General features: G+C 37.9%; 11 protein-coding genes across 17 annotated transcripts; 6 read left to right on the top strand and 5 right to left on the bottom strand.

Annotated features, from left to right (window-relative positions):
* Nucleotides 9821–12483, top strand: LOC109722467 (protein FLOWERING LOCUS T-like). Its single transcript, XM_020250535.1, has 4 exons — nucleotides 9821–10080; nucleotides 10220–10281; nucleotides 10952–10992; nucleotides 12096–12483. The coding sequence occupies exons 1-4, from the start codon at nucleotides 9889–9891 to the stop codon at nucleotides 12335–12337; spliced, it is 537 nt and encodes a 178-aa protein (XP_020106124.1). The 5' UTR covers nucleotides 9821–9888; the 3' UTR covers nucleotides 12338–12483.
* LOC109721952 (cyclic phosphodiesterase-like) lies at nucleotides 15219–16227 on the bottom strand. The gene is made up of 3 exons (XM_020249782.1): nucleotides 15835–16227; nucleotides 15694–15748; nucleotides 15219–15606 (listed from the first exon to the last, which is right to left on the bottom strand). Exons 1-3 carry the CDS (start codon nucleotides 16210–16212, stop codon nucleotides 15401–15403), a joined length of 639 nt encoding a protein of 212 aa, XP_020105371.1. The 5' UTR covers nucleotides 16213–16227; the 3' UTR covers nucleotides 15219–15400.
* On the bottom strand, nucleotides 17195–18810 carry LOC109722488 (oil body-associated protein 2B-like). Its single transcript, XM_020250569.1, has 2 exons — nucleotides 18510–18810; nucleotides 17195–17838 (listed from the first exon to the last, which is right to left on the bottom strand). Exons 1-2 carry the CDS (start codon nucleotides 18808–18810, stop codon nucleotides 17384–17386), a joined length of 756 nt encoding a protein of 251 aa, XP_020106158.1. The 3' UTR covers nucleotides 17195–17383.
* Nucleotides 20102–24820, top strand: LOC109722352. Its single transcript, XM_020250386.1, has 7 exons — nucleotides 20102–20806; nucleotides 21815–22054; nucleotides 22297–22386; nucleotides 22921–23070; nucleotides 23267–23391; nucleotides 23923–24052; nucleotides 24136–24820. The coding sequence occupies exons 1-7, from the start codon at nucleotides 20243–20245 to the stop codon at nucleotides 24259–24261; spliced, it is 1425 nt and encodes a 474-aa protein (XP_020105975.1). The 5' UTR covers nucleotides 20102–20242; the 3' UTR covers nucleotides 24262–24820.
* Nucleotides 25237–29047, bottom strand: LOC109722639 (WD repeat-containing protein 55). The gene is made up of 15 exons (XM_020250743.1): nucleotides 28876–29047; nucleotides 28767–28799; nucleotides 28583–28647; nucleotides 28409–28496; nucleotides 28247–28319; nucleotides 27991–28097; nucleotides 27516–27558; nucleotides 27334–27390; nucleotides 26757–26833; nucleotides 26484–26529; nucleotides 26355–26401; nucleotides 26184–26257; nucleotides 26028–26083; nucleotides 25796–25916; nucleotides 25237–25592 (listed from the first exon to the last, which is right to left on the bottom strand). Exons 1-15 carry the CDS (start codon nucleotides 28968–28970, stop codon nucleotides 25522–25524), a joined length of 1053 nt encoding a protein of 350 aa, XP_020106332.1. The 5' UTR covers nucleotides 28971–29047; the 3' UTR covers nucleotides 25237–25521.
* LOC109722378 (50S ribosomal protein L13, chloroplastic) lies at nucleotides 30478–33944 on the bottom strand. Of its 2 annotated transcripts, none has more exons than XM_020250427.1 (4): nucleotides 33620–33944; nucleotides 32819–33004; nucleotides 31345–31515; nucleotides 30478–30875 (listed from the first exon to the last, which is right to left on the bottom strand). In XM_020250427.1, the coding sequence occupies exons 1-4, from the start codon at nucleotides 33893–33895 to the stop codon at nucleotides 30759–30761; spliced, it is 750 nt and encodes a 249-aa protein (XP_020106016.1). In that variant the 5' UTR covers nucleotides 33896–33944; the 3' UTR covers nucleotides 30478–30758. The 2 variants fall into 2 exon arrangements, with proteins under 2 accessions (XP_020106016.1, XP_020106017.1); XM_020250428.1 differs by having other exon boundaries at nucleotides 33659–33943.
* LOC109722283 (MACPF domain-containing protein CAD1-like) lies at nucleotides 38767–44062 on the top strand. Its single transcript, XM_020250269.1, is given in 7 exon segments — nucleotides 38767–39145; nucleotides 39147–39329; nucleotides 40255–40493; nucleotides 40635–40830; nucleotides 41428–41611; nucleotides 42406–42569; nucleotides 43250–44062. Coding segments are annotated over 7 exon segments (1782 nt in total). The 5' UTR covers nucleotides 38767–38935; the 3' UTR covers nucleotides 43856–44062.
* On the top strand, nucleotides 44203–48902 carry LOC109722281 (protein NRT1/ PTR FAMILY 4.5-like). 2 transcript variants are annotated; one of them, XM_020250267.1, is made up of 9 exons: nucleotides 44203–45260; nucleotides 45405–45432; nucleotides 45526–45576; nucleotides 45836–45935; nucleotides 46053–46270; nucleotides 46943–47386; nucleotides 47471–47598; nucleotides 47748–48195; nucleotides 48389–48902. In XM_020250267.1, the coding sequence occupies exons 2-9, from the start codon at nucleotides 45430–45432 to the stop codon at nucleotides 48824–48826; spliced, it is 1830 nt and encodes a 609-aa protein (XP_020105856.1). In that variant the 5' UTR covers nucleotides 44203–45260; nucleotides 45405–45429; the 3' UTR covers nucleotides 48827–48902. The 2 variants fall into 2 exon arrangements, with proteins under 2 accessions (XP_020105856.1, XP_020105857.1); XM_020250268.1 differs by lacking the exon at nucleotides 44203–45260 and having other exon boundaries at nucleotides 45270–45432.
* On the top strand, nucleotides 49283–50212 carry LOC109722546 (pathogenesis-related protein PRB1-2-like). The gene has a single exon (XM_020250638.1). The coding sequence runs from the start codon at nucleotides 49509–49511 to the stop codon at nucleotides 50007–50009; it is 501 nt and encodes a 166-aa protein (XP_020106227.1). The 5' UTR covers nucleotides 49283–49508; the 3' UTR covers nucleotides 50010–50212.
* On the top strand, nucleotides 51060–55831 carry LOC109722334 (gamma-glutamyl hydrolase 2-like). Of its 3 annotated transcripts, XR_002219452.1 has the most exons (11): nucleotides 51063–51498; nucleotides 52534–52620; nucleotides 52811–52900; nucleotides 53303–53397; nucleotides 53685–53745; nucleotides 53958–54047; nucleotides 54154–54216; nucleotides 54451–54539; nucleotides 54744–54836; nucleotides 54919–55180; nucleotides 55514–55831. XR_002219452.1 is itself a non-coding variant. In XM_020250357.1 (10 exons), the coding sequence occupies exons 1-10, from the start codon at nucleotides 51127–51129 to the stop codon at nucleotides 54977–54979; spliced, it is 1101 nt and encodes a 366-aa protein (XP_020105946.1). In that variant the 5' UTR covers nucleotides 51063–51126; the 3' UTR covers nucleotides 54980–55309. The 3 variants fall into 3 exon arrangements, 1 of the variants encoding a protein (XP_020105946.1); XR_002219453.1 differs by lacking the exon at nucleotides 55514–55831 and having other exon boundaries at nucleotides 51060–51498; nucleotides 54451–54519; nucleotides 54919–55309; XM_020250357.1 differs by lacking the exon at nucleotides 55514–55831 and having other exon boundaries at nucleotides 54919–55309.
* Nucleotides 56425–61774, bottom strand: LOC109722024 (probable alpha,alpha-trehalose-phosphate synthase [UDP-forming] 7). 3 transcript variants are annotated; one of them, XM_020249870.1, is made up of 4 exons: nucleotides 61520–61774; nucleotides 59347–61402; nucleotides 58244–58517; nucleotides 56425–57238 (listed from the first exon to the last, which is right to left on the bottom strand). In XM_020249870.1, the coding sequence occupies exons 2-4, from the start codon at nucleotides 61368–61370 to the stop codon at nucleotides 56891–56893; spliced, it is 2646 nt and encodes an 881-aa protein (XP_020105459.1). In that variant the 5' UTR covers nucleotides 61371–61402; nucleotides 61520–61774; the 3' UTR covers nucleotides 56425–56890. The 3 variants fall into 3 exon arrangements, with proteins under 3 accessions (XP_020105459.1, XP_020105461.1, XP_020105460.1); XM_020249872.1 differs by having other exon boundaries at nucleotides 61555–61774; XM_020249871.1 differs by having other exon boundaries at nucleotides 61578–61774.

The raw sequence follows: 62282 nt of genomic DNA, 5'->3' as shown, positions 1-62282 counted from the left end.
TGTTCCACACCATTCAACAAGTAAATGACTCATATAGACCGTCAAAACTATCGATTTTATGATCCTTTGATCACTACGTAAATAATTTTTAAAATTCATGAAATTTAGTTTATAAACACTTTAAATACTTTAGATCAACTTTAACAGTTCCGATCATTGATTCGAAATCTCTATCATCTAAAACGACTTCGAAGAACGAAGTCATCCGTCCTTTTAAAAGAATAATAGTTGGATTTTATATATATATATATATATATATATATATAATATATATATATATATATAGTCCCACTGCTATGCTATAATAGCACCAAACACTTGGTGCTATCAAGTTTTCTACGTTAGATTAACCTTTTTGATTATTTTTATCCGTTAAATTATACTATTCAACCAACTACCCCCTCAACTCTAGAGGCCCACATCATCCTAACCGCACATTTTTAATCTAAGGGCTAAAAACTAATAGTACAATAACTTGGTGCTATAAATATAGTATTCAGCACAAGTTCTATATATATATATATATATTATAATATAATTGAGCTAGAATACTTTAAAAAGTATCACTCCATTAATGCTTTTAGGTTTCTAGCCTTGGATCTATTCCTTCATACTAATAGCCTTGAGCAAATACTATTCCACCTACCACCACCTACCCACCATCATCAACACCTTACATTCCTCTATCTATGTTTAAAAACTCAAAAGCACCACCTCATTGGTGCTTTTGAATGTATTCTAGTCTATATATATATTTATATATTAGTATATCTATTATTATAAGTCCGCATATGGTGTCTTGTAAGAAAGCACCAAGCACTTGGTGCTTGATGAATTTTTTTACCCGTTTAATATTACGACTTATGATCATTTTCTCCGTTAGGTTATACTATTCAACCACACCCACTTAACCACAAGGGGGCCACTTATCTAACCGTATATCCTTTAATCCAAGAGATCGAACTTACAACATCCAATGATTTGTACTTTTAAAGCATAGCGACTCATTCATATTAGTATCACTATAATATATACTATAAGTATATAATATTATATGAGGTCCCGAGCTAACTATGCTATTAATCACATGAAACCTTGTGCCTAACCAGTTTTCCAGCGTTAGATCTAGCCATTTTGATAATTTCACTCCGTATAGATCATATTATTCACCACAGAACGCACCACGAAACCCTAGAGGGCCCAATATCTTAACCATACAATCTCTGTATATCAATGTCAAAACTTGATACACCAATGACTTGTTATTATTAATAGCTAAGTAGCCCTAGTTCATATATATATATATAGTATATATAGATATATAATATATATAGTTAGCTAGAGATACGTATCGATAGGCCAACGGACGCCCGTAGCCACCTATTTGTTTCGATGATAGAGGCTCCAATTCGACGATGAGACCACCTGTTGGACATGTATCCTAACCACTTAAAGTGTTAGAATAAAATTTCAAATCTTTACGACATATTTGGCCTATATTCAAAGGGTTCAAAATTTATAATTTACAATGGTCGATATGCGTTTTCTCGTTTAACGACGTAAAGATATCCAAATCAATTGAATTTTCGTTAGAAAATTTTTTAAACTATTTAAAAGAAGCTCTATACTCTTAATCTTGATTACAAGACTCCTATCATCATTTTTTAAAGAATATTCATTTTCAGTCGTTCATTTTTGTGTCCACTCGATGGATAGGAGAACAATATCGAAAATATATGAAATTTGATTTTTAAACACTTCAAGTAGTATAGATCATGTTCAACGGTGCTGATCATCGATTTGGAGGCTCCATCATCGAAAACAAATGGGTGGCAACGGAGCCGGTTTGTTATCGATAGTATTCTAGCTCAACTATATATATATATATATATATATAGAGTGAAACTACTATGCTATCGGAAGCACGGAGCCTTCCGTGTTTCCAGCTCGTTTTCGATGTTGCGACTTTCGAATCGTCGATCGGCTCCGTTAAACTTGATCTAGAGTATTTGGAGTACCTAGAAAATAAATTTTATGATTTTACGATATTATTTGCCTAGTAAATGAAGGGGCTCAAAATCGACAGCTGAAAATAAAAATCTTACAAAATGTAATAATATGACATTAAAATTTTAAATCAAAGATATTGATCTTGTTTTATATAATATAAAAAATTTTCTATCAAAATTTCACGTGATTTGGATATTTCTACACCGTTAAACTTGCAAACGGCTCACTACGGTCATTAAAATTTGTTAATTTTGAGCCCATTTGATCACTAGGCAAATGATATCGAAAAATAATAAAATTTATTTTCTAGGTACTCCAAATACTCTAGATCAAGTTTAACGGAGCCGATCGACGATTCGAAAATCGCAACATCGAAAACGAGCTGGAAGCACGGAAGACTCCATACTTCCGATAGCATAATAGCCTCACTCATATATATATATATATATATATATTGGCCCTTAGATCAGTCCCTTTAATCATTTCTAAACTTTGGATTAATACTATTATCCTATGGGAACTACTCAACTCTAGAGAAGACCATAATCATCCCAATCGTACAATTCTTGATTCAAGAGTCAAAAAATCAAAAGCATCAAATTTTTTATACTTCTGATAGCACAGTAGCTCAACACTATATATATATGAGTTAGGCTAGTATACTATCGGTAGCACGGAGACCTCCGTGCTACCAAGTTGTTTTCAATGATGCGGCTTCTAAATCGACGATCGGTTCTGTTAGACTTGATCTATATTATTGAAAGTATTTGGAAACTAAATTTCATAATTTTTCAGCATCATTTACCTATCAAACGAGTAGTCTAAAAATAAATGGCTGAAAATAAAAATCTCATAAAAAATGATGATAAAAGACTTGAATTTCAGATCAGAGATACTGATCTTACTCTAAATAATGAAAAAAAAATTCTATAAAAATTTCATTAAATTTGGATTGTTTTACACCGTTAAATCACAAACGCATCAAATCTACTATTAAAATTGTCAATTTTGAGACTTTTTAATCAATAGCCAAATGATGTTAAAAAATTATAAATTTAGTTTTCAAAAACTTTCAATAGTATAGATCACGTCTAACGGAGCCAATCGTCGATTTGGACGCTGTATCATTGAAAACAACTTGATAGCACGGAGGCCTCCGTGCTACTGATAGTATACCAGCCGGATTCTATATGTATATATTATTTATGGTGTACCTGCATGGTTGTTTCTCCTTTACATTATTACATGTGACTGTTTATGTACGAGCGCAAGAGGGAAAGAGCACACACCTAAGCCATGCGTACCAAGGAATGAACAAACTAAAGGAAAGAGAATATGACGGAAAGCAACCAAGGCATCTTGTAGTTTTTGATCTCGAGGTCATGTTCTTTGAATCTGCAGCAACGCGGGTACATGAATAGGAGTTTCACACGTAGCATGGTTCGTATCAAATTAATCTTTTAAATAATATGTTATTAGAGCCGGATCTTGAGTTTCACCGTCTTCGTTATTTAACAGGGAGATTTCATATTTTTCTACTAATAGATTAAAATCTCATCTCTCATCGCATTCGATAGTCACGCGTCTCTTGTATTTCACAGGAGACAAAGTTTTCGTTAAATGAAGAGCACTAATCAATTCCTTATCGTAAAAATTTGCCTAAGTTCCTTATAGAATTTGGAAAGCGGCATTAACTGAGAAATATGTACTATAGCCAGAATATAATAGTTTGAAGCATGGTTAGATGTCGTGTATCGAACCTTCTAATCTAATATGCATTTAAGTCCTTTTCGGACTTTCTAGAAATTTGGAGGATCCTAGAGTTTCTCTATCACAAAGGAGAAGAATCATTTAGGAAACATGCATCCTATGTGAGAGATGGAGAATCTGTACTCTCACACATGGAGTACAAAACATAATAATTACCCGAATCAAAAGTTATTCTCAAGGAAAATAATGATGATACAGAGAGAGAGAAAAGTTCGGCTACTATACTTTTATGAGTATAGATCCCATTGTAATCATAAGTTTTCGATCGTTAAATCTATTCTTTGCTCACTTTCATCCGTTAAATCATGTTATTCAATCAACCACCTAGTCAACCCTGGGACTACCCTATAAAGCAAATAATTAAGCGGTCTCCTCTTTTTCTTTGAGTTTGATAAGTATATGAGCAGTACACCAGCGCTAAGCGGCAAAAAATCAAATGACTCTTTACATTCACAGTTTTTTTTTTTTTTTTTAAAGTAAGAAATATCTATACCTTTATACATATACATGATTTCTCACGATCAAATCCAACGTGAATGACCCATCTTTATTTGAGGGTGGCGGGACTCACTATTTGTTTTAAATTTTTTGTTATTCTCGTTTATCTTGGTAAAATTTTTCCTCTCCCTCACAACTATCATACCTCTACAATATAACTAAAAACTGTAAATCAAGTATCTCATGTATCAATAGATACTAAATAAAATAATACGATAATACTCAATCAAAGTAACCGGCTCGACAGTCAAGTATAATCTGTGCCATCTCGTATATATATATCTAGCAAGCACAGCACTTATAGTGATCCGCTATCATGCAAACTACCGTCTGACCCATGCCACAATAATACCTTATAACCTAATCTCTGGAATGTCACTCGTGGGGCGCTACCCGAGTCCAATATGGTATCACTGTCAAGCTCAAAATAGTATGCAAACTGTAGTTAAATACAATGATCAAACAGGGCATGATAATACTGTCATAGTGTCCCAAATACAGTTATAATTTTACACTATCTACCACTATTTATTGGCCTCCAAGATAATATCACATAATATTAATACTAAAAATATGTACATCTCAATATACTTTACAGGTAGGTGCCAAAATACCAGAATTATCCAACTATGGCAACAGTGTATCTCATAGGCTAAATAATATAATATAGACATAAGAATTCGTATGCCAATTTTGACGACACGGAATTCACCTATATCACAAATCTAAGAAACATAATGATAGTTGGGACAACGAGATGATCAACTACTACTCTCCTAGTCTGAATGGCAGCTACAACACCCTAAAGTGGCTCAAAAAAATTCTCGTCAAAATCACGTGAAATCAACTCCAAATTAAAGTGTATAAAATTAGTTTCTAACTCTCAATTTCTAAAAAATCCATCAAAAAAATTTAAATAAATAATAATAATAATAATAATATTATTATTATTATTATTATTATTATACCAACTCCAACGTCAAAACACCAACAAAAAAAAAAAGGGAAAACTTCAAAAAACCCCCTCGTGGTTTCACACTTTTTCACTTTAGTACCCTGTGGTTTAAAATGTATCAAGATAGTACCCCGTGGTTTCTCACTTTATCACTTAAGTACCCTGTGGTTTAAAGTGTATCAAGTTAGTACCATGTGGTTTTGCACTTTATCACTTTAGTACTCTGTGGTTTTAATTTTGTATCAAGTTAGTACCCTATAGTTTTTTAAATCACAAGGTACTAAAGTGATAAAGTGTGAAACCACAGGGTACTAAAGTGATAAAGTGCAAAACCACAGGGTACTAGCTTGATACATTTTAAACCACAGGGTACTAAAGTGATAAAGTGAGAAACCACAGGGTACTAACTTGATACACTTCAAACCACAGGGTACTAAAATGAAAAAGTGTGAAACCACAGGAAGAGTTTTTGAAGTTTTCCCAAAAAAAAAGCGCACCTCGTAATTTCCTTCTCAACCAAACTCTCTCTCTCTCTCTCTCTCTCTCTCTCTCTCTGGAAAGTCAACAAAAAAAAAACTCCAAAGTTAACAAAAAAAGAAGAAAGATGCAGATGCCAACCTGAACACCACTACATAGAATAGCAAAAAAGCCATGAGGTCCCTTAAAAATCAAGTATTTTAACCTTAGTCTCCCACAAGTTAAAATTTGAATTTTTTGAGTTCGTTTTTGGGTCTATTTTGTGCCGAAACATCTCCAACCCAGTCAAGTTTTGCCTATTTACTAACTTTCAGTATACCACATCTCTCACCCCCTCTCTTGTCTTTTACAAATTCAGAAAACTACTCATTCATGCACCCGTGCACAAGGTGCATGCACTCGAGCAACAAGTCGTACTCTCCCACCTCAAACATCGTACTGGCTTGTACTCTCCCACCTTAGCATTGTATCATCCTAGGATTCAACTCCAACTATTTATAAAGCTCAATCAAAAATGTACCCAAATCTAGTACAACTAGAAACCATACTCTAATTAACTATTCTAATTCAACTAAGAATCAACTGCGAGTTTAATCGACATCCTAATGACTGGCTATTTAAATAATACATATAATAATACATATAAAATTATATTTTAATTTAAAGGTACAAATCATCTCTATTTAGTGCAGTGTACACGACCTATATATATTTGTGTAGGCAATAGTTTCTCCTTTATTTTGGCCTTTGCTTCATTGAATGAGCCAACAGGAGCTNTTTAACATTTGTCCTGGTTGACATTTTATCTTTATAGAAAGGGGCACTATATATTAACAGTACTGTCGTACTCACTTTCGTGTATAGTTACAGAGGAAAGCTAGAATATTTAGAACCCATTTTGTTTACAATTTATAATATTTCAATAACACTTCATTTTTTTTCTTAAAAATATTTAAATTATTATTATTCAATTTAAATTGAATAGTTATAAAAAATGTTAGCCGAGTAGTGAAATTAATGTAAATTTTTAGATGATACGGATACTAGATTATCATGAATTATAAGATATTCTTATTTTCATACTTAATCGGAATTATTAGTAGTCCACAAATAAAATTATATATGCTAGTTTTTAACAATATCCTAATCTAAGCAAGTAGCAAGATAAGTTGGTAAAAAATGTGTCATCTCAAATATAAAATATATAATATTTCTAAAATATTACAAAACTTGAACCATACGATTCCTTGCGAAGCTGTTTACTTTCACTTTATTTCTGACGATAGAATATATAAATCAACAACCGGTTTCGTTAGATATAATATAGGCTATTAAAACATCCTGCAAACTAAATTTTGCGATTTTAAAATATCATTTATCTAATGATTAAGTAGGATCAAATTTATTTTATACTAGTAAGTCTAGGCAAATGATAGAAAAAATATATATAAAATTAGAAAACTAAAAAGTTTAAATACCTTCGATTATATCTAACAGTGTCAATCCTCAATTTAGATGCCCGATTAATTAATAGCGCCGGTCCTCAATTTAGATGTCCGATTGGCAATAACACTGCAGAAATAAACTACCTCGTCTACTTCTGAAAATATTCTAGTCGCACTCTCAATACACTACAAGAAAATTTCATTACAAGGATCCTTGAGGAAAACATCCTAAAATGTGACAAATATCGATGTTTCAAAAAACATCGCCATATGAAGAGTCTATTACATCAAATCAACTTATTGAAGAATAAAATAATTTTTAATTTTTCAACACTTTAAAGCATTAGGATTTTAAAAAACTCTGACGTTTTAAATCATCAGAATATATTTACCGATACTTGGTATAAGCGTCGGTATATACATGGTGACTCCTTATGTGCACACTTCTCTGTCGACGCTTTTAAATATGATAATAGACTATTTTGATATGCTTTTAAGTTCCGTTAAATATAGAAAAAAATCGTCCTTAAATATTAATTTTTTTTGTATTGTTATATTTTACAAACATAATTATAGAAGAATGAGCAGCAAGAAATGCTTCTCACTACATTTTTTTTTGTATCCTTTCTGTTAAAAAAAATAATTACTTAATTACGGGCCGGTTATAAGGAGATATGCTTGATGCATTATAATAACATTGGATAATTAACAAATAGAATATGCATATATGCAGAATAATATAATTTTAGGTGCATGATTGTTTATTTTTATCAGAAAAGATTATATAAACTGAGAAATGATTAATGATCTCAAAAAAATAATGAGAGAAATTAATTGGTGAAATTCATAAGGAAAATGTTAATAAAAACTTACCAAACTGGATGTAGTAATTAATTGGAATCACAAGTATATATCTTGGACAAAAGATTAAACTATAACGGGTATTATTAATATATAAGAATTTAATATTATCATCTAAAAATTAAAAACTGGATAGTATTTATAGTCGGATATATACTAGTAAAAATATTCCAATCCAACCGTATATATTTATATATATATGAAGCATTGAAATTCCGCATATGTATGAAGGTTCTTTTGTGAATACAACGCACATAACAAAATGTTAATTGAGATGCAATCCTGTCGTTTGCAATGTCGTTGTTTTGGTACAACCGTGCTATTTTTTTTGAGAATAGCGCCCGATCACATTCATTGTATTTGATTAGCAAGTATCTTATAGTGATCGTTAAAAATTATCAAATTTAAAATTTTTTGATCATAAGATAAATGGCGTCAAAAAATTATAAAAAAAATTATAAAATTTTGATTTCTATGAGTTTTAAATATTTTAAATCATGTTTAACAGGTTCCTTCCAAAGGTTTTCAGCCATTAGATTTATCCATTCGACTATTTCTACCTGTTAGATCATACTATTCAATCAACCACCGACTCAATTCTAAAAGACTACTGTCATCTTAACCATGGACCACTATCATTCTAACCGCACATCATTTTATTCAACGGCCAAAAATTTATAAGTATAAAAAGATCTATACTCATAAGAATATAGCAACCTTAGCATATATATATATATATATATATAGAATTAGCTATTAAAATACTATCGATTGTACGGATGCCTCTGTACTACAAATTAGTTGTGTGCTAAGTTGGAGCTTGAACTTGTTTGTGTTTGCGTTGAGTTGCGCCTCAATAAGCCCCTTTCAATCCCAGCAAAAGGTAGTTTTTTATTAAAACTAAGGTAGTGTTTGATTCAAGAACAAAATGGAAAATTATAAGCTCTTGTTCCCTCTTTGTTCCCAAACAAATTTTCGTACTTGAAAACACTAGTTCTCGGATCTCTAAAATAAGTTGGTATAATCCTGTATAAGACTGAAACTGTTATTCCACCCATTTTTTTGAAACAAGCTTTTTTTTTCTAAGTGGAAACAACGTTAATTAAAGTCGAAATTTAATTTTAATTATGGCATTAAATTAATCATTATCCATTGCTTAAATAATAAAATAATTTATTTATTTATTACTTATAATTAATTAATTAATTAATATATTTTTATCATCTTATACAATATTCATAGCTAATAAATTTATTAAATTATTTTTAATTAATATTTTGATATTAATTAATTAGATAAAATATTTTTAATTTAAAATTATAATTATTATTCTTTTTGTTCAAATCTAATCATACAAACACTATTTACCTTATTTTCAGAAATAACTCAATTTTCTTCTAAACACAAAATTGGTCTAGTTACTATTTATATCTGAACTTATACTATTCCTGATTCAAACATGTCTTGCTCATAACCGGCCGTCCCTAGAGCAAGTGGCAAAGGCCGGGCTTGGTGGTTGGTATCCGAGACTCAGGTTCGAATTCTAGTTGATTCACATTTCCAGCTAAGTTTATTTTCTAAATAAATGAAATAAACGAAGCGAGTAGCGTGCTACCATATTCGAACCTTAATTAGTTATATCTGAACCAAATGCAGGCTGCTAGAGGGTATGAATGGGAGGCAGGATCTCAACTTTGCAAGAAAAGGGGATTCCGACCTTTTGCGGCCAGAGCCCGCGCCCCTTCCGCATTTATAAATAGCTCGCATCCTCACAACATAGTTTCTCAAAGCAATACCCCGGTGCAGTAGAACTATATAACTTAACTAGCTAGGTAGGTAGATAGATAGTTTTCCAAAGGCTACAGGAGCAAAATGTCCTCAGACTCGTTGGCTCTGGCTCGCGTGATACCGGACGTACTCGACCAGTTCAGGCCATCCGTATCCCTGAGGATTATGAACAGCAGCAGGCTAATGGTGAATGGGACCGAGTTGCGACCGTCTGCGGCCGTAAACAGGCCTAGGGTTGAGATCGGCGGAGACGATCTCCGCAATTTCTTCACGCTCGTAAGCTAATTAATAATAATTAACTAACAAAATATATAATGCCCAATAGCTAGCAAGCTAGCAAATATGAATTTAAACAAAAGAGTAGAATCTAAGTTGGTCTAATTACTGCTTGTTTTTGGTGCTCAATTAATGGAAGGTGCTGGTGGACCCAGATGCTCCTAATCCAAGTAATCCAACTCTCAGAGAGTACTTGCACTGGTGAGCATGCATAATTAGTGTTCTGTGCGGTTTTTTTTTTTTTTTTTTTTTGCATGTCCCCTAAAATTTTTTTTTCATAAATAATTCTATCAAATTTATAATTGTAATTTTGACCATATCCCTACCACGCAGGGGTCACATTAGTGCCACGCGGGCAGGATAGGACGTTAAATTGAACACGGTGAATCATTTATCATGTTTGAACACGGTAAATAATTCACCGTGTTCCATACTTACATTTTTATTTATATTTTCTCGCAATACATATATTTTTCTTTCCCCTCTCCTTTTTTTAGACACAAAAAATCATTCACCGTATTTAAACACGGTGAATGAATTACTATATTCAACTTATTCTTCTGCTCATATGGCGCTCACGTGGTGCCTACGTGTAAGGAATAGAATCAAAATTGTAATTATAAATTTGATATATTTATTTATAAGAATAATTTTTTTGAGCGGGCAAATGCAAAAAAAAAAACAAAAGCTCTGTTCTGTGTGATATTTCAAACTTATTTTGGTTTGGGATGGTGTGTTGTGTGTTGTGAGTCATGTGACTTGCGTGTGTGTTTGAGAGAGAGAGAGAGAGAGAGAGAGAGAGAGAAAGAGAGACCTGCTTTTTTTTGCTTTCGTTTCAGAGCAGTTCTGATGTTTGGATGGATTCTTGTAGGATGGTGACAGACATACCTGCAACAACAGCAGCAAGCTTTGGTGAGTTAGTTTCCACCACTCAAAATTCATTGACTAATTTTGATTTTTTTTTCAGGAACAGATAATAATGAGATGAAATAAATCTCATGCATGCAGTTTCTCAGATAAATTCGAACAAGATTTTAAAACCAAACCTTTTCAAGCTACTAATTAACAGGATACAATGATCCAATCCTACGTGGGCTTGCAATTATGTTAGGGATGTAATATGGATGTAAAGATCCCATTCATCCACAATGCGTATTGTTTTGCCTATGTACGAACGCATGTTGCTTTTTCATTCAATCTTTTCTATAATTTTTTCTTATTTTGCTCGAAATAAACGGTTTAGAAGAAAAAGAGTGAGAGAAGATGTTGTTTTTTTTTTAGAGAGAAAGAGTGAGAGAAGATGCTGTAATAATAATGGATTGGATTGGATTTTAAAGAGGAAGAAGATGACCATTAAAAAAAAATTTTGGAAAATATTTCTGCACGATTATATATATAAATTGAAATTTTTAAAGAAACATATTTGTGATGGCAAAATTGACATTTCAATTATTTATTATTAAAAAATAAATAATTTTTTAATAGTTACAAACTAAAGGGACGAATGAAAATATCATGAATTTTTATAGAAATAATATAAGAAAGTTAAAACTTTATAAAAATATATTTATAAATCGCTATGTTTGTAGGGAGTCAGCATGCAATTTATCCAAAAAACGAATTATGACCGAGTACTGGGTATTTATGCATGCATGTGCTCGTGAATGTATATGGACGGAGTGGGTATCCGACGCACTTCATTTTGTATTGAAGCCAATCCATTATCGCTATATTAAACCAAAAGATAGAGCTTTTTTTTACTATATGTAATGTTTTTTCTCTGGAATCCAAATTAAAACTGTAAATAATTATCGCCTAATTTCAGTGGAAAAACTCCTCAACGTAGCCTCTTTGAGAAAGTCCCGATTCATTGTCGTATATATATTACTGATGCCTCTATTCAAAATTATTTTCTCTTCTCTAAGATTTAAATTTTTTTTAAAAAAAAATAAAATTTAGTGTTAAAAAGCGGCCGATGAACTATTAGATGAAAGCAAAACTGATACGTGTCGCAGGTCAAGAGTTGGTATTCTACGAGGGGCCGGAGCCTCGATCTGGCATTCACCGGATGGTGTTCGTGCTGTTCCACCAGCTCGGCCGAGGCACGGTGTACGCCCCGGAGATGCGCCACAACTTCAGCTGCCGGACATTCGCGGGCCAATACCACCTCAACGTCGTCGCTGCCGCCTACTTTAACTGCCAGCGCGAGTCCGGCTCCGGCGGGAGAAGGTTCAGGTTCAGTCACGGAGATAACTGAAGAGAAGGAGAGGGAGACCTGAGAAGAGCAAGAACTAGAAATAAGAGCAACTAATACGCAGTTCTAGTACTAGTTTTCTAGTAGAAAATAGTTTCTATAATAATAATAAAGCGTATCACATTCCCATGCAATATATGTACGTAGTCGATCGACTAAATAAAGGCATATCAGCTGAGTATTGTTAAGCAAATTAATATTTATTTTTATACCTTTTTCTTCGCGGGAGCATGGAACCTGTCGATCCCACCCATTATTGTGAGAAAACGATAGCAACATCAATAACTAATTAGGTCTCCTCTGTGGTGCTTATCTGAATGTCCAAAATTTAGCCCATAGAAATGAGCTTTTTCATCACGTACATTATATTATACGAAATATAATTTTGGTCGGGGAATCCAATGCATCTTTTGAAAGAGCTGTTGGCAATTTATTAACAGGCTAAAATAAGTCCAACTTTCTGCCCCGTGGGAATAGGTCCAGAAGACTAATAAATTAAAATGGACGAGCTTAATAAGTTGAGTGAAGGTGTGGTCCATAAGAGACCCAATGGCAAGAGACCGAATAATAAACCCAACGTTCATGTGGATTGAGTCATGTCGAAATCTGCCAATACTATGGTTGAGCCCTTAAGTGCGATGGGTGCGTCCTTTCTATCAGTAGGTACTTTGGGAAGAGTTGGTTAGCGTTTACGATCGACAAGTTGTATCAGAGCCAAAGATCACGGATCTCATTCCCATACGCTGCGAATGTGTGTAGATGCTGGAGGAAGGATTATTGGCTTAAATAGGTAACATCCTACTCTGTGGCGAGAGGCTAAGTGGGCCGAGTTACGTTCGAAATGGCGTGAGACCGAGTTAGATCAAGTTATATTCGAAGTAGCACAAGACTGGATGGACCAAGTCATGATCGAAACCCGTGGGTCTATATCTGTACGTTTTAAATGAATTAGTTACGTATTTCTAACCGTTTAAACTTTTGAGATTAATGATTAGCGCCAACGATCCGACATAAAGCAACTGTGGAAGCAAATTGCTATATATATATATATATATATATGCAATACATAGCAACTTTCTGGGACGGAATGTGTATGTGGGAAGTTTAGAATAAAGAAACGAGTGGAGCATATACAGGATCTATTAATATATTTTACACTTTTTTTAGTTAATTGAAAATTATATGATAGTCGGTGAGTTTGTTCTCCAATAATCGTGTATTATGTATCATTTTTAGATACAAACCTTGATATCGAACTCGAAAATGTTAATCTGCAGACTCTAACGATCAACTGTAATAATACCTTCCCGCCGCATCGGGCGGGTATTTGAACTAGTAGACATGATGTCAGGTGAAGTATCTCAAGCAAACATAACAAAAGACCAGCAAGAGTTGTTCAATGGAAACAATTTCAAGATCTAAACCATGGTATCTTCAGTTACATGTTAGAAAGTGAAAGATAGGCTAAAGAGGTTACACTCTTTGGTTGTATTCATGCAAATATATAATACAAGAGATATGTCTACTATAATAAAAATACTATAGTAGATAGTAATATACAGTTTTCTCATATAGAGTATTAATACTAAATATATCGTAACATCCCCACAGAAACATAAAGCGCAACCACCAAGCACCTAGGTAAACTACATAGAAATTTCAGTCAAAAGCAGGTATAAGATGAGCAAAGTTTTTAGGGGGGGGGGCAAAAGAATCTTATCAAGAGAGATCTCAACTGTGAAAAGCACTTTCCAGAAATGTTTGTTCCCCCTTGGTCACATCAGGATTAACAGGGAAAAAGAGATTCGTGCTGTCTGAAGAGTTTACCCAAGCATATATGCGAACATGAAATGAAAGCCGAGAGCCAGAGACACATGATCCACATTCCGAACCGGTAGCTAATATGACATTGATCAGACATAATGGTTGATACCAATACCAATTGCAGATGTTGGTATCGATTCAACTTTTAGGGTTTCCATACAGTGCATTACTCTTAGAACCATGATATCTCAAACTAGAGGAGAAGCTGCAGAATTAAACTACAAGTTTCATTTGCTACCTGCAACCGGAAAGAAACAGAGGAACAGAGAACCGATAGATGAACCTAGATATCTAACCATGAACCAAGATATATACCCATGCACTGTGGCCTAACTACAAAAGAAGGGACTGAACAGTTAAAATGAAAAAGAGAATTTATTTTCTTCCTTTAGTAGCAGGGATCTCTCTGTACTACACTTCAAATTGGTGACATAAAACACCTTCCATGATTCTCTTCACGATCAAAACCTACTCAATATCACCACCATTATTGTACTTGTCGAAGTAAATCTAGTACACAAAGTATGTTCCAGGGAGGTCACCTTGCTAAGGGGATGATTCATCCAACTATCCTTCATTGCATGCTTTTACATAAGATATCATCTTATTCACATTCTATTGCTCTAGTTTCTCCTAGCTTCTACAGTCTTATTCATGAACCTTTATGGAGACGGTCATTTTGAATGCCATATTGATCCAATCGAGCTTTGAGGTTTCAGCGCACCGCCAAGAACCACTTACCCAAGATGTTGATTTACGACAACTACAAGTCAAATATTACATTTATTGATGTTAAATGCTATCTAAATCTACAAACTTAAGTTCTTCACTAAATAGATTCTCTTCTTCTTTCAGTACAAAGAATATCGAGATTAACATAGTTCTTCCCAATATCGAGTTACAAGCAAAATAAAGAATTAATCCTACGAGGTCCTAGTACAATAGCACCTCAAAAACTAAATTTTGACCTAGCCTTCCTCTAGTGTAATGTAACTACAGATATAGAACTTCCAATAGGATAGTGTTCAGAATGAAAACTAAGATTCTAATCTGCTTCACATCCAGCGCAAGATAATAGTTTCAGGTAATTTCTTATTGCCAAGTCTACTGAGAGATACATTGCAAAGCTCAAAACAAGTAACGCCACAAAGATCAATTCCACATTGAACAACAGAAAAGAAATTCCACATTGAACAACAGAAAAGAACTATAAAAGCTTTAAGGGAGATAGAATCAAAGTGCTTATTTATTCTCAAGGTGGCAAACCTCCACTTTCTCCCATGACTCCAAGCTCTTATCTTCGGTATCCGTCTTATACAGTGCAAGCTCAGAGATTTGAAAGCTGAGCCCACGAATCTCCTTGTCCAACTCCTCGACCCTCCGCCGCGCCCTCTCCTTCTCCTCATCTGTTAGATCTCCATATAAAAGGCTCAGATGAGGCATATACGCTGCAATTCCCACCCAAATCACTCCCCAGTTAGCGTAAATCCGAACAAAATCTCACCAAATTAGATCTGGAATAGGGCTATACTCACGAGTCGAGCTCTGGTATCCGAAGTGGCGACAGCAGTGCGCGCTCGCTTCCACCACCTGCAAAAGAGAATCGAAGTGGATAAATAGGGATCGATCGATGCCGCAGATCGAAAGAGGGGGAAATAAGGTTAGGGTTTGGAGACCTCGGGGGAGGGATCGGGGGAGAGCGCGGCGGCGGCGGAGCGGAGCATCTCGACGGCCGCGGCGGGGTGGAGGCGGGTGGCGCCGACGACGGTGATGTGCGGGTCGAAGGCGGGGCCCCCGAACTCGGAGCGGAGCGTGGCCATGAGGCGCTTGAGGCGCCCGCGCACGTCCTCGGGGGGGAGCGCCCACACGGAGTACACCTCCCCCGCCGCCGCCGTGGGCTGCGTCGCCATTAATGGAGAGGGAGAGGAGCGAGGTGGAGGGAGATGGAGAGATGAGGAGGGGAGACGGGGTTGGCGGGGACGAAGAAGAAGAGGGAGATGGGAAGAGGAGGAGAAGCTGCGATAGTGAGTGGGAATAAGCTCGCGTACAAACATTTCTGTTTTTTTTTTTTTTTTTTTTTTTCCCCTTTTTTTGTAGTTTATAATTTTCTTATCAAAAAGGGCATATTAAACTTTAAACTTTAAACTTTAAATTATAACTTAACATTTTAACTTTAAACTTTAAATTATAACTTAACATTAACTTTTATTTGGAAATGCAAATTTTGCTGCAATATGCCAACATTAATCTACCGCAAAATCTTCTATCATAATATTAAATTTAAAAATATTTTAAAAAATATAATACAATCATTAATTTTTAATTTGTATAATACATAAGATGATATTTAAAACATTTATATTCAGAAAAGAGTAGGCGGTTTATGTAACTTTATATCATAAAGCCTATTTACAAACATTAACCAAAAATGTATAAGATAACTATTTGTCTTTACAATTAAATAACTAAATATCAATATTTTTCTAGCCTCCAATATACTTGAGCTTTCTCCACAAAGAACAAAAAAAGATGAGTCAGTACAGTCTTTTTTCTAGCCAGAGCAAGTGGTAAAGAGTTCGATGGTTGGTACCCAAAATTCTAAGTTCGAATGCTAGTTGATTCACATTTCCGGCTAAATTTATTTCTAAATAAAATAAATAAAGCGTAGAACAAGTGACAAAAAATTTAGTAGTTGATATCCGAGGTTCCAAATTCGAATCTTAGTTGATTCACATTTTCGGCTAAGTTTATTTCTAAATAAAATAAACGAAGCATAGAACAAGTAGCAAAATACTCGGTAGTTAATACCCGAGATTCCAAATTTGAATAATAATTGGTTCACATAAATAGCGTACTACCAATCTCTTAAAAAAAAAAAAAAAAAAAAATCTAGCCTCTAATGTACTTTGAGCTCTCTCCACAGAGAACAAAGAAAGATGAGCGGGTACAGCCACTCTATTTTAAATTTATGATGGAATAGCTGCAGAAATATCGCAATCATGCATCAACTAGCAAATTAGCAAAAGATCACTAAATTGTACCAATTATTACTACTAAAATTAGTGTAACTAACTGATAATTACAAGTACAGAGCATACATAAGCCCACTCTTATTTCCAAGTCGAAAATCCTGAGTCCACAATCCTAAACATGCAACATCTTTAAACATCTCACAAAACCACCAGCATTCTCTACCTCTGCAACAATTAACCCCCCCTAAAACCATCACGGAAACGGCGCCGTGCGCTTCATCTCCGTCGGCACGGCGTCGACGGCGAACCCCTTGCCGTGCTGCTTCCAGTAGTCCGCATTCGGATTGATCCACTCCGGCTCCTCCATCTCCACCCGCGACTCCCGCAGATCCTCTGTTGAGATCCCAAGCTTCTCGTCGCGGCGCCGCACCAGCTCGGGCCGCACCTTGCCCAGATCCACCGCCTGCGGCGACATCATCAGCGCGGGGGCGCCGAGCGGGAGCCGGTCCCCGCGGTCGACCTGCCACGTGCACCAGAATTTGCCGTAGGTCTTCGCCAGGTTCGCGAGCTCCGGCCTCTGCAGCATCTCCGGCACCCCCGGGTTCGTCCACAGACCGGATTTGATCTCGTATGCGTGAGAGTGCCACAGCTTCTGCTCCTCCGGCGGCAACGTCTCGAAGATGCGATCCGATACGATGTACTCCACTCCTGCTCATGCAAACACACAAGATCATAAAATTCTCATGAACTCCCTTTTCTTTTCTTTTTTCCTTTAATTGAAAATCACTACTGGATGCCTCTTTCGAACCTGTTTTATAATAGTGTATAAAAGTATAAAGAAAAATATGAAAGCATATGAAAGTGCCGTCCGAATAGTATTAATATCATAACAAAAAAATATATATAAAACAGTATCAAAATATATCGTATTTTGTCATGTTTTTTTCTCGTAGAAAAATTCTAACTCTACAACCTAATAACCAACCACACACTGAATTTTTTTTTTATAGAGAAAAAAGCATTAGAATTAAACTAAAGTACTTTCAATAGCACAAAGCCAACGATGCTATTAACTTTTTAGCACTTGGATGTAGCACTTGGATGAAAAAGTATACGTTTAGAATAATAATAATAATTTTCTACAGTTAAGTAAATAGCTAATTAAACAGTATGATTAAAATTTAAAATCAGAAAACTTGGCAGCTACCGATAGCATTGTAGCCTAATTCAAAGCGGTATGCTGTATGCTTTGTTCAGTACTAATTTTAAAAAATAAAGCAATTAACTGAAAATACGAAGCAACTAAACTTCGAACTTAGCACCGAGCAAGAGTACACCGACTTTATTTTTTCTCTTTTGTTGTTTGAACTTTTTCGTACCGACGAGGCGGGCGGCGGAGTCGGGGGAGTCGTAGACGGCGCACTGGAGGAAGTCCTGGTTGAGGCGGGCGGCGTAGTGGTGGGCCTCGACCTGCCGGGCGAGGTCGTGGGCGTAGAGGGCGAAGCTGCAGGCGTGCTGCTTCATCTGCCGCACCGGCCGCAGCGCCTGCAGCGCCGCCGCCCCCTTGTCCAGCACGTGCGACCCCACCGTCGTCCCCCTCCCCGGCGGTAAGCTCCCCCCGCCGCCCTCTCCCCCCTCCACCGCCGTCCTCGGCCCCGCTTTCTCGCCGCTCGACGCCATTCCCTTTCGTTTCCGCTCCTTCAGTCGCAGGGAGGGAGCGGGCGGGGGGGAATTTGTAATTGTAGCGAGGAGAAGAGAGGGGGTTTGGGCGGGACACGTGCCCACTTTGGTACACACGTGGCGGATCGCATGCGCGAGAGGTGGCGTCTTTTTTTTAAATATATATATATATATATATATATATTTTTTGTTAACAGAGAAGCTCTATATTCATTCGAGAAGCCGCTAGAATTGTTACACATCTGTATTTTTTGAAAAAATAAAAAATCTGCAGTTGTAGATTAAATAGAAAATGCACTTTACAAGGGAGTATTAGATTCGGCGTAAAAAAATATAAAAAAAATAATTTTTTTTCTTATTTAGTTCGACGTAAAATATTTTTTTATAAGTATTTTTATAAATTAAAAAAAAATAAATTTTTTATTATTTTTTTTCCATCCAATCAAAATATAAAAATAGTACTTATTATGAAACTGATAATGGTGGTGTGGAAGAATTTGACGAACTGTGCTTGTGAATTACACTGTGCGTGAATGGTGGTTCGCCATATTTAATTAAAGAACGTCCGATAATTTAGTCTCAATCTGAAAGATAATAACAATAACGGATTAGTAGGGGCTAAATTTTAAGACGATTTAAAGACCACAACATGAACCAATTATTAGTGGAAAATTCATCCTGTTTTGTTTCGAATGGTTCGAATTGGGGAGTTTGGATTTAAGATCCCTTCTCCTGCAAATTCAAACACATTATTAGTTGCTCCAGACTTGTCTATTTTTAACTATTGCTGTTAGATCAAATAATAGTTATGATTATATTAAGAGTTTTAAAGAAATTAACACCAAGTGTAGAAAGCTGGCCGGAGCACTAGGGATGTCAACGGCCGGATTTAGAGTAAATTTTTAAAAATTCGAATTCGAATTCACCTACCAATAATATGCTACCTTTCTTTCAAAAAAAAAATTTTGAATTTAAATCCGACGAATTTTAAAAATTTATATCCCAAATTCGAATTCGACTAAAAATATAAAATCTAAACTTAAAAATTCGAATCTGAAATAATTATTTTTTTTACAATATTTTAAAATTCACTTCAATTTCAACAAAATTTCGAATATGCAATACCCATCGACATTTATGGCGGTACGGGCTTAATGTCCTGCAGGAGATGCGGATGAGAGCCAATCCTATCCGTCCAACGCATGGTTTACGCTCTGATATCGGGTCGGATCTTTTCCATGTATAAATCCACATCCGATAATCGCCCCTTTTGCGAACCCTCTCCGACCAATCGCTCCCCACCCCCCCCTTTTCCTTCGTCCGGAGACCTCGTTATCGCTCTTATTATCCGCTTCTTCTTCGTCTTCTTCTTCGTCTTCTTCCTCCTCCTATTCTTCGGCTCCAAACCCTAGACCTCTTCCCCTCGACGCCCATGTCCGCGGAGAGATCCCTCTCCTTCGAGCCATGGGAGGAGATGCAGCGCCATGGGCAGGATCTGGCGGATCGCCTCGCCCAGGGCTTCACCGGCCTCATCCAATCCCACATCGCCCCTCCCCACTTCGCGTGGCCCCCCTCGCCCCCGAAGAACCCCTTCGATCTCGACCTCCACCATGCCGCCGCCGATCACAAGGAGCTCTTCCCCTCCGCCACTACCATCTTCGACCTCGGCGGCCGGATCGGCCAGGCCGGGGCAGAGTTTGGCGCATACATCGACGGCGTCGTCCAGCAGTTCTTCCGGCGACTCCCAGCGCCGTTCCGGCCGGAGGAGGGCGGCGCCCCGGCGGTGGCGGCGGCCGCGGCGGAGAAGAGGAGGTGGGACGAGGCCGCGGAGAGGCGCGGCGGAGGCGAGGCGAAGGGGATCGGGTTGGCGGCGGAGCGGCTCGGGGATCGAGGGTTTGTGGGGGCCGCGACTGCGGCCGCGGGGAGCAGCTTGGATGAGGATGAGGACGAGTTCGGATTCGATCTCGGGGCCCTCGGGCGTTTCAAGAGGCCACGAGTAAGATTTATGCTTAATTACTTCCATAATTTCTTTTCATGATAACTGTATTAGTTTACTTGATGGACTCCTGGATCTGAACTTCGAACGCGACTTGATGTTATCTCTACTACTGTTCAGGATCGCGATTTGAAAATCTCTTCGATGAGCTTTCCCAAAAATACTACATGAGGAGGATGAGGATGGACTCCTGGATCTGAACTTCGAACGCGACTTGATGTTATCTCTACTACTGTTCAGGATCGCGATTTGAAAATCTCTTCGATGAGCTTTCCCAAAAATACTACATTACATTGAAGCACGATGATGGAGTAGTGTTGCATTTAGTTTTCACGCATGTAATCAGTAGCATAAGGACACTTGCTTTCTAAACTGATATATTTAAGGAATTATCTAGTGCAGCAAATTTGATTCTAATGTTCTTTTTTTTATAGTGAAAAAATGTTTGGCCAAAAGAGTAGCTTGGAAATGCTTAGAATTACTTACTAGGGTTGTATTTAATAAAACGTGATGTCTTATTTCCACCAAAATTGGCTTAGAAAAATGCCTTTTTTGCAGTCCTTTCTCGCAGATGCTTAGCATTATCATCTTCGGGATCAATTGATGCATCCTACTTAAACTTGTCGTATTTGGTACGTGTGAGATGAACTTGACTCGGTTGAGTCCATGCAGAAGTTCATCTTGTCGTTTAACGGTAGCTTTAAACTTCTCCACGACTTGAAACTATATTTTCTGCATTTGGTTGATTTTAATTTGTTTACTCCTTTTGGAGTAGATCATTCACCAATTTGATTTATTATGTCTTGAACTGCTTAGAGGCAGCTTGAATATGTAGCCAATTATGACTGACATATTGGAAAAGAATTACTGCAATTTGTAGCTTGTCTATGTGGTGAATAGTATTTTGCCTAAATGCTCAATCTTTATGTGATACCTGCTGATATGTTCAACACTTCGAATATAAAATCTATATCTACGGTGAATGCTGACATTCAGTATGAAACACAGGGCACAATAAATGTCACTTCATCATATAATAGTAGAAACCAGGAGATCGAGAGTTCTTTAGTTGCAAGAGGAGACTTATGGAGGGTGGAGGCATCACGTGGGGGTTCGACTGCCGGAAATGAGAATTCACCTCTTTTCCTTATTCAGCTAGGACCTGTGCTATTTGTTCGAGATTCAACGCTTCTATTACCTGTTCATCTATCAAAGCAACACTTGCTGTGGTATGGTTATGATAGGAAGGTAAACACTTCTTCTTTTCTGTCGTAAACGTGCTTGATTTTGCTTACCAACGACAAATTGTTGGTTTTAGGTTCTTTGCTTGTATAATGAACTTGTTGAATTTTATAGGCAACTTTTTCGTAACTCATGTTGTTAATTTTTCTATTCTTGCACTTGTCAGCTACTCTTTTGTTGATCGAGTTAGATATTTGTCTGCATATGCAGTCTGCATATACTGACAGAATGGATTTTTCGCGTTATAGAATGGAATGCATTCGCTATGTCCAGCGTTATGGTCGAAACATAGACGGTGGTTGTTGATGTCAATGATCTGTCTCAACCCCCTTGCTTGTGTAAGAATCTCAATTACCCTCCATTAATTACTTTATTTATGTTCCTTGTAATTATGTTACTCCTTCCAGTTTTTTGTAAAACATTTATACAATTGATTATTTATTGGCGACTCCCGACAAAATTAATGCATCTTTGTCTTCTATTTGGGCGTTTATGTCTTATAGGCTTTTTGTTATGATTTTATTTTTGCCAAGTTAGTCTTCTCAGTACCCAAGCTAAAGAGTTGGTTTTATCTTCTAGGGATACAATTACCAGGGCATCTAATAAAATAAACAGGAAAATGAAACTAAACTGTCTTGGTATCATTGTATTTTTAAAGCAGTACAATTATTAGCTGAATCTTCTAATTTCTCTTCTTATTGTTAGATCATGACCTATACTAAAAGGATTATCTACTCTGAAATCCTGTTAGTTTCTATTTCAGCCAAAATGTCTAACGCTTTATCTTCAAAACATGTGAAAGGATGTCTTCTTTACAAATAAAAATCGGTTGTATTTGACACCAAAGTTGCTGATTTGGTGCTTTGTTCCAGTCATTTCTGGATCTGCAGTTTCCAAATGGGCAGCTCACATATGTGGCTGGTGAGGGGTTGGCAAGTAGTGCATTTCTTCCTCTCTTTGGTGGGTTGCTTCAAGCTCAAGGCCGATATCCAGGAGAAACAAGAATTAGCTTTTCTTGCAAGGTTAGCATCAATTCAGACTAATGTCTTCCAACTGAATGTAGAAATATCATATGTGGTTATGTGTATCTCTCTCATTTTTTTATATTACTTCATATGACGTTTCATTTATTTCTTTTAAGTTTTATTTTCCTCTATATTATCTTAATAATGCTTATTAGACTAATGGCTCTAAAAGTTTGTTATTCTTTTTACGTAGAATAAGCGAGGTACTCGAATAACCCCAATGCTGCAGTTGCCCGACAAATCTTTTTCCCTTGGGATTACACGGGCCATAGCTTGGAAGAGATCTGGTGTTATGGTTCGACCTAGTGTCCAACTCAGGTCAATTATTTGCCTCTTCCAAAAAATTTCGGGTTTCTTCTTTAAGATTGTTCCATGCTATTCATTCACGGTCTAAATATAATGAACTATATTGCATTCTGAAATGTTTATCTGAACTTAAAAAGGTTTGATTTCAGTTCCTGACCTTTCATTATTTTTTATTTTAGTACCTATAAATCAGTTTTTATTAAAACTCGTACTTCTGTCAAAATTTTCAGAATATTCCATCAAGTAACAAAATATTTTGTTATGTTACAGAATATTCTGTAATAAGTTCAAAAGCGCAGTTTTTTCTGATGGGAAAGGAATGGAATAAAAACAATGAAAGGCTAGGTACTGAATAAAGACTTTTAAAGACCAGATCAATTTCAAAATGCCCTGCATGTTTCACCTTAAAAGTTTGATACATATTTTACTCCTGCATTGTTGAAGTCGGTGCTTCTTGTGCTACTGTTGTTATTTGTACACTTGCACTCTTTCTCCTGAAGTTGAACCTAAACTACTTTTCCATTTACTTTTAAACTTGTTCAGTGTATGCCCTACGTTTGGAGGAAGTGATCCTGGGCTTCGTGCAGAGCTCATCCATTCCGTGAAGGATGAAGTGAATATAATCTGCGGCTGCTCTTGCTCGACCCATCCTTCTGCTTTTGTCTCACTTTCTGTAAGTTGTTCTTTCTCGGACTGGCATTGCTGCATTATACAAATTGATGTGAATAAATTAATCAATCTCATTTCAATTGACAGCTGGGGAGGTCTAAGTGGAATGGCCATGTAGGGAGCTCGGGAATTGTTATCAGCGCGGAAACGCCTTTAAGCAACATTGGCCGACCATCACTCTCGGTTCAACTAAACAGTGGTTTTGAAATTTAGCCGTGCCATCTCCCAACTGTACAGATCACTGTATATATGACTAATGTCACTGTCGATAGGCCTGCAGAAACAGATCTATGCATGATGAAATGCCTGTTTCATTTTCTTTTTTAATACATAGATAGGATTAGAACCTATTGTGGGTATTTTCTCCATACAGGAAATTTTGATTGGAAGAACTCTCAGCTGCATCGTCGAGATTATGGTTGGAGGCAAATCGGAAAGGGACACAATTGATGGCTGGAAAGTAAAAGTTTGGAGAAGAAATATATGAAGTTGGTCAAACTGATCAGAAATATTTATGTAAATCCAATTGTTTCGTAAGTCCCTGTTTTAAAAATTTTTATGAGTTTTGCCTGGATTAGGGACGATCTTCAGCAACAGCTGTTGAAAAGTTGTATGAATGCAAGATTTCTCTATGCTTTTCTTTGTTGTAACTCACTAGCTGCAAGGAGACGGTCATGTAAATTGGTGTCAGATGTCTGTGTTAAGTTTACCTGTTGTGCATAGTTAAGTTTGTGATACTTCAGTGGATTTTCTGCTGTGCATATTTTTGTTCTGCTTGGTTTCTGAGTATGGTGGATGGACTTTTAATCTGTTTCAGACTAGAGTTTCTGCAAATCAGTTGAATTCTCTTCTACAACTTTCATTATAAATGAGCTTTGATTAGGACGAGTACTAACCACTTTATGTGCTTTAACTGAAGTTTTTCACCTGATTAATTACCAAGTATCCTCAGGAACAAGGTGAAAAAGGTGTAAACAAAAGATGAACCCCAAATATGTGGGGTAAAATGCAGGCCTATGCACAACCAAATCCCAAGTTTCCTGAAGAGTGATACTTGAAATGGTTCATGACTAAAATCCAAGCAAAACTTCCTTGTGCGCAGGTCCACGTGCGCTCACCCACACATCCATACACCCACACAGTGACACAGGTCGAACCATGATTGGAAGCACATGCAGGAGAGAGAGAGAGAGAGGAGCAACGGATTGCAACAAGACTATTTATGGTGCACTTTTACAGTATGTTCTCAAAGCAGAACAAAAAAGAAAAAAACAGAAGGTAGGTAAAATTTTAGCCCCATATGGATATGAAAATCTATTTTTTGAAAACTTCTCTAACAAATTTTGCTTCAATCACAATGAATACGACACAAAAAACAGGCGCTCTTGATTTCAAGTGGATATTTCTTTTTAATGAGCATCTCATGCATAGTTTGAAGACGACGTTAACGCACCCTTGTGGATTCGCATTCTGCTACAAGTCTGCAAAGAAGTCGGATACTGAAGTACTTGATCGACTCTTGCCTTGCCTCTTTCTCTTTGACTCTGTAAATTAAATTTCACAGAACAACTTAAATTAAAGCAACTCAACATAGTATCAAACAAAGTTCAGCATTATCAACATGGTTCTAATAGAGCAGTGAGTGCGCAAAGTAGTTTTAACATCAAACAAGCAAAAAAACTGCTGATCCTCGTGTACTTTTATTTAGCTTAAAGCAGGTTTGAGAACAGATGGAAGACAAACTCACTTTTTGATGACTCGGCGGGTTTAAAGTCTACATCCATCTCATCATCATCACTATCGGCTTCATCCGGAAGACCATCTTGGGTCATTTGATTGCCATCCAAGAGCTCTTGCAAATCCCAAAGCTATGCGAAGCAAACAGGTAGTTTCATTGTTAAAAATACGAAAAAAAAATAAAATCTTTAAACAAGTATGCAATAATAAGTGTGACAATTAAAGATTAAGCTCGATGCTACCTTCATCATTTGGTCATGTGAAATGCTAGCAAGAAATTTTCTATCATGTGAGAAATCTGCAAGAGAAATAACTAGAATTAGCTCATAAATATCTGAAGTTGGCTTTCAAGAAACCGAGCCACCTCAATCAAGGAGAAAAGGAACTATAGATTTTACCAAGCCGTTCTATTGGGTATTCTGAGTGCTCGGCGAGAGGTTGGATAATTCTATTTGGCAAAATACCAACCAACCTGTGGAATGGCGGGAAAATGATAGTTTACAACAGTGAAATTTCTTAACGTTCACACTGAAGAAAATTTGAAGTTACAAGAAAAAATTAATTCATACCGGATGACTCCATCCTCTGATCCAGATATTATAGTATCTTCATCAAGCTAGAAAAGAAGTAGATTTTAGAAAGCATTAATTGGAAAGTTACAACAAGAACAGAACAAGAAAATGAAACTGTCCCCTCACCTTCAATAAAGTATCAACTGACATCGGGTGCCCAAGGAAACGGTCACTGCTCACAAACTCAGAATGTTTAGTTGGTTCAGATAACAAGACTGCATCTTGTACAAAGAGAAAAATGGCTGCATCTTGTGAAGTGCTAGACTAGTACTCAAACATACAACTGATGAGAGGATAAAAAGAAGGCAAACTAATCTATTGTTAATATAGAATATCTAGAAACAAGAGATCATGCTCCGTGACGGAACACCTACACATGATCCAATACCAAGTAATTACCTGCAATCCTTAAAGTGGCCCCAGGAATATAGCAACAAAGCACCAGTCTGAGTTCCACATATAACTTTTCGACCATTCTGTGAAGAATAACAAGGCCATCAGAAGAACATCAATCAGATCTTATAAACTCGCTTACAGCAATTCAAGCAATAAGAAAAAAAATTAATCTTATTTTCTGTGCTGCATAGCATACTGAAAAGAACTCACCAAGCAGAATATATATGTTGTATTGATTTCTAAGCAAAACCTTTTAGAAGGAGAAGAGAATGAAAGATTAAAGGTTAAGGTTAACACTAATAGAACCTTGCCAACTATAGGTCCTTTTGAAATATGCCCCTTCATTGAAATTACTCAGAAATTATAGGGAAACAAAAAGCTTCTATCAAGCACAAAGATGATGAAACTCTAATAAAAACAATCAAGAAGTTCCCAATCACTTCTCACCAGTTTCTGGCTAAAACAAAAAAAAATTATTAATGCAGAGAACATAGCTAGTTAGCTACATTTAATGCAGTTCTTCCCGGTAAAAGTAGTTAAAGAAAAAGAAATAGCTAAGATATTGAAAGGAAAAAGTTACCTTCACTATAACCAGTGATAATAACTCATCTTCAGAAAATTCAGACCGGCTTTGTACCTGTTGGCAACAAATAGACTAAAGATTAACAATACAACCTACCGTACATAATCAAATAAGAAGATCCTCAATATAAGACTCAGTAATTTTCTATAAGAAGAAGGAAAGGAAGATAAGCTGCTCACTTTGCTTTTACGAAGATTGCAAACTGATAGAGACCCATCCCCACTGCAAACAACAACAGTTACAAGACAGTTTAAACTCTCCATGAGAAACAAAAGGACAAACAATACAGCATATAACTGCTCCTAAGTGAAGTTAAAACTATGATGACGGTAATTCATAGTTCCTCACAACTAAACCATTCTGCTACAATGACGCAAGAAAGTCAAATTGTGCTGTATGAGATTCTCTTTTTATCAACTTAAACTATAGGAAATCATATAGTTGTTATATAAACACGATAAGAAGTGGAAAACAAATTGCGCCTCATCCTAACCATGCTTTCAATAATTAAACTAAAAATTCCTGTAAAAGTACTAGAAGAAGCTAGTTATTAATAACAGTACGGTAGAGAAAGATATAAGAGCATAGTTATCAAATATCAAGTATAGAAAAGTTGAATTGAAACAATACACAAGATAAAAATGCAAAACATGCCTTGTCGCCAGAAGTTGTGTGGTATCAGCAGCAAATGTCATGTCGGAAATATAATCTTCATTAGCCTGAAAGGAATTACAGCAGACACGTTGTCGTGTGTCCCAAACCTGCAAAACCGGACAGCATCTATCTATATCAACATAACTTTGCAATCCCATTGCAGAAACATTGCCAAACATTTGCAGCCATAAACCAAACAGCAGGGCAATTATAGCCAGATTTTGAACTCAATGAGAACAGGTACTACACGATGCACCTTTATACACCCTTCATCATCACCGGATGCTACCATCGTCTCCGTCAAATTAACTAGGCGATTTATCGCATCCCTTAAAACCAGGAAAAGAGATGAAAAATGAAGAAGTGCATCTTAGAAAAACAAACTAAAACAGTTATTCGCAGCATCATTTAAGCAAACCCGTGAGCATCCTCCAAGCGGGCAATGGTAGTCCCCGTCTCGACGTCCGTCGCGAGAATTGAACAATCCGGCGATGCCGTTAAAATTACTGAAAACGCCATAGGAACAGGGTTAACAAAATAATTACGCGGAACAATTAAAAAGCCAAATTTTAATCCAATTATAGACCATTACCGCGTCCCGAATCCACAAACCTAACAGCTCTACATGATTCGTCATGAGCACGAATCGCCAACAACCTGGCAAGTATACTTCTCTATCAAATCTAACCAGATGAAAACCCTGAACTTGTGAACAATCTACATGATTATAGTTGCAAATGATATGGAAAAGTAGGAAAATTAAGCTGATTAATCACCTCTCGGGTTGCGCATCGGCCGCATAGCGATACCTGGGGATTCGAATTCGAGTGAATCGGGGTGTTCGATCTGATGAATTGGAGTTGTAATTAGGCTAAAAATACTTACAAGTGGAGATCGCCATTGATGAGAGCCGCGGCGACGAGAGGGGACGAAGGGTGGAAATCGAGATCGAAGGGGAGCTTCCCGAGATTGATCTCCATGGTCGGGGTGTTCCAGAGCTCTAACTCCACGCCGGGGGAACGAGAGCTCGCAAAACGAAAAGACGAAGGAGACAGAGCGATTAGGGTTTTAGGGTTTGAAGAGGGACGTGTCTACTGTTCCATGAACCAGGCTCATCAGTAAACTTGTGCACCGGCGTTTACATCCACCGTTGCTTTGCTGAAGCGGTGGACGGTGGAGGTTGAAGTTTTAAACGTGATGAAGGGTGGATCAGCGGATCGGTGCATGTATGTACGGATGCACCGGGCGCAGACCATTGACAATTTCTGCTCGTCTATGCTTACCATATACGAGTAGGGGTGGAAACGAGCCGAGCTCGAGCGAGCTTATGTCAGCTCAAATTCGGCTTGAAATTAATTTCGAGCCTAAATCTAGGTTCAAGCTCGGCTTGAAATTAATTCGAGCCGAGCTCGAGCGAGCCTAATTTCGAGTCGAGCCGAGCTCGAGCTCTAAACGAGCCGATTGAAATTCTCGACATTATATAATCAATAGTTTAATTTTTATAGAACATTACCTATAATTTGATGCAACATGTTCAATAGTTCAAAATACAAAATAATTGTAAGAAATGTGAGCTAGGGTGACTGCCTGACTGGGTAAGGGTGAGAGAGAGAGAGAGAGAGAGGAAAAAAAATTAGGGATTTGAAAATTTGAATATTATCATGCTTTAGGGTTATGTGCAACAGTGAAAGTCTGAAAGAGAGAGTGTATTATGTAAATTTAGAGTTGGGCTCAATTGCACGGTTGTACTTATTGGGTTTATTTTATGGGCCAACAATAATGGCCCAAATTTAATTAAAGCCTATATATAATTAAAATATATTTTATATATATATATATATATATTTCGAGCTTTCGAGCTTTTCGAGCCTAATTCGAACGAGCCGAGTAATACTCAAGCTCGGCTTGAAATGAATTTCGAGCCTTTTATTTTGTTCAAGCTCAGCTCATTTAATTTCGAGTCGAGCTCGAGTAAGCCGAATATCGAGCCGAACACGAGTCGAACGCGAGCCGGCTCGCTCGTTTGCCAGCCCTATATACGAGTGGGAAAAAAAGGGCCCAAAACTTCGGGCGTTATTTTTTATAAAAAGTTTTCACGATTCGCCAAAGTAAATAAAATGTGAGTTGGAAGCACCTTTTTTTATTTTTAATTCACCCCATTCGTCAAAAATTCATCAGAAATACATTCCCAGCTCAATCCGCTCCGAACGGAACTGTAAATAAGAGCAAAAAATAAAATAAAAAATAATCCGCTCCGAATCCGTTCCGTCCTAATAAGAAATAAAGAGTGAAAGTTGGGAAAACCTGCTGCACTCGGATCCGCCCCATTTGTATCTTGATCTATTTTTCATATTGCCACTAATACTGTATCTCCTTTACCAAACAGGCCTTAAAGAAATAAAAAAATCAATAATTCCTTAATTCACAAAGAATCACCATGCATTTAACAGTAAAATATGTGCGTGTGGGTGTGTACGTGTGTAACCATTAAAAAAACCAAAAGAAAATCATATCGACTCAATTATCACAACGCAACATACTCCAAACATCATTTGTACCAGCCATAATGGGAAAGAAAAAAAAAAAATAGCAGCACAGAATTTTTGAAGCTCAGAAAGAACTAGAGATTTTACATTTTCCCCAACATAGGCCTCTGAACAAAATTTTTGCGTAGGAAAGAAAAGAATAAAGAAGACGATTCGGAGTCCCTGCAACATGCATAACCCCCTTTATCTTCTTCAAGCTCCGAGCTCTGTAACATACTGCATCTACTTCTCTACCTGTATTCTCTTGTCCCGTATCGGTAGAGGAATCGGCTTCTGAGCCTCATGAGGGTGATCCGGCCCCTCGTACACCTTGAGGTGAGTGAAAAGAGTTCGTCCGAGCTGCGTAGTATCCACAAAACCAGAGTGGTAGATATTGAAAAGTGAGTAGGAATACGCTGTTACAACCTGTTTGTTTGCTCGCAACTAATTTTCAGGCTAAAAGTAGTTTTCGGTTGAACTGAAGTTCATGTGAAAATTACTTTTGCACTCTTGTTTGTTTGATAGAAGGTTCAACGAAGTTCAATGAAAAAGGCGTAGCGAACTTTTGCTGACTTACTGTATGCAGAAATTGTTGGGTGTATGTAGCATGTTGCAAGCATGAAAATATGTGCACATTTAAGCATATCAAACACTTGATCTAAAAACTTTTGTGAGATACGAATTGTTCAGTATCTAAACACAATTATCAAAATGTAGCTTGATGATACTAACCCTACCTACAAGAAAGGATGATAAGCGAGTCTACTTTTTTCTTATTTTTATTTTTTGGTGACAAGGGAAGTAGTACTGATAGAGATGTTGGCTTTACCCGTCCTTTAGGCAGCATGCCGCGGACCGCATGCTCAATTATTCTCTCCGGAATTCTATTTTGAAGCTGATCGAAAGTCTCCACCTTCATACCACCAGGCCTTCCTGAATGCCTCCTGTAGAGTTTCTGGGTCCTCTTTTTACCAGAAACTGCAACTTTCTCTGCATTCACCTGTGTGCACGTAAAGACATAAGTAATCATTATAGTGGATCTGACATCATACAATCTGTATAGTGGGTGATGGTAAGAGGAAAGTCTCGACAAGTCATGAGAAACCATTTGCAGATATGTACTTCTCAGACCCGATGAATGTCTCTAGCCAAGGAATACTTTGAACAAATGAAGCAATTATCTACTGTTCCAGTGATGCTACTTGCTAAGAAACACATACAATGGAATTTACTCAATTTGAAATTGAAAACCTGTGGCTATTGGCAAACTTCTATCTGTGTCTCAAATTATAAAAACCATGCATCAGGTTGATTAAAAAAATGTAATTTGCACCAATACAAGTTAATTTGAGTAATATATTACGATGTAGCAATGAATTGTTCACATTAAATCATTTAGCAATCCTGTGGCGTGGCCTCAATTTCTCAACTGAGGGATATCAATATTGAAGTGAAAATGGAAATACAGAGTTCTACGCACCTACAAGACTAATGTGACAGATTTGCAGGGGGAAAAAGTTTCATCGTAAACGCAGCTCCAAGAAATGTTTAAACTCGTTTCCCCTAAACCTTAATAACCAGTCGATGGATACAGTTTGGGAAACAAACTATAGATTGGTCACCTAAAAGGCAAGATGAGTGGAAAAAAGATAAGAGCAATACTCCTATACACCAAAAACATCTTAACCATTAAAATTTTTTAAATGGACGGCCAAGATGCACCCTTTAAAAGAGGATGACCGGTATTTGATACCATCGGTACCGGTCAACTCTTAACAGGGCAATTTTTTTTTTTTGCAACAAGGGCATTTTGATAAATTTACATCTTATAACATATCCTTTTTAGCTAGAAAGGTTTGGCGTTACAAGGAAGGTGTGTAATTACCTTTCCTAAATTAATTTTTCTTTACTAATATATTGCATTCAAATTTTAAATAAAAAATGATATATTATTGAAATCATTTAGTCTACCCCTTAAACTCGAACCTGACTTAAACCAAGGTTAAAAGTTTAGCCAATTTTGAATTTATTTGTATGATTTGATTATGAAATAAACTCTTAAATTTGTTTCTAATTTAAAATTTTTTGCATCGAAAATTATATGTAAATATAAAATATTGCAACTGAAAAATTATATTATACAATTTCTTAGTAATTGAATATGAAATATTATCCCCAAGTGAATGTTTGAAAGTTAATTTTCAAACATAGAATAATTTAGTTTAAATAGTAAACTTCATAATGACCAAATATGTATAAAAAGAAGCTTTGTCAATAAGCTCTTCTCCTTGTAGAAAATGTACCACAATAACATATGCCCCCATGTCCACACTCGGAGTATAGGTTGCAAGATTCTTTCCCCTAATATGTATCGCGATAGTTGATGCCAACCTTCCAAGAATTTTATCGGTTGCATCGACGATATACCATGTCTTCTCTGTGGATATATGATCTGCAGCCTTAGGGTACCAAGTTTTGTTCCAAATATCCTGGAAAAAAAGGAAAAAATAAATCTTACTAGATGTAGCATTACTTGAACTTCAATATATAGTATATTATGTTAACTTCTGTAAGAAAATCTTTATTTAGTCATAACTGAACAGCGGCGCTTACAAAGCCAGATCCTTTTCGTCGTCCATTTTCATCTTAGCGCTTGTTTCGCTGCATTTTTGCTTCTGCTTTCAACTGCGGCGACCATGCTCTGCTACAGCAGAAGAGTTTTTGGCAAGCAGATGATACCGAAGCTTCTGCTTTTCTAAGAAGCTAAAATGAAATTTTGAGCCCGAAAATAAAAAGCTCCAAATTTGGAGCTTCTCCTTCTACTGCCAGAAGAAGCCATTGCAGCGAAATTAATATAACGCTTTCCCTAATAGCACCACTTAAATTCGTGCCCAGTAACTAGAATTCACCATTTTCGATCCCCTTTTCACAATTCAGAACAATTTTTACAGTTCAGAGTAGCTTTATGCACAAATTTTAAGCAATTTCAACAACCTACGCTACCTCCTTCCAATCGCAAACATTTTTTCTCCGATCAAACCCACGAAACATAGTAAGAGGATAATTAGTTCTTTCTACACAGAAACTCAACAATGAGAACTTACAACCAAAAACAACAGCAAATGCCAGAGAAAGGAGATTACGGGGCCAAATATTTCGTCTCCTTCGAACATAAACCGCTGATCCCTAGGGATCACGGCGACCTGCTGCTTCTGCTGTTGCTCGCATCGGATCGGGGAAAAGGGAGCGACTCGAGAGGAGGGTTTGGCAAGGGCTACGGCGACGCGAGAGGAGGAGCCGAGGAAGGGGGTTCGCCATGGGGAGGGAAACGAGGGTTTCTCCGCGGAGACGAACGCGGAGGTGGGAATCGCCACCGCCATTGGAGAGTAGTAGCGCGGTAGAGTGGAGGAGAAGGGGACAACGAAGGGATAGGATAAGAGTAGAGATAAAGGTTTTACTCGACGCCAACAAATGAGACCCGACCCGATCCAATGGGATTATTGGGTTTCGAATCGGTTCGAAACCCGATTCGAACCGCGCTGGCTTATTGGGTCGGACCGGACCTTAAATTTCCACCATAACATTATAACGAGATTCAACGGTCTACGTTATTAAACATAATCAAAGCTATTTGAACTTTTTAGACGTCGAATTTTGCAATTTTATATGACACATTTGTCTTGTATTGAAATGGTCTCATAATTAAAGTAAATTTGAGAACATTAGATCAGTCGACATGTTTGACGCAAAGACTTTAAAATAAAATAATAATTTTTTGTTTGTTCAATAAAATTATTAAGCAAATATAATTTTCACTATATGGGATTATTTTAATACCCGTGACTATATAATGCATTGCTCATGGTTTGGTTTATATTGAGTGGATTAGTTAATGTTCAAAAAATATTCGCCTACACTTCGTATATCAAACGAGCTACCTAAGTTGACTTATGTGAGCCAATGTATGGTATTTATGTGGGACCATTTTAATTTGACCATGGGCCTCGAATGGCGTGGCCCCTCAACCATACTCTCATGCAAATAATAATAATTTAAAAAAATAAAAGAGATTATAATTAATAGATAATGTTGGCGTTCCCAACATTGGAAATTTGGAGATTTCTCATAGTTTGCTAGATGCTAGCTAATTAATTTGTCTTTTTTTTTTATCTTAATAAGTTTTGAATGTGCCAAATTATACCATATTTGAAACGAAAATTTTCGAACCAAGGCCTACATCTGGACAATATGCATCATTTACTAGGCTTTCTGACATTTTTGTTGACATTAAATCATAATTATTTTTGTGGACATTGGAGGTTGCATTTGTGACTTGTGTAGACTCGTGTAGACGTCCGACTTTTGTTTCGGCACCAAAATCGTGAGATCATCGAAACTCTTGATCACAATTGTATAAACGATCGTTGTGTCGACTTCAGTAAGATGGGTGCGACATCAAATTAATAAATCTCTCAAGTACCGTTCGATTCGGGTATAAGCAAGAATTAGCTATTACAGGAATAGGTACAAGTATGGGATAAGAAAAATAGTGTTTGGATGAAAATTAGGTTGTTCCCAGGGATAAGAACAGTTTTAGATAGTTTTATATAGAAAATGAAGGTGTTGGTGGGGATAACCGAGAACTACTATTCTCGAGTAAAAAAATTAGCGTTTGGGTATAAAGGGGATAAGGGCCTATTCCTATTCATATTCCCTAACCAAACGCTGCCTTCATAATTTCTTTGTTATTGGACTTTCTAGTCTAAAACAGCCTTTTATTCAAGCATTTGGTTGGGAGGGGGGTGGAGGCCTGGAGGGGCGGATAAAGGTTATCCCCTTATCCTCAAATACCACAAAAAAGGAGTGGAATAGCTATTCCACCCCTCGTGTGGGTGTTCCCACTCCTATTTAAGTTTTAAAAAAATTTAAATTTAAATTTAAAATTTTAAAAATTTAAAATTTAAATATAATGAGATGCGTAATATTATTATTTTCTATTTATAACTACCGACTATTCTTTTTATTCCATCTTATTTATCTAAACGTTGTTTTTTATTCTCGAAAATAACTCAATTTTCATTCAAATTCAAAATTGATCTATTTCGGATTTATATCTGAACTTACATCTATTTTTGAAATAAACAGCTCTTATTTATATCTGAACCAAACAAAAAAAGTTCATATTCTCTTGGTTATTGTTATGATATTAACACTAGAAATCTATGTGGAGGAAACAAAAGGTCCATTTTGTTACTCTTATGTCTAAAATACTCAACTGTCCATCACAACTAATATTTTATTTATAAAAAATGCTACGTGTACACACTCTATAATAATATGTATATTTTACACTTCGTCATTAAATTTTTTTTTTAAATAATATAAAAAAATAATAAGATTAGTAAATTAACTCGAATCTTTGATTGTCTAGGGTATAAGTATTATACAAGCAAGTTGCACCGTTCTTCAAGTTGTACAAAGAGAAAGGCAAAACAAAAAAAGTATAGTTAGATAATCCCTACAAAATGTTGAAAATAATAATTCAAACTTAATTTAAATTTAGTTAGAGATAGAGCATATCCAAATTATACATTGATTAGAATATGTAATTATCCAAAATAAAATAAAATTTATCATCTATATATGGTTAGATATGAGTTAATTAGATGAAAATAGCCATGGTGGACATGACTGTATAGATATTGCTCGGAATGTAATTAATTACTTTTTATTAATAAAGTATTAGTTTAATTATTTTTTTCTCCTCCAATATCTTTTTCCATATTATTTTATTCTATTTTAGATCTTGGGTTATATAATCGGTATCAATACAAATACCAGTTCTAACAATTGGTATCAGAGTAAATCATGCTTTCAACAATTGGTATAGAACAAATTACGCTTCCAACAAATGGTATAAGAATAAATCATGCTTTCAACACAAAATAATAAGGGTGCAAATTTGGATGATACTTTTTTCTTATGAATACAGGGCGCAAATTAATAATTACTATTCAAAATAGTTGGTTGTTATATGAACATTATTTAGGAGATTGGTGCTTTAAATTTCTTGTACCTCGGTTTCAAATTATCCTTCATTAGAGAAAATTATTAAGTGCATTTGGTGCATAGCTTGCACAACACCCCAAAAACTACAAAAAGTTGTTAAAACTAGTGCTTAATTCATTAAAATTGTGTTTGATTCCGATATAAATATGAACCACTTATTTTAGTAATAAGTACAAATTAAGATGTAAATAAAAATTAGATTAATTTTATATTTGGAGAAAATTAGATTGTTCTTGGAAATAAGGTAAATAGTATTTTAATGGTTAGATGGGAATCAAACACAAATTAACAAATTTATTAGCTATCAATATTGTATAAGATAATAAAAATATAGTAATTAATTAATTAATTAATTAATTATAAAATAATTTTAAATTATTTTAGTTAGATAATGAGTAAAAAAATTAATTAGATTAACAAAAAAAAATTAATGATTGTTCAATATAAATATTAGTTTATGGCTAATTAATTATAAGTAATAACTTATTTAATTATTTTATTATTTAAACAATAAATAATAATTTAAATATATTAATTATATTAATTAATAATTTAATATTATAATTAAAATTAAATTTAGGCTTTAATTAATCCTGTTTTCACTTAAAAGCAAACTTGTTCTGGAAAAAAGGGCAGAACAATAGTTCCAAACTTATACCAGATTATAAGCTGCCAGATTATATTAGCTTATTTTAGGGATATGAGAACTACAATTCTCAAGTACGAAAATTTATGTTTGGAAATAAATGGAGAAATAAGAACTTATTTTTTCCTTGTTTCTGAACCGCCCGGTTATACTAACTTATTCCAAGGATTCGAAAATTACTGTTCTTGAGTACGATTTTTTTTTTTTTTTTTTTTGAGAGAGATAAGTAGCACGCTACCCGCTTTGTTTATTTCATTCAGAAATAAACTTAGCTAAAAATATAAATCAACTAGGATTCGAACTTGGGTCTTAGGTACTAACCACCAAGCCCTTTCCCACTTGCTCTAGGAACGATCAGTGAGTAAGAAAATTTTTGTTTGAGAACAAATGTGAGAATAAGGATTTACTTTTCCCTTATTTCTGAACTAAACACCGCCTAAATGTATATTATATATAATTGTTAAGAGAAATGTATAGTATAATAATTTAAAGACTATGTATAAAGTAAAATAATTAATGAATGCCTCTTTTCAACAAATGGAACAATATTGGTGTGCATGCCGTTGATTCTCGTGACTAATTTGTTGTTTGTGTTAGCTTAAGAGATTGATGAGTTTTACCTTGTAGAAGCACTTNTTTCACTGCTCATCCAGTTTTTCAATTTTTTTTATTTGAGTTGGTCGACAAAATTTAAATGCCTCGTTTATTTTTACTGGTGTAATTAATATATTTTATGTAATTTTTATAATTATAAATTTATTAAAGTAACTAATTCACTTAATTTTTGAAGTCAAAATATCATTGGCTGACTCAAATCAAACAAATTGAAAGATCGGAAAATAAAATAAAAATTTTGAAAGATTTGATTGCCGGTTTAAAATCGGGCATAGTTTAGATAATTTATTTACTATCTTATTTTATCAAGATGTGGGTAGAGTAAAAAATACGTTACAACTTGGGAAGACTAAATGAAATTTATCTCTGTTTTAAAATAAATTCGTAAATAAATTATCTAAACTATGCCCGATTTTAAACCGGCAATCAAATCTTTCAAAATTTTTATTTTATTTTCCGATCTTTCAATTTGTTTGATTTGAGTCAGCCAATGATATTTTGACTTCAAAAATTAAGTGAATTAGTTACTTTAATAAATTTATAATTATAAAAATTACATAAAATATATTAATTACACCAGTAAAAATAAACGAGGCATTTAAATTTTGTCGACCAACTCAAATAAAAAAAATTGAAAAACTGGATGAGCAGTGAAATTAAAAATTTGAAAAATTAGATAGCCAACAAAAATAGTCCATAATTCAAATAAGCTTTTAGTAATTTTTTAATTAAGTGGTGAGGGTGGTGCGTGAAACATAGGGATACACCAGGTGCAGCAGGCAATAGATAATAAATTTCGCGAGCATCGAGATGATGCGACCAAGCTGCCACTTGCCAAACGGATCGGGCAACGGGAAGGCGGGGGTTGGTCGGGTCTCAGCTCCCTTATTAAGACCAGTCAACGCCTAATCTTTCCCCTTCTCCCATCTCCCTCCCAACTCCTCTTCTTCTTCGTCTTCTTCGTCCTCTTCTTAGAAAAGCGCGTTCTCTCCTTTTCCTCCCCTCTCCCCCTCACGCATCACCATCCCCCTCAGTCAAAACCCTCCCCCACCCACTCCCTTTCTCGACATGCGCCCCGATCCCGTCTCCGATGCCTCTCCGTAGCGCTCTCATGGACGGAGCGGGCCCTTCTCACGACCTCGCCGCCGGAGCTCCCGTGGCGCCGGCGCCGGCGCCGGCGCCGCCGGCGATGATGGCGACGCTGGCGAACGCGGTGCAGGCGCTCGGGCGCGGGTTCGACGTCACGGCCGACACGCGCCTCCTCTACTGCAAGGGCGCGCCCGCGTCGCGCGGTCGGGGGCGACGCCGGCCTCGAGCATGGCGCGGAGGACGGGGACGTCGCCCTCGCCGAGGGCGCGGGCGGCGGCGGCGGCGGCGGCGCCGTGCTCACCGACGTGCCCGTCGAGGTCGACGTCGACGTGTTTAGGGAGAGTAGGGTGAGGAGTCGCCCGGAGCCAACCCCCTTCGTTTGTAGCTTCCCAAAGGTACTCCCCCCTTCCGTTTGCATCGGTGAAATTTCTTATTATTATAAAACAAACTATGTGATCTGTGTAATTTGCTTCACGATGAGAGCAGGCGCCGGCACCTGATCTTTGTTTTTATCAGGAGTTTGATGTTGATCTGTGGTGATTTCATGGCTCGGATCATGCAGTACTGTTGGTTTAATTTTTATCAAATATGATCCAATTGTAGAAACAAAAATTTCCTTGTTCATGGAGCCTTGGAGGTGCTTAGAATTTAGTTACCAAATCAATTGAAATGAAATGGCTCGAGCATCTGACGAAGTTGAAGGACATCCCTTCGCCTTATCATTGTATGAGAAAGTGAGACAAAGTGAGGCTGATGTTAGGCTTTCCAGGAATGTGGATGGAGGATATTAATTGAAGTGATAACATTATCTCTATCTTGGTATCATGGTTACCATCTGAGTTAAACAGGTGTTTTTGCAGTGAAGGATTAGCACATCCATTGAAGAGATATGTTGTTGTAACAGCTCATGTTTATTTTCATTTTTACATGTTAGGTTTAGGAACCTTATAATCCTTTAAATTTTGAACCACTGTATGCTTCGAAGGAGTTAAAGGATCGGTTGAGCTGTTTTAGTTGAAGTAATCAAAAGGATAAAGTTGCCAATTTCTTCCTGTCTCACTCAATTTTTTTTTTTTTTACTGTTCAACTGGATAGAAGATTGTTGTAGATGGGCAATTAAAAGATTCTAATTAAGAACAAAATAATCTGTAGCTTAATAGGACTAAAATCTTCTGAAATTTATTCAACATTAAAACTGTCACTCTGCTATCTTATTTTGGATGAGTTTTGTGATAACTCCATTGTGCAATTGATATTTTCTCCTCTGGTCGAACTCCTCTTACCAAAATCTTTTTTTCTTTTTCTTTTTTCTGTCTGCAGATGGTTGAATATTTCAACAAGAAGTCGGGTTTATCTGGATCAGTACCACTTGGTAGCTTTAATTCCATGTTCTCTTTCACTGGCTCGTCGAAAAATGATGCTGCAGTAACGAAGGCCCTTGCATTGGATGGTTATTTTGTTCCTCTTTTTAAAGTTAAGCTTACGAGTTCTGAATTAGTTTTGCGTGAAGATGTAAAACGTGCCATTCCATACAGTTGGGATCCATCATCCTTGGCTAGGTTAGTAGGTAATAGACTTGTTTGCACTAGGAATTGTGGCATAATTATATGTTATATGTATATTCTATCAACTGGAGGCCTTATATGTTTCTTCAATTGTAAGTTTCCTTTCCAATTGTCAGTACTCTTCTTTATGTGCAGCTTTATTGAAAACTATGGTACCCACATTATTACTTCTGTAACTATTGGCGGTAAAGATGAAGTATATATTAAACAACACCATTCATCACAATTGTCATCATCAGAATTTGAAAAATATGTGACGGACATTGGAGATGAAAGATTTCTGAACCTGGAAAACCAGTCTAACACTGCTCCCATCAATTACAAGGAGAAGGTTAGTGTTCTCTGCAAACTTTTGAATTCTTGTGTATTAATATTGAATGTGTAAGTAATCAATCTTTTCGTGAGAGATATTGCTGTTATACGATAGCGATATTTGTCTAGTCTTCTACATCTAGGCGAAAGAAGAGTTTTTTTTTTCTCCCAATATCCATTTTTTATATGACAAGTTTTTCATTGCTCTACGGGGCCATGAAAACTGTAGTAAACCATATTCACAGTAAAATAATGTGCTTGACTATGATAACTCTTCCTAGTCTGTGATAGTGGTCATTAATATTCTCAATTAGTGGAGTCAGGAATGAACAACAAAGAAAAGTTCATGAAGCTGCTAATATGCATGGGATCAGCCTTATTTCTGTGTTTTGATATCTCTACATGTCTAATGATTGTTAATATTGAACTTACATTTCTATAGTACAAGCCAAAAAGTGATGTCTTTGGCTGTTGCTCATGTCTGATATGTTTTTTATTCCACGTGTTGCTTCATAATGGTTCACAAATATATATGCTGAACTTTCTTGCTTTTAGAGCCTACTCTAAACTAATTATTATTGACCGGTAACCTCAGTTGCTGTTTCTTTTATTGCAGGACATTACAGTAATCTTTAGGAGGAGAGGTGGTTGTGATCTCGTTCAGAATCATGTAGAGTGGACAAGAACTGTCCCTTCAGCGCCAGATGTTATAAACATGACCTTTCTCCCCATTGTTTCTCTTGTGGAGGGGCTGCCTGGAAAACATTATCTTGCCCGTGCAATCGATTTATACTTGGAGTGTAAGATATAATAGCTGGCTGTTTACTTTCTTTTATCTTTTATTAATCTCTGTCTGTATATTGTTTATTGAAAAAAGTCCTTTGCTAAATTTTTCTGCAATATCAACAATTTTGTCATCACCCTAGCATTCTCTGTTCAATATATAGGTCCACCATGTAGCATAATACAATGTCGAAAAGGCTTTATCGAATAACCATTTGTCACCTTGATATCAACCCTTTAGGAATTTGCGATAATTTCTCTGTCGTGATAAGTTTCGGTTAAAGAGGCTCAACAGAAGTTGTCAGCAGATAAGTTGGTTGTGTGTATTTAGTCTCTCTCACATTGAATTTGCATGGGAAAAGATTTTACAGAATTACATTTCATACTTCTGGGTATTAGAAAGCTGTGCAAAATATTGCTCCTGTAAAATGGAAGTACTGTAATTTGCCTGAGCAATCTGTATGCACACTAGCATCTCTGCATTAAAGTCCTCTTGACTGCTTCACTACAACAAAAGCTGAAGCTTCAAGTTGGAGCTTCCTTTTGGAGGCTGAAAAGCTTATTTAAGCTTCTTGCCACATGCAAGCTCCAACTTTTTTATTTGTCAAAAATCTTTGCTGGTGTTTCTTAGAGTAGACCAGCTGTTAATCAGGCCAAACAGACACAGTGTCTCCATTTCTAAGGTCCGTGAGCTAGAGCGCACACATTTCAATTAAACTTTTCTATTTTTCTCTATTAGCGAAGAGTAAGCAGCCTAAATGAATTGCAGTGCATATGGCAAGTTTGTAATAACTTCTAATTTATTCTCCAGACAAGCCTCCGATCGAGGAGTTGCAATACTTTTTAGAGTTTCAAGTGCAGCGAGTTTGGGCTCCAGAACCGACAACTATTCCTGGTCACCATAGAAAGGAACCTGTATGCCCATTTCTTCAGTTTAGCTTAATGGGCCCCAAGCTTTATGTCAGCTCAGAGCAGGTACACAAGATCCTTACAGTTAAATGCAGATATCTTTGATGTTTAATCCTCAATAGATTTACAGAATGATGACATATCATGAAAAAATTCGGCAGTTTTGGCCTCTCTACCTTTTCTCAATCTCTATATCTATGACTTTCAGAGATCACAGGAATAGAACTTGGTAAATCTCCCTTGTGGGTAAAGCTTCTTTGTGGAAAATATTGCATTAGAGAACACTTGCACTAGATATGGGATCAAAAATAGCTCCAGATGTAGCTTGAGAGAACCTACATAAGATGTATATGTTGAAAAACAATATTTCTTGTCAATCCTTTCTTTGTTTTGATCATCAACTAAAGCATTATGCTGATCAAGATGTGACGTAAATTCACACTACTTTGTATAAATATATTAGAATATAAGCTTCTCGCTTCACTTGACGAGACATGTTTTACAAACTACTTACTCCCTATGGAGTCTTCTTGACACATCATCTAACAAGTATTCTTGCTTGAAGATAGATGAATGCTCTCTTTTGCAAGGACCATCTTTTCACTTATATTACAATATTAAATTTCATCGCCTGATCGGTTACTTAACGTGCATAAACTTTTCAAAACTCCAGGAAATGGAAAAATGCATATACTTTTACAGTAGTTGACTAGTTACCTTCTCTTAACTAAGTCATATTGATGCAGATTTGTGTTGGGCGGAAACCAGTCACTGGCCTCAAATTATCCTTAGAAGGGAGCAAGCAAAACCGGTTAACCATCCATTTACAGCATCTTAGTTCATTGCCTAAAATCCTCGTACCCCACTGGGACTCTCATGTTGCAATTGGCCCGCCAAAATGGCAAGGCCCCGAAGAACAGGACAGCCGCTGGTTCGAGTCAATTAAATGGAAGAATTTCGCACACGTCAGTACCGCACCAATAGAGAACACCGAAACAAGTATCGGGGACCTTTCTGGTGTTTACGTAGTAACAGGAGCTCAGTTGGGAGTATGGGATTTCGGTGCGAAGAGTGTTCTCCACCTTAAACTATTGTTCTCGAAGGTTCCTGGTTGTACAATACGGAGATCAGTATGGGATCATAGTCCATCTAGTCATTCAACTCAGAAAGTGGACGAGGTTTCGTCCTCTTCTTCGAGTGAAGGCTCCAAGCTTGCGAAGATCGTCGACATGAGCGAGATGTCGAAGGGCCCGTCAGATTCGCCGGGGCATTGGCTGGTCACAGGGGCAAAGTTGGGTGTCGAGAAGGGGAGGATAGTTGTTCGTGTAAAGTATTCGTTGTTGAACTACTGATTTACAGTATAGTTTTGTTATCTGTTGTATGAAGCATTCTTTTCGACAGGTAGGAGTTCTTGTTTTGTTCTTCCTGTACATTCCTTAAAATCACGTCATTTAATTGACGTTCTTCTTGGTTCACTTAAAATTTGTACTTGCTGTTACTAAAAGTCATGTTGCTATACTCTTTCTATGTATTGAATAGTGTGTAAATTTTTTCTTGAAGAGGTATGACTTGTTGAGGGATTCCGCAACCCCTTTTTTTTTTTTTCTTTTTTTCTTTTTTTGTTTCTCAGGAGCAATTTCAAATGCTCATTAAGCAAGGTGAAAAGTACTAGTATTGTTATGGAGGATTTTATGTAGGTAATTTACTTCTTCGCTCTTTGCACCGAAGCTGAAAAGTACCCAGGAACCTTCGAAAACAACAGTTTAAAGGAAAGAACGCTCTTCGCACTGAAATCCCAAACTCCCAACTGAGTGATTGTTGTTTTGGTGTTCTCTATCGGTGCGGTGCTAACGTGTGCGAAATTTGCTTCTTTGATGATCAAGTTTTGTTCTGTGTGGATGTATGAAAGTTTACTTCTTTGATGATCAAGTTGCTTCTCTCTTTGGATGAGTGACACCATTAGGCCTGAGCGAATTCGGCCCAACGCGTAAGATTCGGTTCGATTTTGCATGTTGATGTCTTGAGTGACACGACATTTTCTACAAAATCGATCTTTTGGGTACAATTCGCAAGGTGTAATTGTCTTATTAGTGCCATGTGGCTCTTGTAGTTATATATTGGTGGAACTAACTAATTTCATTTCACAAATGGATGAGATACACCAGCTCCTTTTTAGTAGTCCCTTCCTGAGTGTCCATTGAGAATAAATCTCTTGCATGGATAGTGATTATATATAAACGGCTGACTCTTAAAACCAAACAACAAAAATCCAGAACTGGCTCTCAGAGCATCTAAAGGAGCAGTTATTTAAGGGATCTTTCGGCCGTTCCAATCTTTCATTCACTATGAAAATTCTTCTAGTGAAAACTCAATGCTGCTACTTTGTTTCATTTATCGACAAGGACACTGTCTTTGTTCTATCAATTAGGACAAAATATACTTTGTTTTTTTCATTCTTATTTTTCTACTTTGTTTCCACTTTTTCTTGATATTACCACCAAGTTTTGTTTTGAACATTATTATGCAACCAATCGGAATATATCCAATTTTGCAGGCCCTTCATATACATATAAAAGAGTGTGTGCTTGTTCTCTCTCTCTCTCTCTCTCTCTCTCTCTCTCTCTATATATATATATATATATGAAACTTGTAGGGATCTTTCTATTGGCTCTTGGATGCTGCTACTGCTGATGGAGGTGATGCAGATATGATGTAGCTTCACTCTTGGTTGAATTGATCAATTAAGCAACCACAAAGGTATATCTTTGTTGTGATTGAAGAAGTTTCTTAATTTAGTGTACATTCCTGATCAAATCTAGTGTACATTTCTGATGATTACTTGGCATATATATCTTCCTTCTTAATTTGTGGCTCTATTTGTTCACTTGGGCAACATTCCAGGTTCTTCTGCAGAGATTAGACAACAATGGTACTCTCTCTCTCTCTCTATATATATATATATCTCTCTCTACTTTTTTTTTCAAAAAATATATTTTTTTTCATTCTTTTCTTTCAATCATAGGAAAACGAAGAAGGCACCGCGATTCCGTCCGAACCCCAAACAAAAGCCACGGTATCTACCTTTTTGATCATTTCTCAGTTGCTTTCCGTTTCTCTTAAAAATGAAAAAAAAAAAAACACGTAACGTCTTAACTGCTAGCACAGTCAATACAAATATATACTTTATCTCAACCAAGTGAGATTCAAATTCCAATGTCACTGTAGTTGTACACCCTAGCTGATAACATAGAACTCCGATAATAATAAAATGAAAAAAGGAACAATAAAAAGAAGTTTCTATAGAAATATCTTAGTGCATGATTAATCTGCAGGAGAAGGTAAATGAGGTCATCGATGGAAAGATTGATTGGAGGGGCAGACCTGCAAGGAGAGGAAAACATGGAGGAGTGAACACCTGTTGGTTCATTTTAGGTACTCCTAATCGCAAACTAAGATCCTACAATTAATATATATTGCAATGAGGTCTCCTTAATCGATTTTTATTTTCTTTTCTTTTCACGCCTTCCTGCTACATTAAATTCACTGCAGTCTCATTTGGTTTGGAGAATGTCGCGAGCTTAAGTCTTGCCGTAAACCTGATAACTTACTTCACCGTGACTATGCACATCGACTTAGCAGACGCATCAAATGCTCTTACAAACTACATGGGGACCAGTTATATTATTTCTGTAGCCATCGCAGTATTCGCAGACACGTTCATTGGAAGATATAAATCTGTTCTTTTATCGGCTGCAGTCGAGCTCTTGGTACTTCAGCTTTCAACTCTCCATATCGTTTTTCTTATCAATGAGAAATTACTCATCTCTCTATTTTTTTGGTTTGAGTAGAAAAATTCACTTTGGATGATGCATTGCTAATCATAAGGAGTTACATGTACAATGATGGCATCTTAGAGTAGTGATTCATCCTCATTAACTAATTAATGCCGAAAAATATCCTGACGGTATTGGAGAATCAACTGCAACCTTAAGAATTTGGCACTTTATGGGGCTTAAGTATTTCTAAACTGAGTCAGACCTGCAAAAATTACATACAATATTTACTTTGAAGTAATTTATCCTCAGAAAATGTGTCCTAATTCTAGCAGCGTAGTTTTACTTAAAAATTAGGACTAAATGAGCAAACAATCCTAAAACTTTTTGAGTTACCCTAATATCTTCAACATTGTTCACATGTGAAATAAATTGCAATTTTGCGTGGGATCAGAACCTAGTTTCTTTTTAGTTCAGGCATGTTCTCTATCATTTTCACTCGATTCTCAACTGGTTTCATCCATTTTTTTTTTTTTTTAAATCGATTTTATCTGCTTCTCGCCTGTCCTAGTCCATATCTTTGAAATTGATAGTCACTTGTACCTTCCACTTTCGAATGTACAAGTAACATTGCTCGTTCTTTAAAATCCATGAACTACACACCAGGGACTACTGCTGCTAACAATGCAAGCCCACAAGCCAGGCCTGAAGCCACCCCCATGTAACATCTTCGACCCCACCGCGCACTGCCACCGTATCGAGGGCGGTGACGCCGCGCTCCTCTTCTCAGCCCTCTACCTCGTCGCCATCGGCTCGGCGGGGATAAAGGCGAGCCTTCCGGTGCACTGCGCCGACCAGTTCGACGACACCGACCCCAAGGAGGCCGTGCAAATGTCAAGCTTCTTCAACTGGCTGCTACTTAGTTTGTGTGTTGGTGGTGCTATCAGTTTGACTCTGTTGGTGTGGGTTCAGAATAACAAAGGGTGGGATAAGGGATTCGCGGTATCCACAGGTTCCATGTTTTTGGCTTTCGTGGTGTTCCTCGTCGGGGTGCCCTGGTATCGGATTCCGGTGGTTCGCGGCAAAAACGCGCTTCTCGAGATCGGTCAGGTTGGCTTGTTTTAATTCTCTTCACAACTCCACTCCAAACTGTGATATTGAAAACATGATCTAAATGTTTTGCTTCCCCACCAGGTTTATGTGGCTGCTTTTAGGAATCGGAAGCTTATCCTCCCAGGGAATCCCGAAGAGCTTTATGAGATCAGCAGAATGAAGGGATCAGCTGAAGCAGAGGAATTTGTGCCCCACAGAGATCAGTTCAGGTACTACTAACTCAACTTATAATCATTCAGTGTGAGATATACTTCTGAATCGTTTTCTATCAGATCAACCTAACAGATATACTTCTGTATCATTTCCTATCAGATCAGATTTAATGTATCTGTCCTGTGTATATCAAACATGTACTCAGGTTTCTGGACAAAGCGGCAATCCCAGCACCAACGGATCCTCCTGCAGAAGGCGGCGACAACCAACCGCCGCAAGCGTGGAAGTTCTACCGGGTGACGCAAGTGGAGCACGCGAAGACGGTGCTGGGGATGCTCCCGATCTTCGGGTGCGCCATCTTCATGAGCACTTGCTTGGCCCAGCTCCAGACCTTCTCCATCCAGCAGGGCACCACCATGGACACTCGCATTCTCGGGGACCACGTGAAGTTACCGCCGGCCACCCTCCCCATCATCCCCATCTCCTTCATGATCATCATCATCCCGCTCTACGATCGCGTCTTCGTCCCCTTCGCCCGCCGCATCACCGGCCACCGGACGGGCATCACCTACCTCCAGCGCATCGGTGTCGGCCTCGTGCTGTCCTGCCTGTCCATGGCCACCGCCGCACTCGTCGAGACCAAGCGGAAAAAGGTTAGCGCTGACATACTGACGTGTCATTACTGTATCAGTGACATATTACCACGCAGTCAAGTTACTTATAACTGCAATAATTTAAAAAGTTTTGAGCCAGAAATTACATTACAATAAATTAGAGTTTGAGGATTAAAGTGTCACCCTCCTTATATATTAACTTTTGATTTTGATTTTACAATTCCGAATACAGGTCGCGGAGAGCCACGGGATGCTGGACGCCATCCCGGTGCTGCAGCCGCTGCCGATCAGCTGCCTGTGGCTGTCCCTCCAGTACTTCATCTTTGGCATCGCCGACATGTTCACGTACGTCGGCCTGCTCGAGTTCTTCTACTCGCAGGCGCCGACGCCGCTCAAGTCGGTCTCGATTTCGTTCCTCTGGTGCTCCATGTCTGTCGGCTACTTCCTCAGCACCATCCTGGTTCAGGTGGTGAATGCTGCAACCAAGAACAACACCAGGAGCGGGGGGTGGTTGCATGGGAACAACATTAATAGGAATCACTTGAACCTCTTCTATTGGTTGCTTTGTGTTCTCAGCTTTTTGAACTTCTTGAACTATTTGTTCTGGGCCAACTGGTACAAGTACAGGCCCCAGGATAAGGATGATCCAAGTGAGGATGAGAAGGTTTAGAGCACCATCAAGTTTTCTTCTTGTTAAGTATATTTCTGGACCGATTTTTTACCTGAATTAATCCTTTAAGATCAAATTCGGAAATTCTGTAATTCCATGCGCATCAAATGCGCGAGAATGAAAGTAATGCTGTCAAATCAACATATCTGCAATTGAAGGGATTCTCGTGGAATTTTATGATCTATAGCTTATCAAAAGTAATGAAATGGGGACATAATCAAGGACCAAACAGTTACTTAACTCACATGGACCCATGTGCATTTCAATCATTAAATTTATTTAGATCCTCTTAAAATTTAGCTCAATCTATTGAAAACAAGTTGGAGAAAATACTCTCAGGAATCAATCGCACATTACACATCCAACAAGTCAATAGCGATTCTACATATTTATCATCTTAGATAGTTTTTATAAAACCACAAACTGATTACATATACTAAACATTATATCCCACGATCTTATTAATTGCATGGCTACAAGGGGCCATGTTACTCCTATTTGACTTTTTATCCTCATCCCACATTGATTGACGTGTTATTAGCCTCGGATCTCGGAGGCCCCACATGATCCAATTTTGTTCTAATCTCTCCCCCTATATAAACCCCACGACAAACACACAAATTCCTCACCAATTCCAAGATCCAACAAGAACATCTTACTATTCACTACTAGTTCTCATTCTATGGCTATCGCCAATTCTCTCTTCGCTCTCTGCCTCCTCGTCTCGCTGCAGCTAACATATGTTGACGCACGCAAACTCGGTGCGGTGAGTACGATAACGCAGTTTCTGGCGCCGCACAACGCGCTGCGCGGTAGCATGGGCCTGCCGCCGCTGCAGTGGAGCGCGCAGCTGGCGGCGTACGCAAACTGGTACGGGAACCAGCGGCGGGGGGACTGCGAGCTCGTGCACTCCACGTCGAACTACGGTGAGAACATCTTCTGGGGGCAGGGCAACCAGTGGCGGATAGCGGACGCCGTAGCGGCCTGGGCAGCCGAGCAGGCCTACTACAACTATAACTCCAACTCTTGCGATCCGAACGCCGACTGCTCGCACTACACCCAGATGGTGTGGCGGTCGACGAAGTTCGTCGGATGCGCGAGAATTACATGCAATAGTGGGGATACATTTATAGTTTGTGAGTATGATCCCCATGGCAATGTCATAGGTAAGAAGCCATACTGAGGATCATCACGAATTGGGCCGTAGGCCGAGGATTCTGAAGAAGTTTCTTGAAGGCCTTGAATTTTAATGGGCTGAGAATCTCTTTCTGCATGAATATTGTGGTTGAAGTTGAATAAGTTTTGTTTGTTTTAGAGTGTTCCAGTGGCAGTAATTAGAGTTTGCTTCAATTTTCTTCCAATAATATTTATTATTATTTTCTTTTATCTTTCTAGAGGCTTGTATATTTTATGGAATATGGATACAATATGTCAACTTCTAACTATGAAAGTGTTGGATATCAAAATACACTAAACCACAAAAAAAAGAAGAAGAAGAAATTAAAGTTTTGGAAAAACAAATGAATAATTCGGCAATAATTAGAAAAAAAATTTTATCCAAAAAATTTGTAAATTTTTTTGGCCAAATAATTTGGCATACGCGAATTACTCACGAGTAATAAATTTAATTTAAAAATTCACGTATGATTTCGATTTTTTAGGAATAAATCGTATACGGACTGTTTATTTGGATTCTAAATAATTCATGAATAATTCGCGAATTAATTCAATGTATCAAATTTAAAATTTAATTAAAAATTTTATATTTTTAATCGCATTCATTTCTTAAAATAATGAACCAAAACCAACTGACCTTAGGTAGAATACAGAAAAAAAAAAAGGGAAAGCTTCAGAAATCCTCCCCGTGGTTTCACACTTTTTCATTTTATTACCCTATGGTTTAAAGTGTATCAAGTTAGTACCCTGTAGTTTCTCATTTTATCACTTTAGTACCCTATAGTTTAAAGTGTATCAAGTTAGTACCTTGTGATTTTGCACTTTATCACTTTAGTACTCTATAATTTAAAAAATCACAGAATACTAACTTGATACAAAATTAAGACTACATGGTACTAAAGTGATAAAATGCAAAACCACAGGGTACTTGATACACTTTAAATCACAGAGTACTAGAGTGATAAAGTGAGAAACTACAGGGTACTAACTTGCTACATTTTAAATCACGTGGTAGTAAAGTTAAAAAAAATTGAAACCACAAAAGGGTTTTTGAAGTTTTCCCAAAAAAAAATACTAGCAAGTAAGAACATTTGATCGGCCACTTCTGCTTCTCAATCCCTTCCATGGCCACTACCCCGACGATCCCGAACCCTAAGCTTCGATCGATCCCCCTCCTCCTCTTCCGCTTCGTCTTCGTCCTCTGCGTTCCCGGCGATCTTAGCTCCGGCTCGGCCCCATCGACGATCCTCCACCTCCATGGCGAATCCGCGGAGCGCGTCGTCGCCGAGGCCTCGCGGTGCCCGTCGCCGAACCCTAGCCTCTACTACTACCCGGTGATCGGGATCGTGAGCCACCCCGGGGACGGCGCCTCCGGGAGGCTGAGCAACGCCACCGCCGCCTCCAACATCCCCGCCTCCTACGTCAAGTTCGTCGAGTCCGCGGGAGCCCGCGTCATCCCCCTCCTCTACAACGACCCCGAAGAAACCCTCCTCGATGTGAGCTTAGCAATTTCTACCAGGCGCCTCGCAAATCAAACTCGGTGAATCTGGTCCAATCTGATCGAATTTAGTAACAGTGATTAGATTTTATACATGTTTATTTCTAATATCAAAATCAGCTATGTTGATAATATTCATTTTTCGTAACAAATAAACCTTTTTCACTTTGTCGTTTTATGATTTAAAAAGTTCTATATTGTGATAAAGTGATATTTTTGTAAATCATAGAGCGGGAAAATTCTATATTGTACAACCTGATACTCACTTCACTACCCTACTTGGTAGTACAACCTTATGATGGAACTAAAATAAAATCACATGATAGTTAAATGCAAATTTTTAAACCATAGAATTGCAAAACAAAAATGTGCCGAACCTTCGGGGGGCAAGTTGAAGCCTACCCTTTCTTTCTCGAATTGATTGTTTAATATTCTCCCTCACTCTGCATGGCAATTTACTAGAACATGATATTTGGATTGTAACACATGATGATTTACTGCGTGCTTTGTCATTAGGATTAAAAAAAATTTAAAAAAAATCACAAACTGAGCTTGTATTCCCACATAACCGCTGACAGAAGATCATTTATAGTTGCTTTTATAAATTTTGACCAACTATAGGAATACCATTTAGTTGATCCATTCCTATATGAACAACTTGAGTTAAACCTGTCTTTGCCTGGTAACAATCTATTCCACAAGATTCTTGTGAATAAACCAACGGGTTCCGTATCTATAAGTGGGAGGAGATTAAGTAAAAACGAAATTTGAACTCGCAACTTTCTGCTTTGATACTATGTAAAACAATCTTCTGTACAATCATTTTTCTTCAAAGTTTAATCTACTGTAGAATGGTGTTTTGATGATTTATGCTCAATACAAGCCGCATGGATTTTCAAATTGCAATTTCTATTCAGTACTTTGTGCACTCTTTCTCTTACTTCATGATGAATGTCCGTCCTCTCCATTATCTTCTGGCAGCAGCCTATGGTTTGTTCCTCTGTTTCTTTGACTCCTGTTCTATTTGCTGCAGAAGCTGAGTTTGGTGAATGGTGTGTTGTTTACTGGTGGATGGGCCAAAAAAGGTCAATATTTTGAAACCATAAAGAAAGTCTTCCAGGTGATCTATAAACACTACTGTACAGTTCAATTCAAGAATTTTAAGTAAATTTGTAGTGCGTAATGGAAATTAAATATGCTATATATCTGTACAAAAAGGGTTGCATTACTCTTGTAATTGTTAACTGTAGGTTTCCTTTTCTGCATGAAGTGTCACTATTTTTACTCTTTTTCTTTTCCTTCTCTTTTAGATAATTTTGGACAGAAATGATGCAGGGGATCATTTTCCATTGTTTGCAATTTGTTTAGGCTTCGAGCTCGTAAACATGATAGTCAGCAAGGTTAGTGTCCCTTTATTTAGGCTTTCGAATACTACTACAAGCTGATTCTGAAGTGGAATATTGAAACCGTGTTTCAATTTTCATCGTTCTGCATACACAACTTGCTTGTGTTTTCTGTGGGGTGACTCCTTTCAAGGAGTAATCAATTCTAAATAAATGATTACTTCTATTTATGATTAAGCAGATCTGTTAAGACTTGAAAGACTGCCTAATGTTTATTAATGTAAAATAACGGATAAACACATTAAAACGAAAGGATGTTTAGAATGTACACTGGCCAAAATTATCAATAGTCATCAGTAACACTGTATGGAAGTCCTTTTCTTATGAGGATCTACCCTAGTTATGTCCTTCTCTTACTATATTTCTTGCCCAACTTATGTATTTTTAGTGGATGTGTAGGACCATAATATTTGTGAGAGTTTCAGCGCAGAAAATCAAGCGTCAACTCTTCAGTTCACAAATTATAGTGTGATTCAAGGATCTGTTTTTGAAAGGTACTTGCAATTGATATCCTTCTATTTTTTGAGTACCTTATATATATATATATATATATATATAGGAAACTCATCTCATTTTGCGGCATTTTGCATTCTAACATTTATCCTGTCACATTTATTTCTATGCAATTACTGTGTGCATCTAATGTATTGTGCAAAAAAAATGAAGATTTTGTATCATATGAGCCAATAGACACTGTTCTTCTATGCACCTAATCTTTAGTTTATGTTGTCATAACGTTGTCCGTAGCTTTATCTGTGTTACCATTTATCTGATTTTTCAGATTCCCTCCCGAACTACTCGAGAAATTAAGCACCGATTGTCTTGCTATGCAAAATCATAAGGTAAGTGAAAGAGCAAACATTTGCTAGTTATATCAAATATGAGCTATCTTATTTCTGGAGTATTTAGAGATGAAAGAAGTGTTTTGGTTTTACACTATCATTTCGTATCTGCATCTTGTTCACATCAAAGTTACTAGGTAAGTGAGTGAATTTCGTTTTTGGAACTGCTTCCTAACATTGTGTAATCCATTTGAATGATTCACAATTTGAAGTTTGGTGTATCTCCTCAAAGGTTGCAAGAGAATTATGCTTTATCAAGTTTCTTCAAGATTTTGACTACGTCAGCTGATGAAAATAACGCGGTACATGGATAATTCAAGATCTTCCGCTTCCCCCTCGTGCTCACTGGCAGTGAGCTTTTCAGTTGCTTCATTGATATATTTACCATGGGAATGAATTTTCTATCAGATCTATGTCTCAACTGCGCAAGCATACAATTATCCAGTGACTTGTTTCCAGTGGCATCCTGAGGTATGCTTGGATCACCTTGCTGTTATTTTACATTTAAAAAGTATACTGTGTAGTCTCACCATTTACAAAAATTTTCAACTATTCTGAATAAAAGAAGAACCTAATTCCTTGTGATTTGGTGATCCTCTTAAGCTGTAACAATTTTGTCGGCTGTAGAGCTGTCTACAATTTTGTCAGCTGTAGATATACAGAAACAACTTGGGCGCACTAATAAACTTATGCTACTTATCACAGAAAAATGCTTTTGAATGGGGACTATCGATGATTCCACACAGTGAGGATGCAGTTCAAGTAACGCAGCATGTGGCTAATTATTTCATCAGGTTGTGAGTGAGCCTTATTTTTCATTTCGTTTTCGAATTGCTTCACTTTCTAGTTCACTTTCTAGTTGCTCAATTTGCTATCTTTGCAACACTGGTAGAGTTGCACATAAGTGTTTATGGAACTAGTTTTTATTGAATCTGTAAAAGATCCAGTAGCCAAGTTGGCGAGACTGAAAAGTATTTTTCCAACATGGTATGTTACAGCGAGGCTCGCAAGTCCTCAAACAGGCCTCCTGCTGAGAAGGTGCTGAATAATCTCATCTACAATTACAGCCCCACATATTGCGGGAAGGAGGGGTAAGTTCTTATGTTATGTTATTGCAGCTCATTTGAGCATCTTCCAACTTGGTTAACGCCGAGTGTCTTGTTTTGCCTGTAGGAAGGGGTATGACGAAGTTTACATCTTCTCCGAATATACTGGAAAAAGTTTGAACGAGTAGCTTCTCATCCAAGCCTATTGGGCCTCTTAAATTCCTCGTTTAATACGGTATTAAGATTCAGATAAAAAAACTTTCAGATCAAAATAAGCTTTTAAGATTCGGACGTGAGGTGTATCATATGGCTCACCGTGCTATTTCAACGAGAATTCATGGAGCTCCCCATTAAAGTTGCGCTTCCAAATACATGCATTGGCGGGAAGGGTATGTGTGTATAATGGTGATGTATGTATACAATTGTATAGTTGTTCTGACAATCTATTTGCTATTTTCTGTAGCTTAATATAAATGGATCGTCCATTAAAATATTGCCGATAATGCTTCTTTTGTGTCTGTTTTCTTCTTCTTGAGCATTCTTCATAAAGCACTGTACTTTAGAAGCCACGTAAAAATGATCAGTCAAAGATAAAAGAACACCATATATCTTTGAACAGTGATTCTCTCCCTTTCTTTCTACTATCTCTTCCCTCTCTCTCAGACGCTCCCGTTTCTTTCTTCCATCTACCATTACTGCTAATCATCATCTTAACGTAATAGGATTGTGTGGCGGAGCCGAGCAAAAGCAATTGGAAGCTCCAGAGCCCTACAAAAACTACGGGACGACCCTGCAAAAACTAGAGGACGGGAGCAAGATCTAGAGACTGTTTGGTTGGATGTAATCATAAAAATATTGTAGTTGAAAATACATGCAGTTATAAATGTTGCAGTTATAACTACACTTAGTTTTTTTGATTTTATGTAGTTACAACTGCTGGAGTTATATTTCTTCTGTTTGATAGGTTGCAGTTGAGATTTGCATTTGTAAATTCTATCAATGTTTAAATAGAAATATGAGATTGCCTCTTCTAAACATAACGTAATCATATTTTAATTATTAGTTAAGATTTTTATATCTATATATAATTTATATATTATAAAACAATGTATGAATTTAATGAATTTTAAATGCGAATATATTAGATATTTGGTCAAAACAAAAATAAGACATTATTAGACTAGCAGACTGAAAAAAAAAGAAGAGTATCAAAAAAAATTTATTGACTCTAACAGATATTATTAAATCCTAGCAGATTTCATAAATTAGTACTCTCGGGAAAAAAAAAAAAAGTGTATGAAAAATAATCACACATTGCTTTTTTTTAAAATGGATGAGCCGATTCCGACCCAACTGCTGCACTGCAGTTGGTACTGTAGCCAATTTGGCTACACTACCAACTGCTACAATTGAGCCTTCTCGTACATATACAACTAAAGCATTGAACCCAACTACATCGAACCAAATAAAAATTTAACAGATACATACATTTTTAATTACAGTACAGTTGAAAATGCATACAACCAAACAACCCTTAATGTAATTTGTTTTGCACTTTCTCAACTGGGATCACAGTCACACAATTCACTTAACCATATTCAAGCTCCAAAATCAAGTTCAGAGAGAGATAACAAAACCAAATAAGAAACAAATAATTCACAGCAAGAAAATGTTGTCATTGAATATTCATTTGTTAACACTGTCAGAGACGGAACTACACAAATTTCTTTAGCCAGTAGAACGATAGAAGGAGGCATTTCCACGCCCCATTGATTCTTACATTGATATATAATGATAGGTTTCTCCCTCGTCGTTCACCGCTTCTGCTGTCTCTGAGATTTGTTTAGTAAAGAAAAAAAAAAAAAAAAAAGAAAAAGGAAAACCCTTGAATTAGTTATCAACAAATGCAACTAATATTGGGAGCCTTGAGAAACTTCGGAACCCTTTGAATGCCCCAACTCCAGATGGAAAAAGTCGGCTGATGGAACGAGAATTCTTAACAAAGACCAATTAGTTGATATACTCCCAGTTTTTCTGAACAACCAACCCAAAAAAAGAATGATCTTTCTAAACTGCAGAGTTTAGTTGAATATTAGCTCTCACTGGGGTTTATCAGTTTCATCGTCGGAGGACGGCGCCGACTCTTCTCCACTCAACGCCTCTAGTACACTGGCCTCTTTGGAGGCTTCCGCGAGGGCTCCGAGCATGTTTAGGACGTCGGCCGTGTCATCAAGATAGTACTTGGCCTTGCTGGGTTTCTGGCCGACGGTACAGGCAAAGAGGGCTGTGTTGGGGTCGACCAAGCTCCTCGAAATTGTGGTGGCAATGCCCTCGAACATGTCCTCGTCCGACCTGTCGTCCCCGATGCACAGCACTAAATCCGCTTGCCTCCGGCTCTCCTTCATGGAGGAGAGGATCTTCTCCGCTACTAAGCCTTTGCTGACTCCCTGAAACACCACCATGAAAAAAGTAGAAGCAACAGCTGACTGCAGTTACTCGGAGTTACGGAAAGCGATGTACTATGCAGCAACATCATTTGAAATGACCAATGAGAAGAGAAAAATCCTGTGTAAACACACCAAGAATATCTCCACCAGCCAATCACATGATAGCAATATTAGATTGATAAGTTTGCGTTGAATTTTTTTAAAAAAACAATATTTTTTTTGAAATATAAGATCGAAAAAGAAAATTATTATAAATTAGAGTTCCTCTAAAAGGCAAAATTCGGTTAAAACTTCAATGCACATCCTAGACTAGGTGATAGCTAGGTAATAGAAGTTTTTTGCAGATTATTTACTCCAGAAGCCAACTAATGTCAACCAAGCAATGACATTTCTAGCCATTGTCATGCATCGGAAAAGTAGTTAGTTAAAATAATTCATGTAATGAAGTGAATGATTTTTTTTAAAAAAAAAGAAAGAAAGAGTGAGTTAATGAATATTATATTATATAGCGCATAAAATTGAAGGCATTAACAATATATACAAGTTTGAATAGACAACTATTCTCATTGTAAAATGATGGATAAAATGTATGAACCTCAACTATAGCTCCATATTAAAATAGGTAACAGAATGTTAGAAATATCAATTACACTAGTTCGTCTTCTTAAATTTTGACTCCAGAAAGTTTCACAAAGTGCGGTTAGATGATACGAAACTCGAATAAGAAAAACTGAAAAATACCCTAATGACTAGGTGCTCAGATTAGCAGGTTAGGTAGAAATACCAAAATTATACATGTTCAGATAACATTTCAAAATGGGTTAAGAGTTTAGGAAAGCAGTACATTTTCACTGAAAAGATTTTCTGTTAATTAAATAGGATCAAAAGAGAGGAAGGGCATCAGTATGTCCCAGGTTACTAGATATACATAGAAAACAAACACAATAAACAGAAGTTCATAGTTCATAAAGGAAAATGAAGAAATGATGTTTAGACTAAACAAACCTGAGGCTTGACTTCAACAATGAACTGACCACTCTTGACGGAGACTGGCTCATTCGCAAGCACACTCTCAAGATGATCGAGCATTTCCTTTGCTTGAGCCGAGCCAAAGCCAGGGTCAGCATCTTGATGGTGCCATACAAGAGCACTTTCTTTGGTTTCAATGTATGACCCATCAGTGGCTTCTGTATATAGTTTCATGACTGGCTCCGCCATCTGCATCCATCCAAAGTCTGAGCTCTGGCTGCTGGTTTCCCATTCTCCATCTCCAGACCACCTGCACATATTGAAGTAAAACTGAGTGAGTGATACTGCTATTCCTCCATTGCTATACATTGGTAACAATCTTTTCTTTAGTTTTGGAGGCAGTAAAAGATTGAGTCAGCATATATTGATTATCATGTTTACCCAGTTGGTAAGCAAAAAATTTTTTTTAAAAAATAGACATATCTCATGTCTTAAATCAATCATACTCTATGGATCCTAATATCATATCTACTGGGGTTTTGATTGCTCTCCTGCACCTTTTTGGAGGAAAGATTACCTCAGCATAAGCACCTGATGAGAGAAAAGAAATGAAACTACCGTCTTGTGATGTAGTACAATTCTGCTTCATAACTGTGGTTTAGATTGCAAAACATTGCTTCCCTGAGGTTGCTATCCTCTGCAGATGTCATCTAATGCATTAACAGTCCGGCATGGAACTATCATATAAACCTTAATCTATCTTCATTGTTTTCACGATTCTCCTTATTTACATGGTTTAATTGAATACATAACCGCATATGACTTATTCAATGGCAAGTCTCATAAGGCTGCAACAATAGCAACATGAAACCAGCGCAACATGAAACCAGTAAAGTATTACAGCCTGAGCCACAAGGTATCATAGCAAAATTAGGCTCAAAGCAAAGCAGTGCGCCCTGAAGTTTTCACAATTATATACGCATAAGCGACAAACAATAAGCCACAGCAAGCAACTGATCGTGACAACCAGCACGTGCAGCAAACGTCGTTTGCCCATTAATAACAGCATGTCATTAATATGTATAGCCATCCTACCATACTCAGCATAAAAGGGGCAAAATCAAGAGGGGAAAAGGTACCTCAAAAAGTAACCATGTTCAGCTGCGATGCCGAGCTTCGGACACGGGGCAAACCACCTACCTAAGCTGTTCCTCCCTCTCCCACTGACAATAAAAACCACATTCTTCTTATCCGAACACAAAGCATTAATGATCCTTATAACCTCCGAACTTGGAGTCTTGTTAATAGATGTCTGCGGCACCACCGTCCCATCATAATCCAGCAATATCGCCCTGCTCTTAGATCTCTCATAAGCTGAGAGAATGGCATCCACATTAAGCTTCCTGAAATTGGGATCAAGCGCGACCACCCTGAAACCAAAGCCTAACCCGATTCCCCAGCACCTCCTCCGAAAGTGATCCTTACAAGCCCTCTCCAAGTCCTGCAGATAGCTCTTCGACCAATAAGCCACGTTATGCGTGCTGACGTATCTATAGTGCTTCTCATGCCGCAGCTGCTTTTCAGCGTCAGACAGCGATATGGACTCATTCATCGCTTCGGCTGTTGATTCTATATTCCAAGGGTTCACGCGGATCGCACCGCTCAGCGAGGGCGAGCAGCCGATGAACTCCGACACAACCAGCATGCTCCTTCGCGGGCCGTCGGCCTCGGATTCAGAATCGGACCCAGAAATCCCGTGCCTGCAGACGATGTATTCGTACGGGGTGAGGTTCATCCCGTCCCTCACCGCAGTCACCACAACGCATTCAGCTACAGTGTAGTAGGCGATCCTCTCGACGCTGGGCATGGAGCGATCGATAAACACGACGGGGCTGTAACCCGGCCGCCCGAACTCATCATTGATCCTCTTGCAGCTGTCTCGTATCTCGGCCTTTATTTCTTCGAGGTCCTTCCCGCGGCCGCGGGCCGGGTTCGCAATCTGGACGAGGACCGCCCTCCCTTGCCACTTGGGATGGAACCTGAGCATGTGTTCGAAAGCAAGAAGCTTGAGATTGATGCCTTTGAAGATGTCCATGTCGTCGACGCCCAATAGAACAGTCCTCCCCTCGAACTGCTGGCGCAGCTCCGCGACGCGCCACTCCTTGTCGGGCAGGCGGAGCACCGACTGGAGCTGGCCCATGTGGACGCCGACCGGCATGATCTTGATCCCGACGGTGCGGCCGAAGTAGTCGAGGCCGATGTAGCCCCTCTTGGACTGGTACTCGATGCCGAGCATGCGGCTGCAGCAGGAGAGGAAGTGGCGGGCGTAGTCGAAGGTGTGGAATCCGATGAGATCGCAGTTGAGCAGCGCCTTGATGATCTCCTCGCGGACGGGGAGGGTCCGGTAGATCTCCGACGAGGGGAAGGGGCTGTGGAGGAAGAAGCCCATGCGGAGGCGATTGAAGCGGCGGCGGAGGAAGGTGGGGAGCACCATGAGGTGGTAGTCGTGGATCCAGACGTAGTCGTCCTCGGGGTTGAGGACCTCGATCACCTTCTGCGAGAAGAGCTTGTTGGCGAGCACGTACGACTCCCAGAGCCCGCGATCGAAGCGGCCGCCGTGGTCGGCGGAGAAGGGGAGCATGTAGTGGAAGAGCGGCCACAGCTGCTGCTTGCAGAACCCGTGGTAGAACTTGTCGAGCAGATCGGGGGGGATGAACGCCGGGACGCACTTGAACCGCTCGAACAGGGTCTGGGACACGTCGTCCTGCTCGTGCGGCTCCACGTCCACGCGGAGGGAGCCCACGTACAGCACCTCCATGTCGTCGGGGAGCCCGTCCTTGAGCTGGAGGAGGAGCGAGTCCTCGTCCCACCCGAAGCTCCACCCGCGCCCGTCGGGGCGGCGCTTCGACCGCACGGGGAGCTGGTTCGCCACGATGATGATCCGGTCCTGGGCCAGCGACGAGGGCACGTCGGAGGACACGCTGTTCGCGCGCTCCTCGTCCTCCATCTCCGACAGCGTCCCCGGCACCGTCATCACCCTCGGCATCCGCTTCAGCCCCGATCGCCCCCCGCCGCCGCCGCCGCCGCCCCCTCCGCCGCCGCCCAAGGCGGCGAAGTTCCCCGCCGCGAGATCCAGAAGGTTCGTGTACGATCTCGACATCATCTTCTTCGCCGGCGGATCAAACCCTGGCAACACTAGGTGTTCGATCGAGCACCGCACGCCGAAAATTAGGGATCAACAGATCTAACAAAGCACAAACAACAACAACAACAACAACAACAACAACAACAAAACAAACAAACAAACAAAACCTCGATCCGATTCGATTCGATCAGAAATGGAATACCTGAATCAACGACGAACGAATACCTGAATCAACGACGACCGAATTCGAACCAACACCACTTCGCCCTCTCCTCGTTCTCGTTCTCCTTCGACGCGGCGAGATTCAGGGAGGTAGAGGAGAGAACGAGGACCGAACAATACAGAGAAGGAGAGGCCAAAAAAAAAAAAAAAAAAAATTATATTTATTATATCAAATCTCCGTTGGCAACTGGGGAGAGCTGTATAAAGAAAGGGGTGGAATGGGATGGGGGGAAAAAAGAAAAGCCAAAAAAAAAAAAAAAAAAAAGGTGGAGGCGAGGGGGGAGAAATTTGGGAAAATTTGTAGGGGGAATTAATTAATAATAATTAATAATTAATAATTAATAATTAATTAATTAATAAAATAATAAAATAAATAAGAAAAGGAAGGAAACAGTGTGGGGTGGAGAGTATATGCGAGAGGAGGAGGGGGTGTGTGTGGGGGGGTATTTGGTGTATGCAGTGCAGTGGTGGGGGGGAAGGGAAGGAGGGAGGGAGCCAGGGAGGGAGGGAAAGGAAACAGGATAAGGTCGGCCAGCCGACCGCCCCCGCATGCCAGCTGGAGTCACGCAGTCACCGATCACGTGCCCAACCTTTCGCGCCCTCCACGTGTTGACGGTTTCGCACCAACTGCTCCCTGCACCCAGCCCACCACCCCCTCCACTGCCAGCCTATAACAAAAACAAAAAAAAAAAAAAAAAATATAAAAAA

This window comes from Ananas comosus, linkage group 16 (assembly GCF_001540865.1).
Source record: "Ananas comosus cultivar F153 linkage group 16, ASM154086v1, whole genome shotgun sequence".
In the NCBI taxonomy this organism is placed as follows: Eukaryota; Viridiplantae; Streptophyta; class Magnoliopsida; order Poales; family Bromeliaceae; genus Ananas; species Ananas comosus.
This window is presented reverse-complemented; position numbering and strand designations above follow the sequence as displayed.

Coding starts and splice junctions, on each gene's coding strand:
- LOC109722352 (XM_020250386.1), top strand. CDS start 20,243: ATGTCCGCGGAGAGATCCCTCTCCTTCGAGCCATGGGAGGAGATGCAG. Junction 20,807..21,814: donor GGCGTTTCAAGAGGCCACGA/GTAAGATTTATG, acceptor TATGAAACACAG/GGCACAATAAATGTCACTTC. Junction 22,055..22,296: donor GGTATGGTTATGATAGGAAG/GTAAACACTTCT, acceptor TTCGCGTTATAG/AATGGAATGCATTCGCTATG.
- LOC109722281 (XM_020250267.1), top strand. Junction 47,387..47,470: donor CGCTTCTCGAGATCGGTCAG/GTTGGCTTGTTT, acceptor CTTCCCCACCAG/GTTTATGTGGCTGCTTTTAG. Junction 47,599..47,747: donor CCCCACAGAGATCAGTTCAG/GTACTACTAACT, acceptor ACATGTACTCAG/GTTTCTGGACAAAGCGGCAA.
- LOC109721952 (XM_020249782.1), bottom strand. CDS start 16,212: ATGTTTGTACGCGAGCTTATTCCCACTCACTATCGCAGCTTCTCCTCC. Junction 15,749..15,834: donor CCCCCGATCCCTCCCCCGAG/GTCTCCAAACCC, acceptor TCTCTTTTGCAG/GTGGTGGAAGCGAGCGCGCA. Junction 15,607..15,693: donor CGGATACCAGAGCTCGACTC/GTGAGTATAGCC, acceptor TGGGAATTGCAG/CGTATATGCCTCATCTGAGC.
- LOC109722378 (XM_020250427.1), bottom strand. CDS start 33,895: ATGGCGGTGGCGATTCCCACCTCCGCGTTCGTCTCCGCGGAGAAACCC. Junction 33,005..33,619: donor ATTTGCTGTTGTTTTTGGTT/GTAAGTTCTCAT, acceptor CTTTTTTTCCAG/GATATTTGGAACAAAACTTG. Junction 30,876..31,344: donor GCATGCTGCCTAAAGGACGG/GTAAAGCCAACA, acceptor GATACTACGCAG/CTCGGACGAACTCTTTTCAC.
- LOC109722546 (XM_020250638.1), top strand. CDS start 49,509: ATGGCTATCGCCAATTCTCTCTTCGCTCTCTGCCTCCTCGTCTCGCTG.
- LOC109722024 (XM_020249870.1), bottom strand. CDS start 61,370: ATGATGTCGAGATCGTACACGAACCTTCTGGATCTCGCGGCGGGGAAC. Junction 58,518..59,346: donor GAACATGGTTACTTTTTGAG/GTACCTTTTCCC, acceptor CAATATGTGCAG/GTGGTCTGGAGATGGAGAAT. Junction 57,239..58,243: donor TTGTTGAAGTCAAGCCTCAG/GTTTGTTTAGTC, acceptor GTGGTGTTTCAG/GGAGTCAGCAAAGGCTTAGT.
- LOC109722334 (XM_020250357.1), top strand. CDS start 51,127: ATGGCCACTACCCCGACGATCCCGAACCCTAAGCTTCGATCGATCCCC. Junction 52,621..52,810: donor CCATAAAGAAAGTCTTCCAG/GTGATCTATAAA, acceptor CTTCTCTTTTAG/ATAATTTTGGACAGAAATGA. Junction 54,837..54,918: donor ACATATTGCGGGAAGGAGGG/GTAAGTTCTTAT, acceptor TTTTGCCTGTAG/GAAGGGGTATGACGAAGTTT.
- LOC109722639 (XM_020250743.1), bottom strand. CDS start 28,970: ATGGAGATCAATCTCGGGAAGCTCCCCTTCGATCTCGATTTCCACCCT. Junction 26,258..26,354: donor TCAGAGGATGGAGTCATCCG/GTATGAATTAAT, acceptor GCCATTCCACAG/GTTGGTTGGTATTTTGCCAA. Junction 25,593..25,795: donor ACCCGCCGAGTCATCAAAAA/GTGAGTTTGTCT, acceptor TTTAATTTACAG/AGTCAAAGAGAAAGAGGCAA.
- LOC109722488 (XM_020250569.1), bottom strand. CDS start 18,810: ATGGCGTCGAGCGGCGAGAAAGCGGGGCCGAGGACGGCGGTGGAGGGG. Junction 17,839..18,509: donor CTCCGCCGCCCGCCTCGTCG/GTACGAAAAAGT, acceptor TTGCATGAGCAG/GAGTGGAGTACATCGTATCG.
- LOC109722467 (XM_020250535.1), top strand. CDS start 9,889: ATGTCCTCAGACTCGTTGGCTCTGGCTCGCGTGATACCGGACGTACTC. Junction 10,081..10,219: donor TCCGCAATTTCTTCACGCTC/GTAAGCTAATTA, acceptor AATTAATGGAAG/GTGCTGGTGGACCCAGATGC. Junction 10,993..12,095: donor AACAACAGCAGCAAGCTTTG/GTGAGTTAGTTT, acceptor TACGTGTCGCAG/GTCAAGAGTTGGTATTCTAC.